Source organism: Myotis myotis, unplaced genomic scaffold (assembly GCF_014108235.1).
Source record: "Myotis myotis isolate mMyoMyo1 unplaced genomic scaffold, mMyoMyo1.p scaffold_m19_p_3, whole genome shotgun sequence".
NCBI classification, from domain to species: domain Eukaryota; kingdom Metazoa; phylum Chordata; class Mammalia; order Chiroptera; family Vespertilionidae; genus Myotis; species Myotis myotis.
Genome location: NW_023416335.1, coordinates 90,524,051 through 90,596,139, shown reverse-complemented (window position 1 = coordinate 90,596,139; position 72,089 = coordinate 90,524,051). Strand labels below are relative to the sequence as shown.

Genomic DNA, 72,089 nt, shown 5'->3' with positions numbered 1-72,089 from the left:
ACATAGATGAGTTGGTGAATAGCCACGCAAATTTCTTGTCCTTAACCTCCAAAGAAAGTAGAATTCTCTTCCTTAAACCATGGCCATGGATAAGCACCATGTACATGGGCACCCTCTCCTCTACAAATATCTTAGGACCATGGCACCCTCACTCAGTGCTTGGGGTACTTGAGCTCCTTTACTACAGCAAGCAGAACCCAGTCCCCTTGACAGGTGGGCAGATTACAGACATTAAGCATGGTTAGAGTTGCCTTCACCCAGCTTCACACACAAGTCCTTCTTAGGTTGATGTCCTTCTCTGGGCAATCTCAGCTCCAAAGCCTTAAAAAATAAGTTCTTTTCAGTTACATGGCTGGATGAGAATGCTGACAGACCTCTGCATAGCCTCCTGGCATTCCTGGGCTAGAATGTCTCCCTGTTTCCAGAGGTGCCATCATTCCTTGTGTACTCAGCCTCAAGAAGTTCCTTAGAGTAGCTGCCCCTCCTCCCCTTGTCAATTCAAGTACTTATAAAATTTTTCTAAAACACACTTTTGTCATCTCCATCATCTCATTTATAAGCTTCCCAAAGTATGTTTCATGAATAGGAGATCTTGAAGAAAGAATTTCATGGTCGAATAAATTTGGGGAAGAGTGCATGGGTCATTTCCCTCTTTGGGATTCACAGCACATGAAGCTCCAAGATGCTCAGTGGTAAAAAATTCTGCCTCAGGTTTATGGTCCAAATGACACTCATTGCTTAATCATCTACATATCCCACTGTGGCACATATATACAGAGCAATGAGACACAAAATATAAGTCAAGAAAATAAAATGGTATGAAAAATAAGCATCTTGGGGACCAGAAAGGGAGTGGAAACACAAAGCCACTGGCCCACTGGCCCTCTCCTTTACATTTGCATACTCACCCAAATCCCTCAAAACCAATTGTAAAGTTTTTTTCACTTCCATCACCAAGTCTCTCATCACACCAAAGTGGTCTTCAAATATCCTTTCAGCCCGGAGACAGGGGCCTGGGTCCAAAAATGAATCTTCAGCGAACTTCTTGAAATACCTACATGTACCATATAACCTGCACCCTCTGAAGAAATATCTCATCCTAAGAGAGGGTATAAGAGACACAGATTAAAGAATAATTAGCTCTAAGTCTTGACAAGGGGACCAGGAGTAGATATTGCACCGAAGAAAGCATTTAGATATTTGTAAAGAAAACTATAACCCACCTAATCAGAGTGCGGCCTGACTGACATCAGGGTGTGGAGATTTGGGTAGTTGATTGAAAAAGGAATCAGTCAGAAGCATTCCATCCCTCTTAATCTGCAACCAAGGAATCAGCTCTATATCCCAGATGACCAAGCCTTGTTCTTTGTTAGACATAGTTCTCTGGAATAAACATAATTCAAACAGAATAAAATAGTCTGTAGGATACCTGGTTCCCTTTGTCTAAAGCAGCTCTGACCCTAAACTTCGGTGAAGTTTAATGAAAAATATTGTCTCTAGAACCAAATGGACCTGGGTTCAGTTCTGATATGTACCACCAGGAGCTATGGAGCAAATTCCTTAACACCATCACTACTGCTATCACTACCACTATTAATAATTATTATTATAGCAGTAGATGTTGGAATGCATGGAGTTTTAGCATGTGCTCAATTAAAAGCCTTAGTCTTTCCATCTGTAAAATCGGGCTAGGAACATAACATCAGAGTGTTGTAAGATATAGTGAGACATATGTATAAAACACCCATACACCCATTTAATGGTACTTATTATTATTTTTGATGCCTTCGTTCTCTGCACAGTAGAATATACCCTGTGCAGATGCAGTCACATCTTTTGAGCAGTAGATTAATAAATGGTCTTCTGGCTTATCAATCAGACTCCTGAGAGTCTAATGAGAGTCTAATAACTTCTGCAAATATGATAAAACTAGGTTCTAGACTTGAATCACTAAAGACTAAGCCCTGGACACTGGGAAACCCAGGGAAGTAATGTATCTTTGTGGTTGGAATCACATATTCTTCAGTCAGAATTCCCAAGTTTATATCTCAGGCCTGCCACTGAGGAACAATATGGCCTCTCTAAGCCTCAGTTTCCTCCTCTGTGGAATGGGATTAATGATAGTACCTATCTCAGAGAAATCATGTGAGAATGCATGAATAAAAATAAACCAAGAAAGAAGAACCTTGTTAAGAGAATAGGGTTCAAAATCATCCTCAATCAAAATAAAATAAAATATAACTATTTTTTTAAAAGTATGCTCAGTCAACTGGGTGGAAAAGATGAAGGAATTGAGACATACAAATTGGGAGTTACAAAATAGTCATGGGGATGTAAAGTACAGCATAGAAAATATAGTTAATAATATTGTAATAACTATGTATGGTGCCAGATGGGTACTGGTAACATCAGAGGAAAATCTTTGTAAAGTATATGATTATCTAACCACTATACTGTATACCTGAAACTAATATAAAATAATATTGAATGTAAATTGTTATTGAAAAAATATTAAAATTTTTAGAAATTAAGAAAAAGGAGGAAGAAGAAACCAGCTTGTGATCTGCATAGCCAAAGGTCATCACAATCCATTGAGAGAAAGTGGTAGAGAAAAATTTTTCATTGCAGGGAGTTGAGGAAGGAAAGCCTGGATAGAAAAGATGAAGATACAGATCAATTATTTATAGGCTATTCTAATAAAACGAAAGTGTCATGAAGATCTGTCACTAGAAAGGGAACAAAATAAAGTGAAGAATTTTCCTTGCTTTTTGGAAAAAAAATAAACCAGAATAAAGCAGGAAGAGAGGAATAACTGTGTAGGAGAGAGATTAAGCATTCTGGAAAGGAAAGCGATCCTTGCAGGAGTCATGTCCCAGGACAGATCAAAGAGAATAGACCTAGAGTTGCTCAGTCTGTGGGTCACAAATCAGTATTTTTGGAATGAAATTGGATGGGATGGAACAGAATGAAAGTTATTGAAGCTATCACATCTTGAGATTTTAGGTGTGTGCTTGTGTGTGTGTGTGTGTGTGTGTGTGTGTGTGTGTGTGTGTGTGTGTACTGAGTCACCATTTAAAGTGAATATTTTTTACTGTGAGTAATGGTCAAAATATGTTTGAAACCGTGGTCATTGGTGGAGAGTTAGACCTAAGTTTGCTGTGCCAACCTTGCCATACTGTTAATAATGGTGTAGATCCCTGCCCTGACCCTACTACAACTCAGGGAAATTCACCAATCCTATCTTCTTTCTTTCCACCTTCTCTCTTTCCTCCCTTCATCTCACCCACCCTACCTCCTTTAATAAACATTTTTTGAGTGTCCATCTATTACCTACTATTTACTTTTCTAGATAAAATTGACGTAGACACAGTCCTATCCTCACAGAGTTTACAGCACAGTATTAAATATCTAGGAAGAATAACTTCTGGCATCCAACGGCTCTCTTGGCACAAACCTGGACCCACTCTCCCAGTTCTCGCTTGGTGACTCTGAAACGTGCTCAGTCCTATCTTCTCCCTCCATTTTCCAAATCCACTCTCTCCTCTCAAATCAGGATAATCAATATGGTCTCTCTATGGCTGTAATCCTTGCTCTTTTCCCCAAACACACTCACTTTCATGTGATTCCAACCCAAACTGGCCCCAGACTTAGCTCCAATCCACATGCCCAGGCTGCTGCCCAAATAGGGAAGGATCTGCCCTCCCCACACACAAGAGTTCTGTGTCTCAAGGAGGGAGCAGGAGAAGGAAAGTCTCCCAAGCAGACTTCACTCACAGCAGGACGCCAAAATTCCTGAGAGGTGCTCTCAGTTGTGAGTTGGCAGAGGCCCTGGAAGATAGACAGTGAGGCCGTTCACACCATGTCCGCATGCTCCCCCTGAGTGTGCAGGCTACTGTAGTTGGCGATCCACCTAGGTCAGGTTGTTTTTCCAGTTTTCTTCCATTCCACAGGCAGCTCCTCCAACTGTGGATTTTACTTCAGGCATCCAGATCCCCAGTCTTAAAGGAGGCTTTTTGTTTTGTGCTAATGAAAACAAGAGAACGCTTTCTGCTGAGATTTGTGACAGGGAGTCTGAAAAGTTTTCAGTGCTTTACCATCACTGAAAAGAGCCGAGAGCAGCTTGAAAAGAACCTGAGAAAACAGCTGTTCCCAAAACCCAGTTTGATAGATGATCCAAAAGAGGTTAAGAGACTCAACAATTTTAATCATCCATGGCATTCAGATGAGGGGCTTCAGAGGCACCCCAGGGAGAGAGGGAGGGGCTCAGGGACTGGTACTCCAGGCCCCCATTCTTGCTTCATCCAAAGCAGCTCTGCGAGGATCTGTTTCACATGTCAGCTTACTTGATACTTAATTTGAAAGGGGGATTTCACTGCTTCAATAACAAAGAAGCAAGCAAAAAAAAAAAAAATCACAGTGTGCCATGATTTTTATGACATTAAATTAGACCCCATCTACATCAAGAGAAGAGAAATACTGTAAACAGGTGTTGAACTCCAGTTAATGACATGTGTGCCATTAGGGGAAAGTTTACTGATGTCTGCAAGTTACCTTGAAATATGTTGAAAAATGGATTCATACATATATGGGAGATGGTAGGTTTACAAATATTCTCAGGAAATTCTTTCAAAGTTTCTGTGTGCAAGCTTTCATAATACAATGTGTGGGGAAAATTGACACCAGATGCATATGTTCCAATCAACATTTTCTTACCTCTTAAAAGCTGTAGTTGTTTTTTTAAAGGAAAAGATGCCTGTACCACCTTCTTAAATGGCCAATCTTGTTATTGCTTGGATAAAATAGAGATAATTGATGTGATAACTTTAGAAAAGTAAAATTCTACCTCAAATATTTTTCCTACTCAATCATTTATTCATTAACATTTATTACCATAGGTATTTGAACTTCTAAAACGTGCGAGGTTTAATTGTAGCATCTACATTTCTGTAGTGCAATAACCTTTTGTAAGCATATATAAGTTCTTTCACACACATTGTTTTGTTCAAGCCCAGCAATTCTGTAAGATGGCTAGAAAGTATTGCTTCAAGACTTTGTGGCCTGTCTGTAATCACGCAGCTAGATTTGGAAATAGAACTCACATCTTCTTTCTCTAGGGTCAGGGGACTATGACCAGGGGAGGGAAGGATAGGTTCACCACAGCAACTGTAAAGGCCCTCAGACTAAAAGAAACATAAAGTGATGAGACTGAAATCTACATGTTGATGGGATGGCCAGGTATGGTGGTTAAACATCATTGCATATTTCCTTCTTAGCTTTTATACTATTACTAGAGGCCCAGTGCATGAAAATTCATGCACTGGAGGGGGGTCCCTTAGCATGTCCTGCCCCCTCTCACAGTCCAGGAGCCCTCATGGGGGGGGGGGGGGGCTGGCGATCAGAGGAAGGTGACGCCCCCATCACACATCTGCTGCTGCCACTGCCGGCAGCACAAGCCTCAGCCTGTCCTGGTTACCTGAGCTTCAAGCCGGCCCTGGGCAGCTGGGCAGCTGCCATCCAAGGCTTGCCTGCACCTCAGGCATCGGCTGGACAATCGTCACCCAAGTCTTGCCTGCGCCTTGGGCGTCAGCTGGGCAGCCGCCATCCAAGGCTTGCCTGCACTTCAGGCCTGCCCTGGGAAGCTGGGGGTCTGAGGGGACTGGGGGACTCTGGAGGCAGGCGCGTGGAGCGCCCAGACCCACCTGGGGGCTGGCCCGGCTGTGCTGCACACCTGCCACCCCGGCGGAGCTGAGGAGACTGGGCACCGCCATCTTGTGGCTGTGGGCACTGCCATCTTTGAGAGCATGGCAGTCAATTAGCATATTCTCTCTTTATTGGATAGGATTTCATCTCTTATGGATGAACATTTACAGTGAATAATTTACTGATGTTTTTATCTGCCCTCACAATTTTCTTCACTTCAAAATAAATTCTTTGTACATATTTAAGTCCAGAAATTGTATAGTGTGGGAACTTGGAATTCTGCAATGTGTTCACGGTGAATCCCTAGGGGAATAATCACTGAAATGTAAAGGACCTAGTTTCTTCCTTGAGAAGGCAAACGGGGCCAAATTTATAGGAAAACAGATTTACTTAAGTTTTATAAGTAAAATGGTTTCTCATGATCATCTGATCCCACTGTAACCTGGTATTTTAAAGATTTGTAGGCTAGAATGATCTAAATTTTAAAACGTGTGGTAGAAATCATGCACCTATCCAAAATGGTGATGGCCAAATTAAAACATTTCTGTGTTTCCATCATATTATTTTCATGCATAGCCAACTCATATTTGCTATTATAAATGTTCCTACTTCATTAAAAAAATCAAAAGAAATATCACTTGAATGCAATGTATTCTACTATCAAAGTATTTCAAACCCTGATAGGAGGATAGGAGAATGGACAACAAAAAAGTATTCTTTATGGGATAATAATCTTGTAAACTCTTTGTGTTATTTATAGTATGAATACAGAGAATCAAAGAAACTAAATGATCTATGTTTATCCAGCAAGCAAGAGGTGAGTCAGAAATTAACCCAGTATTTAATTGGGTACAACCTATCTAATAAAAGAGAAACATGGTAATTAGCGTACGTCCGCTACCCTTCCCATTGGCTAATCAGCGAGATATGCAAATTAACTGCCAGCCAAGATGGCGGCCGGCAGCCAGGCAGCTTGAAGCTAACATGAGGCTTGCTTGCTTCAGTGATGGAGGACTCCAACGTTCCCCACCTGCTTGCCGGCCTCTGAGCTTGCAGTTTGAAACATTGTTACAAATATAGAAGCTAAACAAAACCCCAGAAACCTGCTTTCAGCCAGCCTGGATCTCAGGGCTGGAGTTGATACAGTGTTTTGATTATAGAACCCAAACAACCCAGATACCTGCTTTCAGCAGCAGAAGCCTCAGAGCTGGAGCCAGAGCTAAAGCTGGCCCAGAATAAAAAAAAATAGAAAAGAAAAAAAAGAGCAGCTGGGAGCTTCAGTCACCCGCCAGCCTGAAAACAGCCATCAGCCCCTCACCCAGACAGGCCAGGCACCCCAGTGGGGACCCCCACCCTGAAGGGTGTGTGACCAGCTGCAAACAGCCATCATCCCCTCATCCAGGCTGGCCAGGCACCCTAGTGTGGACCCCCACCCTGATTCAGGACACCCTTTAGGGCAAAACAGCCTGCCCCCACCATGCACCAGGCCTCTATCCTATATAGTTAAAGGGTAATATGCCTCCCAGCACCGGGATCAGCGGAGCTAAGAGGCCTCCCGGCACGAGATCAACATGACAGGGGACAGCGCCCAAACCCCCTGATCGCCCTGCAGCTCTGTGTGTGACAGGGGTCAGGGCCACAACGTCCCTATCTGCCCTGCTCTGTTCAGGACAGGGCAAGGCGCCCCAACCCCCTGATCAGCCCTGCTCTGTGCCTGATAGGGGGGAGCTCCCCAACCCCCTGATCAGCCCTGCTCTGTGTGTGATGGGGTAGAGCCATAACCTCCCCATTGGCCCTGCCTTGAGTGTGACAGTGGCAGCACCCCAACCTCCTGATCAGCCCTGCTCTGTGGGTGACAGGGGTCGGTGCCCCAACTCCCCTCACGGCCCTACTCTGTGCGTGACAGGGGGGAGCTCCCCAACCCCCTGATGGGTTCTGCTCTGTGCGTCACATGGGGGAGCTCCCCAACCCCCTGATTGACCCTGCTCTGTGCGTGACAAGGTACGGAGCCCCAATCCCCCTGATTGGCCCTGCTCTGTGCGTGACAGGGGGTGGCGCCGCAACCTCCCCATTGACCCTGCCGTGAGTGTGACAGGGGGCGGTGCCCCAACTCCCCAATCGGCCCTGCTCTGAGCCCGACCAGGGGCTGCACCTAGGGATTGGGCCTGCCCTCTGCCACCCTGGAGCAGGCCTAAGCCAGCAGGTCGTTATCTCCCGAGGGGTCCCTGTGCGAGAGGGCACAGGCCGGGCTGAGGGACCCTCCCTCCCCCCCGAGTGCACAAATTTTTGTGCACTGGGCCTCTAGTCTACACTAATAAAAGAGAAAAATGGTAATTGGCGTACGACGCTACCCTTTTCATTGGCTAATCAGGGCTATATGCAAATTAACTGCCAACTAAGATTGACAGTTAACTGCCAACAAGATGGCGGTTAATTTGCATATGTAGGCAAAATGCAGGGAGGCGAAAGGGAAAGCAGGAAGAAGCCCCCTGCCACTGACAGTGATCGGAAACCCAGGGGGGATCGAAGAGCTGGGCCCCAGGGCCCCAGGGCCAGCTTTGCCCTGCCCCCAGCCATGATCAGAGAATCAGGCGCCTTTTCCGCCCTGGCCAGTGATAGCAGGAAGTAGGGGTGGAGCCAGCGATGGGAGCTGGGCACGGTCGAAGCTGGCAGTCCCAGGAGCTAGGGGTCCCTTGCCTGGGCCTAAAGCGAAGCCCACGATCCCGGGCCGCTGCAGCTGCGGGTCCCCGCTGCCCAGGCCGGACGCTTCAGCCAGAGGCGTCCTGCAGGGGCAGGAGCGGAGCCCGCGTGATCGCGGTGCCCCCCGCTGACACTGCAGGTCCCCGCTGCCCGGGCCGGACGCCTAGGCCAGAGGCATTAGGCCTGGGCAGGGGCGGAGCCTGCAACCGCGGGGAGCTGGGGGTCCCCTGCCCAGGCCTGACACCTCTGCCGGAGGCCTCAGGCCTGGTCAAGGGGCCGATCCGGTGATTGGTGATCGGAGGGTGATGAGGGTCAACTCCTCTGGCCGAGGCATCAGGCCTGGGTGGGGGGCTGAGCCGGGGATTGGGGGGATTTGATGGTCCCCTTGCTCAGGCCTGAAGCCTGGGTCAGAGGCATCAGGCTTGGGCGGGGGGGTGGAGCAAGCGATCAGAGGGAGATGGGGGTCCCCTGCCCAGGCATGATTCCTGGGCCAGAGGCCTCAGGCCTGGGCGGGGGTCAGAGCCAGTGATCGGGGGGAGATGGGGGTCCCCTGTCCAAGCCTGACACCTCTGGCGGAGGCGTCAGGCCTGGGCAAGGGGCCGATCAGGCAATCGGAGGGTGATGGGGGTCTACGCCTCTGTCAGAGGCGTCAGGCCTGGGCAAGGGGCCGATCCTGCGATTGGAGGGTGATGGGGGTCAACGCCTGAGGGCTCCCAGTATGTGAGAGGGGGCAGGCTGGGCTGAGGGACACTCCCCCCCCCACACACACCCAGTGCACGAATTTCGTGCACCGGGCCCCTAGTAATAATATAAGAGATGTGAATGCATTTGAGACACTTGTTTAAGCTTTTCTTTTTAAATTAACAAATGGCAATGCATTGGGTTGAGAATTCTACACTTCGTTCTTTCTCAGATTGTTTTGGTGGTAAGGACAGCTTTGCCAAGGTGGCTCACAGCTGCTTCAGCTGATGAAGTAATCACTAGTCCTTTAAAAGCCAGACACTTCAGCAGGATTGCCCATTATTTCTCAGCAAAAGCAGAGAGGACTTACACAGTTCATATGTCAGCATAGCAGCAGCATCTTTTATGTGAAAAACAAAGAAGCAAATGCATTTTCAAGAATTTATTTAGTACTGTTGGCCATGTGCAATAAAGGCTGAGAGCATAGGTGCATAGGTTGTGTGGCAACTCCAGGTCAAATCCCAGCTCTGACACTGAACTTGGGCAAATGGCTTAAGTGCTCAGTCTTCTTATCTGGAACACGGGGATAAACTGATGCAAATAAAATACACAGCCGGTATATAGCACACAGCAAGGATTCAATTAATGTTAACAGTGACCATTCAAACACTGGCTAATTGGTACCTAGCTACAAAACAGCCAGTGTCTTTGGCTAGCTAGAGTTTTTCCTGACATTTTTTTAAGGATAAAGTTTGAGATCCCTAGAAAATAGAGCCATAATCTCAGAGGTTGTTGTTGAACAAGATCTAGGGACTGTATCTTGAATCTGACTTAGAATAAGTCCTGTATGATATCTTAAATAGTAGCAGGACTGTGTAATGATCACTCAGCTAGGACCCCAGGGTGCTGAAGAGTCAACATATGTCTTCCACTCCACAAACCTTGGTTAAGTGCTGGTCATGTACCAGTCTGTGCTCCAGTCTACGATCTTTATTCCCTTGTCACATCAACCTCAGGGACAGTGAAGGCTTTACCCTGAAGTCATAGTTCCTTGGCTTGAAGCCCTCACCCCGTTCCGTTTCTCGGACCCTGAGTTTTCCACACCTCCTTGCAATGGCCCCTGTTAATTAACACCTCCTGTGACTTAATTACTCATATTCCATGCTGCTGTTGTTGAATGCAGGTGGTTACCCCTGCCTTCACTCATTCACTCCGGTTAATCTGATTTTCCTTACTGAGTCCTCCCCTGAGGGCACCACAGCCGTGTTTTGACAGCCATCTCTGCCATAGGTGCTGACCGCAGACACTTCATGCTCAAGGCAAAGCAGAAGGACCACCAGGGCAATGACGGGTAGGGCCAGGCCTCCCAGGGTCCCTTCCCTGGAACTGAGCTCCGCAAGTACAAATATGATTTTGCCTAATAACCCAGAAGGGACCACCACACTCCCAGTTCACTGAGATAAGTAAACCAGATCATCAATTTGTCCATTAACCATGGGTGGTTGTTATGGGGCCTGTAATTTACTTTACTGAACATAAAGCAAAGATGATGTGATGTGATGAATGTGCCATTAATTCAAGCTTCACTCCATAGTTGCCCTAAAAAACAAGCCACACTCCAGAGGACCACCACAAGGGCAACCATATCCACATCCTGGTCAATACCTGAGGCTTTGCTAATTAGCAGAGTGTGTGTTATATGGATTTTTAAATTGGTTAAACTAAAGACTTCTTAAATAGTGTGGTGACTGTTCAGAATTGATAAAAAGTAAAATTGAGAAGTGTGGATTAAAATATTTTAAAATACTTCCACTGTTGTCGGAGTCTCCTTGTATAATGGAAGCGATGAGAGTCACAGAATCCTGCCTCTGGGGTCCAGCAGGATTGCCTCTAGAAGACACAGCTCTCCTACACCCAGAGGACAGCGAGCTTACAGAACAGCTTGCACAGCACTTGGTGCTTGTTTGTTAATAGATGCTTTGTGAATAAATGGATATATGTGTGGCTGCCCCATCTCCCTGTAATTCCTGTAATTCACATGAATATAATTTCATTGTCAAGTGCAAGGGTGCCAAAACAAATATTTTACTGCAATAATTTTTAAATCTATGATAAAATATCAAATTTTAAATAACGACTGTCTGTTGAAGTTTGTTTTAAACGCAGCATTATTGTGAATTGGGAACGGTTGTTTCCAAACAGCCCACGGATTCTGAACAGTGCAGGGGTCTCTCCACTACACGGGTTTATGAGAGTGGACATGGTGTGCAGATACATTGGGCAAGGAGGGCAGATGTGATACATAGTCATGGTGCTTTATTGTAGAGCTTTTAACTTTTTTATTAATATCTATAATATATTAGAATTATATATTATGTAATATGTGTTTCATAATTTATAATTAATTATGTAATATATAACATAATCCTATCTAATAAAAGAGAAACATGGTAATTAGCGTACAACCACTACCCTTCCCATTGTCTAATCAGCAAGACATGCAAATTAACTGCCAGCCAAGATGGCGGCCGGCAGCCAGGCAGCTTGAAACTAACATGAGACTTGCTTGCTTCAGTGATGGAGGACTCCAACGTTCCCTGCCAGTCTTGAGGGCCTCTGAGCTTACAGTTTAAGAAACATTGTAACAAATATAGAAGCTAAACAAAACCCCAGAAACCTGCTTTCAGCGAGCCTGGGATCTCAGAGCTGGAGTTATACATTGTTTCGATTATAGAACCCAAACAAACCAGATACCTTCTTTCAGCAGCAGGGGCCTCAGAGCTGGAGCCAGAGCTAAAGCTGGCCCAGAATAAAAAAAAGAAAGAAAAAAAGGAGCAGTTGCGAGCTTCAGTCGGCCTGAAAACAGCCCTCAGCCCCTCACCCAGACAGGCCAGGCACCCCAGTGGGGACCCCAACCCTGAAGGGTGTGTGACCAGCTGCAAATTGCCATCATCCCCTCACCCAGGCTGGTCAGGCACCCCAGTGGGGACCACCACCCTGATCCAGAACACCCTTCAGGACAAACCAGCTGGCCCCCACCAGTGCACCAGGCCTCTATCCTATATAGTAAAAGGGTAATATGCCTCCCAGCACCAGGATCAGCGGAGCTGAGAGGCCTACCAAAACCAGGATCAGTGGAGCCAAGAGGCCTCCTGGCAGGGGATCAACATGACAGGGGGCAGTGCCCAAACCCCCTGATCGCCCTGCGGCTCTGTGTGTGACAGGAGGCGGGGCCACAACCTCCCTATCTGCCCTGCTCTGTTCGGGACAGGGGAAGGCGCCCCAACCCCCTGATCAGCCCTGCTCTGTGCCTGATAGGAGGGAGCTCCCCAACCCCCTGATTGCCCTGCGGCTCTGTGTGTGACAGGGTGCGGCGCCCCAACCCCCTAACCCCCACGGGCCCTGCTCTGTGTGTGATGGGGTAGAGCCATAACCTCCCCATCGGCCCTGCCCTGAGTGTGAGAGTGGCGGCGTCCCAACCACCTGATCGGCCCTGCTCTGTGGGTGATAGAGGGTGGCGCCTCAACCACCTGATCCGCCCTACCCTGAGTGTGACAGGGGGCGGTGCCCCAACTCCCCTATAGGCCCTACTCTGTGAGTGACAGGGGGGAGATCCTCAACCCCCTGATCGGCCCTGCTCTGTGCATGACAGGGTACGGAGCCCCTACCCCCCGATGGGCCCTGCTCTGTGCGTGACAGGGGGTGGCGCCGCAACCTCCCCATCCACCCTGCCTTGAGTGTGACAGGAGGTGGTGCCCCAACCCCCCAATCGGCCCTACCCTGAGTGTGACTGAGGGTGGCATCGCAACCTCCCAATCCGCCCTGCTCTGTGCATGACTGGGGGTGGCGCCCCAACTCCCCAATCGGCCCTGCCTTGAGCCCGACCAGGGGCTGCACCTAGGGATTGGGCCTGCCCTCTGCCACCCAGGAGCACGCCTAAGCCAGCAGGTCGTTATCTACCGAGGGGTCCCAGACTGTGAGAGGGCACAGGCCGGGCTGAGGGAACCCCCCTCCCCCTCGAGTGCACAAATTTTTGTGCACCGGGCCTCTAGTGCTATATATTTATCAAATGTGCAGTATATAATATATGATTATGTAATAAAATAATAATATAAATATGTACTTTTTATAAAGGTATGCAGAAGCACCCCTTTTTTCTCTTGCACAGGCTCTAACACAGTGTGGCAGAATTTCATCTGAGACTTGCTCTTCTCATATCCTTGGTACTGAGGCTGTTGTCCAAGAATTGGGCCTGTTTGGGGAGTTTGCAGCAGTGGCACATTTTCCTGGTGACCTACATGTTGCCTCGCCAAGGCACCTTCAGTCCCAATATCAAGACAAATTAATAGGTGTCTGGGTAACATAAAATTATGGCCAAAAAAAATAAAAAGTAAGTCCTGGCCAGCTTGGCTCAGTGGATAGAGCTTCAGCCTGCAGACTGAAGGGTCCCAGGTTTGATTCCGGCCAGGGGCGCGTGCCTAGGTTGTGGGCTCAATCCCCAGTAGGGGATGTGCAGGAGGCAGCTGATCAATGATTCTCTCTCATCATTGATGTTTCTATCTCTCTCTCCTTCTCCCTTCCTCTCTGAAATCAATAAAGAAACACATTTTTTTTAAAAAAAGTAAATGCACCGAAACCGGTTTGGCTCAGTGGATAGAGCGTCGTCTTGCGGACTGAAAGGTCCCAGGTTCGATTCCGGTCAAGGGCATGTACCTGGGTTGCCGGCACATCCCCAGTAGGAGATGTGCAGGAGGCAGCTGATCGATGTTTCTCTCTCATCGATGTTTCTAACTATCTCTCTCCCTTCCTCTCTGTAAAAAATCAATAAAATATATTAAAAAAAAAAAAGTAAATGCATGTATGGTGGAATGTGTGTGTGTGTGTGTGTCTTTAACCTGGCATATTTTTGTTTAAATATAATTTTGAGGTAACAGTTGAAATTTTCGAAATTATAAAAAAGTAAAAATAAAAGTATAAAATATTTTAAAATCACTCATAATTCTACTATACACACATATGATGTAGAAAGCTTCTTAATAAACACTCCAAGGAGTGTTGATAGAGAGAGATTACTTCCAGTACAGTGGAAATCTTATAAAGTTTGGGGCAGGGGTCCTCAAACTTTTAAACAGGGGGCCAGTTCACTGTCCCTCAGACCATTAGAGGGCCGGACTATAGTTTAAAACAAAACTATGAACAAATTCCTATGCACACTGCACATATCTTATTTTGAAGTAAAAATCCAAAACAGGAACAAATACAATATTTGTATTTGCATGTGGCCCACGGGCCGTAGTTTGAGGACCCCTGGTTTGGGGGAATTATTGGTGGCATTTAAGACGCATCCTGCTGGACAGATTGCCAAGACATATTGTTGGGGAAGAAAAGCAAATTGCTGAATGGTAATCACAGTTGGATACTATTTATGTCTTAGATACACCCACACACAAAACAACAAGCACCACCATAAATTCTCTGTGAGTGCATATATATATGTATGTAAGTGCATAGGGAAAGAGTGAAAGGAGAGCCCTTTGACCAAGGATGGTGGTGATCTCCCAGGGAGCTGTTGAAAAGCTTGGGGGTGGGTAGGGGGCTTGTCAAAGAGGACTTCTATGTAATACTTTAATGTTTGGCAAGGAAATTATATTCATGTGAATTACAGGAATTACAGGGAGATGGGGCAGCATGAATTTTAAATGGGAAAGCAGAGGACACAGTTTGGCAGAATAGGGTGCATAAGGGACAGGTTTGGAGACAGTCCAGAGAATGATTAAGACCAAAAAGAAAAGGATATTAGATTTTAGGTTGAGGGTTAGGCACTTATTGAGAACTATTGCATGGGAGGTAATTTGGATGGCAGTATACAAAATGGCCTGGGTGGGAAACATTTAGGAAGCTATGACAATGTCCTGTGAGCCTGGCTAGAACAGGGAGAAGAAAAAATGAGCAAACATATGGGAGAGATTTTAAATCTGCCCAATCTGATGAAGAGCAGTCAGGTTGAAGGAGAGGAGAATATGAGAGAAAAGAATCGGAGATTGCAATCCATGTGATTGGTGTGATGTAGATATCAGGTAAAGAGAGATGGGAACACAAAATTTAAAATAAAATTAAAAAGTTTGGGAAGGAAAAATATTAATGGTCATCAAATTCTATCACTCAGACATATAAGTGAATACAATTTTTTTTCCTTGTTATTAAATGAGCTAACACATTGAGAACACAGCCTAGTACCTGGCACATAGGTGGCCCTTCACAATAATGATAGTGGCAAATATGTATTGACAGTTTTTCTGTGTCAAGCATTGTTGTAAGGACTTTTATCTATTAAAACTTTTTTTTAATATATTTTATTGATTTTTTTACAGACTGGAAGGAAGAGGGATAGAGAGTTAGAAACATCGATGAGAGAGAAACATCGATCAGCCGCCTCCTGCACACCCCCTACTGGGGATGTGCCTGCAACCCAGGTACATGCCCTTGACCGGAATCGAACCTGGGACCCCTCAGTCTGCAGGCCAATGCTCTATCCACTGAGCCAAACCAGTTACGGCTATCTATTAACACTTTTAATTCTCACAATAATTTTATGTAGCAGGTGTTACTTCTACTCCTATTTTACAAAGTTACAACATTCTGGGGATGGAACAGAAGAGACAATTTGTTAAATCCAAGAAGAAATTTAGGGGTCACAGTTGCTGTGCTAATTGCTCAATGCTAATTGTGAAATATTCAAGAGCTGTCAAAGGGAATGCCAATCTTGGAATCTTCTTGGACATTTAAAGAGAAGTAGTTACAGCCAAAGAACATTAGCAAAGGAGAACTAAAGGTACCACCCAGGTGAATGATGCATTTTAGAGATGACGTAGGCTCAGGATCCCTCAGGTGAGGGCCAGCTAGAATTCTGTCCAGGCTCCAAGAGGGCGACATCCTTGTCTAAGTAAGATACAGAGAGTTTGGTAACTCATGTGAAAGCACTGAGCGCTGTGTCTGGTACATTGGCTTATATTTATTGAATGAAATGAAAGAATATTTAAATACTTTTGCTAACTTATTTTATTTGATGCTTCTTTTTTCCTCCTTTCTCAGGAAGGATGCTGGGCTATGCTGATGGGTCCCTTTTTCCTCATCTATTCAGCACAGACCTGCAGTTCTTCAGTTTTTTGCCTGGGATAGGGAATTGGGGGAGCTCTGGCTTTAACCTTTTTTATTAGCGTAAGCATTTTATTATAGAGTGAGAGTTTTTGTGTCTTCCTTAGAAGACTTACATCTCATTCCTCTTCTAGCAAACATTGGAAAACCACCTTGTTATGGGAAAAATTGTTATCCTATCTAATAAAAGAGAAACATGGTAATTAACCGTATGTCCGCTACCCTTCCCATTGGCTAATCAGGGGGATATGCAAATTAACTGCCAGCCAAGATGGCGGCCGGCAGCCAGGCAGCTTGAAGCTAACATGAGGCTTGCTTGCTTCAGTGACGGAGGACTCCAACGTTCCCCGCCTGCCACTAGCAGCCTCTGAGATTGCAGTTTGAAACATTGTTACAAATATAGAAGCTAAACAAAACCCCAGAAACCTGTTTTTAGCCAGCTGGGATCTCAGAGCTGGAGTTGATACAGTGTTTCAATTATAGAACCCAAACAAACCAGATACCTGCTTTCAGCAGCAGAGGCTTGAGAGCTGGAGCCAGAGCTAAAGCTGGCCCAGAATAAAAAAAAGAAAAAAGAAAAAAGAAAAAAAGGAGCAGCTGGGAGCTTCAGTCACCCGCCAGCCTGAAAACAGCCATCAGCCCCTCACCCAGACAGGCCAGGCACCCCAGTGGGGACCCCCACCCTGAAGGGTGTGTGACCAGCTGCAAACAGCCATCATCCCCTCATCCAGGCTGGCCAGGCACCCCAGTGTGGACCTCCACCCTGATCCAGGACACCCTTCAGGGCAAACCAGCCGGCCCCCACCCGTGCACCAGGCCTCTATCCTATATAGTAAAAGGGTAATATGCCTCCCGGCACCAGGATCAGCGTGACAGGGGGCAGCGCCCAAACCCCCTGATCACCCTGTGGCTCTGTGTGTGACAGGGGTCAGGGCCACAACCTCCCTATCTGCCCTGCTCTGTTCGGGACAGGGGAATGTGCCCCAACCCCCTGATCAGCCCTGCTCTGTGCCTGATAGGAGGGAGCTCCCCAACCCCCTGATCGCCCTGCGGCTCTGTGTGTGACAGGGTGCGGCGCCCCAACCCCCCTGATGGGCCCTGCTTTGTGAGTGACAGGGGTGGCGCCGCAACCTCCCCATCGACCCTGCCTTGAGTGTGACAGGGGGCGGTGCCACAACCCCCCAATCGGCCCTACCCTGAGCGTGACTGAGGGTGGCATTGCAACCTCCCAATCCGCCCTGCTCTGTGCATGACAGGGGGTGGTGCCCCAACTACCCAATCAGCCCTGCTCTGAGCCCGACCAGGGGCTGCACCTAGGGATTGGGCCTGCCCTCTGCCACCCAGGAGCACACCTAAGCCAGCAGGTCATTTTCTCCCGAGGTGTTCCAGACTGCGAGAGGGCACAGGCCGGGCTGAGGGACCCCCCCACCCCCGAGTGCACAAATTTTTGTGCCCCGGGCCTCTAGTCCTATATAATAAAAGGCTAATATGCAAATTGTTTCCTCAACCAGGAGTTCTACCGGGAGTTCAACCAGGGAGCAGGGTCGGCCAGCCAACTGCCTGTAACCCCTTCCCCCTGGCCAGCCCCACTCCTGATTGCTCCCACCCATGCATGAATTCATGCACTGGGCCTCTAGTTTTAAAAGAAAACAGGATGCTTTCAATTGATCATCCTATCTAATAAAAGAGAAACATGGTAATTAGCCGTACACCCGCTACCCTTCCCATTGGCTAATTAGCACGATATGCAAATTAATTGCCAACAAAGATGGCGGCTAATTTGCATATGTAGGCTTCAAGTGGCAGAGCAAAGCCTGGTGAGGATGCAGGCGTTCTGCCTCAACCCACTGGTGGAGGGCCTCTGGGTCTGCTTGGTCAGCGCTGCCAGGGGGATGAAGGAGCAGAGACACAGCCTGCAGGGGGGCCGGCACCAAGCAGCCCCAAGCCCCGCCTCCACGGTGGGGTTGGAGGAACAGAAACAGCCCTCAGGGGTCCCGGCAGCCAGTGGCCCCAAGTCCCGCCTTGGGCTGGGGTCAGAGGAGCAAAGGCACAGCCCACAGGGGGGCCGGCACCCAGCCGCCCCAAGCCCCATGGCCCCGGAGGTGCTGGGGCCACTGGGGTCAGAGTAGCAGAGACACAACCCGCAGTGGGACCAGCACCCAGCCACCCCAAGCCCCCGCCTCAGAGCTGGGGTTGGGGCAGCAGAGACACAGCCTGCACAGGGCCCGCACCCAGAAGCCCCAAGCCCAGCAGCCAGTGGCCCCAAGCCCCGCCTTGGGCTGGGGTCAGAGGAGCACAGACACAGCCTGCAGGGGGGCCGGCACCCAGCAGCCCCTAACCCCAAGGCCGCAGAGGCGCTGGGGCCGCTGGGGCTGCAGCAGAGACACAAACCAGCAGGAAACCTATGGAAAGGGAGATAAACTATCATAACTTTATCTCCCTTTCCACAAGATGAGAAAACTGACCCTGATTATTTAGTGATATGGCCCATACCTTTCTACAAGCACAGGGTATGTTATGATCACTCCCAGGAAGTGATCAGAATACTGGTCAGAATACTGTTTCCAGGGAATAACGCTACTGTGGCAAATTATCTAAGAGAGGAAACAAGCTTTTGTTGGGTTTATTCTGAAGGTCAGAGGACAGACCACCCCAACATATGCCATGTTGTTATATTGACGATCTTGACCTGCAGATGCTTGAAAAACTTCAAATGCAAGGAGAGGTTTTCACTGAAGTCTCCTTCTCTGCCTAAAATTGGACCCCCCAAAAGGTTCCCTTGATGGGAAAAGTGCCATCAGCCAGTGAAGACTGACTCCTATCACAGGACAGGAGACTAGAAGTTGACAACACATCCAAACTTTGTTACAAACTATCTCCCCCACCCCCATTCATCTTTCCTAAAAATCATGTACTCTCCTCTAAGAGGCCTACATATCCCGTCCCCTTTCCCTAGAAAGAAGGTATTTAAATCTGGATTCTAAGCCACTTTGGGAAGTTATTCATTTTTCCCTGGGATCTCCCACATATACACAAGGTACACATGTTAATGAACTTTAGTTTTTCTCTTGGTAATCTGTCTTTCATTACAAGGGCCTCCGTTAAGAACTCAGAAGGGTAGAGGAAAACTATTTTTCCTCCTCCATAATTCTATCTCGGGAAATCAAGTCCTGGGCTGAACAGTGAGTTTGGCTCAAGTGCCAAGCAGTCCCGACTGAGGGGAGGGAAGCTTCTAGGGGGAAATCAATGATACTGGCATCAAAGTAGGACAGAGGGCACATGCATGGTTGCTGGTGGGAGTTTAAAGTGATTCAACATTTTTGGAGGAGGATTTGGCAAAATCAATAGAAATGTTCAAGGTACATCCAAGAGTCTTCTAGGAATCTCATCTGCTGAGATAAAGCACAAGTGCTTAAGCCCTGGTCAGAACCCAGGATGCTACTGCGGGCTCTCCTTCCATGATGGGAAAACCTGCTAACAACCTGCATTTTTAGGCAAGGTGGCATCTATACTAATAAAAAGGTAATATGCTAATTAGACTGAACATCTTCCAGACGAGGTTCCGGACGTCCTTCCGGACAAAGCCATAGTGGCAGGGCTGAGGCAGAGGCTGTTAGAGGCGATCAGGCAGGCAGGGGAGAGCAGTTAGGAGGATCAGGATGGCAGGGGAGAGCAGTTAAGGGTATCAGACCATCAGGGGAGAGCAGTTAGAGGGATCAGGCCAGCAGGGGAAGCAGTTAGGGGGATCAGGCCAGCAGGCAGGTGAGCAGTTAGGTGCCAGCAGCCCTGAGGTGTCTTGGATTGGAGAGGGTGCAGGCCAGGCTGAGGAACTCCCCGCTCCCGTGCACGAATTAGGGGCAATCAGGCAGGCATGCAGGTGAGTGGTTAGGAGACAGCGGTCCAGGATTGTGAAAGGGATGTCCAACTGCTGGTTTAGACCCGATCCCAGCAGTCGGACATCCTGGGATCAGGCCTAAACCAGTAGTCAACATCTCCCAAAGGGTCCGAGATTGGAGAGGGTGCAGGCTGGGCTGAGGGACGCCCTCCTCCCATGCACGAATTTCGTGCACCGGGCCACTAGTATGGTATAAATAGTACACTTTGATAAAAATAGTGTAATCTTTTGATACTACAGTTGAACAAGATCTATGGAATCATAAAAATAATTTTTGTTCATCAGTTTATGTTGTTCATTATATTTCATAAATGAGTGAGATCATGTGATGTTTATCTTTCTCTGACTGGCTTATTTCACTTAGCATAATGCTCTCCAGTTCCATCCTTGCTGTTGCAAATGGTAAGAACGCCTTTTTTACTGCAGAGTAGTATTCCATTGTGTAGATGTACCACAGTTTTTTAATCCATTCATCTACTGATGGGAGATAAGGACACATATGTAATAACTTAATCAATAAAGAAATTTAAAAAATAAAATAAAAAAGAAGAAGAATTTTTAAGCTTTTAAATTTTGTTCAATGATTCACATTCCATCCATGTAAAAATCACCTTTTAACTTCATATTCATTTTTCTGTTTCTTAATAGAATTTAACTTATGCAATAGCACTTTAACAATCTCTGGGGACACTAAAGCATCAAGTTATGGGTGACATTTGCGGGGCTCTCACTGTGTGCCATACACTGCTCTGGGTACTGTGTATTGGTGAAACCACTTAACCCTCACATGAACTCCTTCAGATAAATCTTACTAATATCTCTGCTTCACAGATGCAGAAACTGTGATCCAAAGAAGCTCAATTACTTGTCTAAAATCACATGCTCCATAACAATAGAGCCAGAATTCAAATCCACACTCCCAGTTTCAGAACCCAAGGCTATAATATATTAATTTTAAAATAATCATAATTACTAGTCTTTTTACTGTTATAAAATACAAATACCTATATACTGTATTTCCTGTTAAGTAAATGATTTTTCTAAGCATTACATGAAACCAAATGTCTAAAAAAAAAGGTTGTTTCCTCTTAGGAAGCCTCCATGCCTCTTGCAGGAGTGTAAGGGAGTCAAATATCCCCTCCTACACTCACACTGTGCTTCCACCTACAGGCACAATGAGTCACACTCATTATGTAGATACTTTTGTAGATACTTTTATCACCACTGTGTTTAAATGTTTGTTTCTATGTGCCCCATCACCATTGCTAGGATTTTGAAAACAAATCTTGTCTTATTTATATTTATTGCTGTTCAATGATTACAATGATAGTTAAAACAATAACAAAAATATAATAAGGGTCTACTATGTGCCAGGCACTATGCTAAGTGCTCAACATGTATTGTCTCAGTTAAACCTCTCAATGACCATCTGGTATATGAACCATGATTACCTTTTTGCTCAGTGAATGCGTGGCACATGCCAGGTGCCCAAAAAGTTTGACTTATTGATATTCCATAGTTTCTAAACTTACCTGAAATAAGTTAAAATATAGACTCCTTGGGGAGAAACAAACATACCAGGCATTCCCAGTGATTTAGAGCCCTGACCACTTACATTTGAGGGATGAGCGTGGGAGAAGGGGTGCTCCTGATATTAAAAAGGAAAGGCAAGTTGCAAAAGCCACAAACATTGTCAGTCCATCTCTACCCCTTAACACAAAAAGGACTGTAGCAAATGACTCAGTTTGCCTGGGAGAGTGTCAATTTCTTTTTTCTCTTCTGATGGAATATTTTAAAACCCTCCTTTCATTTTCAAAAGTCTTCTGTTGGATGTTATATTACTGATCACCCCAACTACAAAGTCTCAATGTGAATGTGCCACACTGGGCCAATGACCCATCTGCTACTACCTTTTCTATCCACCTATCCTACTCACCTACCTAGGCCAATGGGAATGTGACACTGTGAACTGAGACAACCTTGCATTTGTATTAAATAAGGAATAAGGGTGAGCCACAATGGTCTCCAGGCAACAGGCCACATTGCCACACTAAGGTCAGCAGAACAATTGGCAAAAAAAAAACTTTGGAGCAAGAGAATCCTGATGGAATTATCTTGATATGTACCTGGCCTTGATTTATCCTTGAGGTTAGTTGACTACATGTGTCTCTATGATGATTATAAAATAACCACACAGTTCATAGAGGCAAGAACACTGCTCTCCCTACCTCACACAATAATACATGGTTATATGATCATAAAGAAAAAAAAAGAAAAATACAAAGTAGTTTGTTGCTGTGGGTATGTGTGTAGTGGGATGGGACAGGGAGACAAAAAAATCCAATGGGACAGACAGGGGAAGAGAAGGGGAGCCAAACAAACAGACAAAAATAACTTTGTTCTCACTATGGTCTGAACGTTTAAAAGTCCCCAGCCCCCAAAAATATGTATGTTGAAATAACTCCCAAAGGCTATGGCATTAGGAGGTGGGGACTTTGGGAGGAGCTTAGGTCATGAGGGTATAGCCCTCCTGAATGAAATTAGTACCCTCATAAAAGAGATCCCAGAGAGCTCATTCACTCCTTTCCACCATATGGAGACACAGCACAATTACAGCTATGAATCGGGAAGAAAGCCCTCACCCAACAGGCTGGCACCCTGATCTCCAACTCCCAGCCTGAAGAACTGTGAGAAATAAATTTCTGCTACTTATAAACCATCCCGTTGTGGTATTTTGTTATAGCAGCCTAAACAGACTATGACAGCACTAGGGAGGAAATAGCAAATTATAAAATTATGCTTGTGCACTTTTATAAAATTATTTATGTGTATGTATGAATAATGGATAAAGTACTAGTCTAGGATTCAATGCCACCAACACTCTGTAAGAATATCTTGTTGACCACAGCTTCCCAAGCACTTAGTGTAATGCCTACAGTACAGATATTTCTGAAGGGAGGAAGCAATAAAGCAAACTAGCAAACCAACTTGGTTTCTACTTAGCTATGCAGCTGTGGGCTATGCTCCCTTGCACCTACCGTAGCTGAGAGAATGAAAGGTTGTTTGCAACAGTATCTAACACTCAGGCAATGATGAAGGGCAGATCTGAGCAAAAAGTTCACCCAGATACCCCTAGACAAGGTGACCACCACAGTGCTATAGTGGCAACCTGCTTTGAAGCTATTGTGTTTGATCTTTAAGCATTTTTAATTCAAAAATTGTACACACATACACACAGGCAAAGCAACAAACAGTTTTATAAAAATGTGTATATTTTTCAAGTTCATACTGTGGGGGAGAAAATTTTTTTTATTTATCCTTCTAGGTTCTTTCAGCTGCTCTAATAATTAAATTGATATGAGACAGATTGACTGGAGAAAATAACCAAATTTAATTATATACATATATACAGGGATGCCACATGCATAAGCAGTTCAGAGAAAGAAAGGTAAAATGAGGTATATATGATATTCTGAGCTAAGAGATGATTTAAGATGTTTTGAGGCTTTAGAAGTGAAGAGGGTAATTTGCAGGATGATAAGACGAGCAGATGTTCAGTAATTTCAGCAGTTGCCCTGCCCTATAGATAGATCATAAAAAGTCATTTCTGGTGATAACTCTTATTTAGATAAGGCCCCAATTTAAATTCTTTAAGAAAGAAGTAAAAGCTTCTTTTGATCCCACAGGGTCTTAATTTCCTTCAGCTCAGAATAATCCACATACCAAAATAATCCACATACCTCAGGAGGCCTATTTTGAACCCCTTAAATTCTTTTAAAGATGTGAATGCCATCCCTCACATTTTTTAATATTTAGATGTATAAGCATATTCTTTTTATTAAAAATGAGATTGGACATTTATATTATTCTAGAAAAGTAGAATTTTATGATTCTACTTTTTAAACTTTCATTCTCACAATATATCACAAATATCTCTCCAGACTTGATCATAGAAGGTCACTGTATCAGTCAGCTATTGTCATAGTAATGATTCAGAACAAATCACTCCAAAAATGCAATGACTTTCAACAGCTATATTTTTTATCTTTTTTTTTTTTTTCATTCAGTTAAGCTCATCAGGACTCTGAGCTTCAGGTTGGTCCAGTTTGTTTTATGTGTCTGTTACATCCTCCTATAACTAGTGGGGGATAATAACATGCTATTATTCCTCTTATGATGGCAAAAACTCAAGAGGGGTGAGTGGAATAACACCTCTTAAATCTAAGATCACTACATTGTCAATTCTCTCCACATGTCACTGGCCAAAGCAAGTCACATGGCCAATTCAATATTGGTAGGGTGATGAAATACACTCTACCTCTCCTGTGAGAAACTGCAAATCATCAACAAAGTGTGGTGACTGTTAGGGTCGCCAAAGGAGGAACACACAAGGCCAAAGTGGTAAGGGATTATAAATTTTTTAGGACATCTGGATACCAGATGGGCTGAGCCCAAAAATGGTGTCAGCACCCAAAGACAGTGAGTCAGAGGTTTTTAAAGGACTCTAGGCGGGCTTTATCTGGGAGGAGAATTCTCTGTGCAGGTTCAGATGCTGGGAAAGTCCGGAGGGGAGAGATAATGATCTTAGCAAGTGGAATGTCCATTGTGAAGGCCTAAAGGTTAGTTCCCAGGGGAGGGCGTATCGATTCAATTATTTGATGAGACCTAACAGTACTGGGAGAGATGCATGAGGAAGGATGCACTTTGCTATGTGTTTAACCACTCCCCTGTTGATAAAAATTAGGTTGATTACAACTATAGAGCTGCGAAGAGCATGCAACTTGTCCTTTTTCCCTTTTGTCTGGGTTTCCATGAAGCTTGAAGCCAAAGTTAAGTCTCAATGAAGGCAAATTGCTCCCAATTAACATAGCCATAGACTCATTTTCTATTCCTAATTTATTCAACTTTATTTTAATGTCCTTTTTTGAAAGCTTCTTTAATTTTTAAAATAAAGAATCAATGTGTGGTTAATTTGAATTTTATGAGTGTCAGAATCTCCTGACTGTTGAAGTCACTAAAGAGAATCATGGGTTCTAATGTGTGGTCAATGCCCCAGACTCTGCCTCCAGAGCTTTCTGGAGCCTGGTCTCTATGCATTCATTAGTCACACTTACTGCCACCAGAGGACAGGGAAGAGAAAGAATGCAGACTCAAATGAGTCCACTTAACTAGTTAGCAACAACTCACTGTGGTAGAAATTTTAATGAAGGTAGAAAATTATCAGATAGTCAGCCACCATCTTGCTTTCCTTCAGGCTGGCCATGATTGTGGGTCAGAGCAATTTTGGGCAATGAAGCTGCCAAGCAGAGCCAGATCCTTCTCGAGATTTTATTCCCTCAAAGTTGCTCCCAAAGTGAAAGCCATGATTGCTCCTGCAGGAGTGCCTGCACATCCTCAAGACCTTGAGTTTACCAAGTTACCAAGCGGTTTAGTGATGGCTTCTTTGGAAAACGGTGCTCCTCCATCAAGAATTGGTTTGTTTAATAAAGCAGGCAGAAGGTACGAGAACTCTAACAACTTAGGAACCTCCCATTTACTTCATCTTGCATCCAGTCTGACTACAAAAGGAGCATCATCTTTCAAGATAACCCCTGGAATTGAAGCCATTGGTGGCAAATTAAGTGTGACTTCGACAAATTAAAACATGGCCTACACCGTGGAATGCCTGCAGGTGACATCAAAATTCTAATGGGTTCCCGCTCACGGTCACCACAGCACCTGAATTTCATCATTGGAAGGCAGCTGTCCTTTAGTCTCAGCTAAGAATTGACAAAGCTGCAGCTTTTCAGAATCCACAGGCTCATATTGAAAATGTGCATTCTACAGTTTACCGAAATCTCTTGGCTAATTCCTTGTATTGTCCTGTTTATAAGATTGGGAAAGTGACATCAGATTAATTACATTACTATGTTCAGAACCATTTTACAAGTGCAAGAATGGCTTTGATTGGACTAGGTGTGATTCACCCTGAACTGAAACAAGTTGCTGAATGATTTCTGAATATGAGGGGTGGGCTTGGTGTACCTGGTGCAAAGGCCAGATACCTTGGAGGTGAAATTTGAGAACACAATGGAGACAGTCTCAAACATGCTCCGTTTTGCAGCAGAAAGTGCTGCCCCAGGAAGGGCAGACGCAAATGCATTTAGTGTTCTCCAGCATGTCCTCGGTGCTGGGCCACCTGTCAAGAAGGACAGCAATGCCACCAGCCTTCTGTACCAAACTGTTGCCAAGAGGATTCACCAGCCATTTGATGTTTTGGCTTTTTATGCCAGTTACTCAGATTCTCCACTCTTTGGGATTTATACTTTCTCCAAGGCTGCAGCTGCCGAGACTTTATCAAGGCTTCCTACAACCAAGTAAAAGCAATTGATCAAGAAAACCTTTCTAGCACGGATGTCCAGGCTGCCAAGAACAAGCTGAAAGATGGATACCTAATGTCAGTGGAGTCTTCTGAAGGTTTTCTGGATGAAGGCATGTCTCAGACTCTTGCTGCTGATTCGTACATGCCACCATCTAATCTTTCAACAGATTGACTCAGTAGCTGATGCTGATGTCATAAATGCTGCAAAGAAGTTTGTTTCTGGCCAGAAGTCAATGGCAGCAAGTGGAAATTTGGGGCATACACCTTTTGTTGATGAGCTGAATACTGAAACACATTGCAAGAAAGAGCTGGATGTTTTCTCAAACCCGAGCAGCAAACACCGGAATGTCATAAGTCTATACTGTATCATATATTTTTGTTTTCAATGAGGTGAAATACTTTAAAAAGCATAAATGCAGGTAATTGTTCTCAGAGGACCTAAAGTCAATAGAACGTTCGTGTTAAAAAATAAAAAGAAGAAGAAAGAAAAAAAATTATCAGATGGTGTTCCTTTCTGTTTCCCAATTCCAGAGAAAATCTGGGGTTGAGTTTAGTGCCCTGCACAGCATCTGGCCCTAGTCACGTACTTAAATGTGTAATGATACAAAGTTATATATTTATCAAAAAGAAGTAAACACAGTCAATAGCCAAAAGGAAACTCTATTTTAAAATTTGCCACCTTATAGTTTGGACTTTTGTATTTTTAACAGTAGTACCAATTTAAAGACATCTTTGTACCCCCAATCTCAGGAGTGCATCCTTTCTTACAATTACCTACCTTTCCTAACTATAGTCCTCACTCAGTGTCTCACTTCCCTCCTCACTGTCAAGGAACAGAGCAAGTAGTAGATACTCAGAAACTACCAGCTCACAATTTGGCTCATTTGGTAGCTCTAGAGTAGTCACCAAAACCATAGCCCAAGCTTTCAAAGGTGGTCTTATTAGCAGCTCCCATTGATATGCCATTATCATCTGTTAAAAAATTATACTTCAGTCCTGACCGGTTTGGTTCAGTGGATAGAGCATTGGCCTGCGGACTCAGGGGTCCCAGGTTCGGTTTCAGTCAGGAGCATGTACCTTGGTTGCGGGCACATCCCCAGTGGGGGGTGTGCAGGAGGCAGCTGATCAATGTTTCTGATCGATGTTTCTCATCGATGTTTCTAACTCTCTATCCCTCTCCCCTCCTCTCTGGAAAATATCAATAAAATATATTTTTAAAAAATTATACTTCAGAAGGTTCTTTATAGTATCATAAAGTGGGAAGGGAAAGCACTGAGGTCAGCTTGTAGTGTAGGTAGATTTATTGTTTAAATTTATATCCATCAGACGTGAGACACTTTTTTTGCAAGGGATATCAAGCTATTTTTTCTCCAAAGTGTCTAACTCAGTTGGTAAAGGAGTGTGTGTGGCGGGGAGGGAGGGTATTTTGATCCACTATCTTTAAAAGCAAATCCAAGTCTTTGCCTCATGCAAATGGAATCAAGACAGTAAGAAGGTGTGATACAAAGCATAGTCAGAGACCTCTGCTTAAAAGGACAAGTTTGTCTAAATACCTTGAGACTTCCTGTCCCCTCAACTGGACTCAACTCCTTTCTTCAGCTCCCCTGCTTCCCTATTCCTTTCCTCATACCTGGGGAATTATGACAGCTGCTGAAGAAGAGGTGTGGAAAGAAGAACCACAGGGGCCACAGTGATTCGGGAGTACATTGCTGAGCCACGCCTTCAATTTGAAGCTTCTTCCCCACGTTGGTCATCGCAGTCAGGAATCTTGATTTTTCTTTACTCTCACTCATCTCTGAGACTGTCAATGGTTTTACTAAATAGTGTTTAAGACAATTGCAGATCCCTTTAAGGTCAACCTGTTCCTCAATGTCACTTTTTTCTTTTTTTACATTCTATACCAGTCTACAAGGAAAACAAGATACTGACATAAAGAAGAGAAGGTTTAAATGTATTCCCAGTTAATTGCAATATCTGCATATCAAATAACCCTGAAAAAGTGTTACTGTTTTGTCCTGAAACAGTTGTCTAGCTACTAGGTAAGAAAAAAGTACAGCCACAGGGGCTGCTGGGGAAAATTCATTCTGCGCAGTTCTCTCCCTACCCTCTGAACCCTCCCAAGTTTTCCTGAGACCAAACAAAGGATGCTAAGGAAACAAAGACTTAACATGTGCACTTTGTGTCCCAACGCCTGTGAAACTTAACCCTCCACCACAGCCACTGTACCACCAAAGTCCACCCACATTAGCCATTCCTCCTTGCAGATACCTGCACTGGGACAAGTGGAGTTTGGGGCTCACATTAAAAACTTATTCTCATTATTTTAAAGCCAGGGATTCCATAAAATGCAAGGAACCCATACATAAAAGCAATTAAAAAAATGGCACAGAAATATCCTTTACCAAAAGACACTTGCATATTAGTGGGACAATTTGAAAAAGTCATGGGTCTAAACTTGACCTACTAAAGAAGTGTGACTTTGGGTGATTTTTTAGTAAAAATGAGGTTATTGTAAATAACAGTGTTTTGTATATTTAAGCATCAGGCAAAGTAAAGAGATTTATATAAAGAAACCCCAGTTAAAGAACCAGGCCATTCAGCTTTTACCTCCATAACCCCATTGCGGGTGTTCCTTTTCAGGCACCCTGTATCAGACACTCCACAATTAATCAGTGTCTCTGTCTTTGTATTCAATTTCTCCTGCAGACTAAGTGCAGTGCCTTGGACTAAACCACAGGAGCACTTGGATTCTGTCCATAACTTCTGGGTACACAGCATATGTGACCTTAGAAGGGAAGAAAAGAGAATGATTACTTTTTTAGATAAAACCATTTTAAATATGCAAAGTTATGCTAAGCCAAGAACTCAGCATCCTTAAGAGATAGCCTGGGGTGGGTAGGAACTGGGAGAAGGGGGTTAAATGGGGGAGAAAATGGGAGACATCTGTAATATCATCAACAATAAAATATTTTAAAAGAGTGATATTCTGTGAGTCAATTAGTCTGTTTTCAAGCTCATTCCATTTGTATCACATTAATAAGGGTAAGAGTCCTCGCAAGCACCTTTCCTGTGAGAAAATGAGTGTCATGTCCCTCGATCTGGCTGCAAATTCCTGCCATTCTGCTTCCCAATTAAAGAGACTTTTAGAGGAAAACTAAAAGTCTTACAGAGGAACTAAAACATATGTCTGGGCTCAGACTACCCAAGCCTGAGTGGGATAAAAAATACTCTTAATGAAAACTTTTGGAGGATATCAAGGGAGAGGTTGACAGCAATACAGTCATAGTAGGGGACTTTAATACCCCACTAACACCACTGGACAAATCCTCTAAACAAAAAATCAGCGAAGAAACATAATTCTAAATGACTCACTAGATAAGATGGAATTAATTGACATCTTCAGAACATTTTACTCCAAAGCCACAGAATATATATTCCTCTCAAGTGCACATGGGTCATTTTCAAAGATAGACCACATATTGGGACACAGGCAAAGTCTCTTTAAATTCAAGAAGATAGAAATCATATCAAGCATCTTTTGTAATATCATCAATAAAATATTTTCAAAGGAAATATTCTGTGAGTCAATTAGATGGCATAAAAATAGAAATCAACTACAATAAAGACACTGAAAAAAATCAAACACCTGGAGGCTAAATAGCATGCTATTAAACAATGCCTGGGTTACCAAAGAGATCAAAGAAGAAATAAAAAGCATCATGACAACAAATTACAATGAAAACAAAACAATCCAAAAGTCTATGGGACACAGTGAAAACAGTCTTGAAAGGAAAGTTCATACCTATTCAGGCCTACCTCCAAAAACAAGGAAAAATGGTAATAAATTATCTAACCCTATAACTCAAAGAGTTAGAAAGAGAGCAACAAGAAAAGCCCAGCATACTAGAAGAAAGGAAATAATAAAGATCAGAGTAGAAATAAATGCCATAAAGACCAAAAAAACAGTACAAAAGATCAACAAAACCAAGAGCTGGTTCTTTGAAAGGATAAACAAGATTGATGAACCTCTAGCCAGACTCACCAAGAAGCAAAGAGAGAGGACCCAAATAAACAAAATCACAAATGAAAGAGGCTAAATAACAACAGACCCCACAGAAATACAAATGATTATGAAAAAAATACTATGAACACCTCTAGTCCAACAAAATGGACAACCTAGTTGAAATGGATATATTCTTAGAAAAATACAAGCTCCTAAAACTCAATCAGGAAGAATCAAAAAACCTGAAAAGGCCAATAACTATTGAAGAAATTGAAGCAGTGATCAAAAATCTTCCAGCAAAAAAAAAGCCCTGGTCTGGATGGCATTACAGGGGAGTTTTACCAAGTATTCAAAGAAGAACTAAAACCTATCCTCCTCAGACTATTCCAAAAAATTGAAGAGGAAAGCACACTTCCAAGCTCTCTCTATGAAGCCAGCAATACCCTAATCCCAAAACCAGATAGAGACACCACAAAAAGAAAGAGAAATACAGGGAAATATCCTTGATGAACATAGGTGCTAAAATCCTCAATAAAATTCTAGCAAATTGGATTCAGCATTACATCAGAAAGATCATACACCATGACCAAGTGGGATTTATTCTGGGGATGCAAGGATGGTACAATATCTGCAAATCAATAAATGTGATACATCACATAAACAAATTGAGAGACAAAAATCACATAATCATATCAATCGATGCAGAAAAAGCATTTGACAAAATGCAATACCCTTTCTTGATAAAAATTCTCAGCAAAGTGGGAATAGACGGATCATACCTCAACATAAAAAAAAAAAAGCCTTATATAACAAACCTACAGCCAACATTGTACTCAATGGGCAAAAACTAAACTCATTTCCCCTAAGAACAGGAACAAGACAGGGATGCCCACTCTCACCACTCCTGTTCGACATAGTACTGGAAGTGCTAGCCGTAGCAATTAGACAAGAAGAATAAATAAAAGGCATCCAAATTGGAAAAGATGAAGTAAAACTGTCCTTATTCTCAATTGATGTGATAATATCATAGAAAACCCCAAAGTCTCCATCAAAAAAACTACTAGACTTAATAAATGAATTTGGCAATGTAGCAGGATACAAAATTAACACCCAGAAATCTATGGTCTTTTTATACACCAATCATGAACTCACAGAAAGAGAAATTAAAAAAAAAACAATCCCACTTATCATTGCACCAAAAAATTTGATATACTTAGGAATAAACTTAACAAAGCAGGTAAAAGACCTATACTTGGAAAACTACAGAACATTTGAAAAAGAGATAAAGGAAGACATAAACAAATGGAAGAACATACCGTGTTCATGGATTGGTAGAATCAACATCATTAAAATGTCCATACTACCCAAAGCAATCTACAGATTCAATGCAATCCCCATTAAAATACCAATGGCATATTTCAAAGATCTAGAAAAACTCTCCAAATATTCATCTGGAATTAAAAAAGACCCCAAATAGCCACAGCAATCCTGAGAAAGAAGAACAAAGTTGGAGGGATCACAATACCAAATATCAAGCTGTATTACAGCCATGGTTCTCAAAACTGCCTGGTACTGGCACAAGAACAGACATATAGACCAATGGATCAAAATAGAGAACCCAGAAATTGACCCAAGACATTATGCTCAATTAATATTTAACAAAGGAGGCAAGAGCATACCATAGTGCCAAGACAGTCTCTTCAATAAATGGTGCTGGGAAATGTGGTCAGATACATGCAAAAAAATGAAACCAGACCACCAACTTACACCATACACAAAAGCAAACTCAAAATGGATAAAGGTCTTAAATGTAAAAGACGGGAAACCATAAAAGTCCTACAAGACTCCAAAATAGCAGACATATGTCATAACAATATCTTTACCAACACAGCTCCTAGGGCAATGGAAACTAAGGAGATAATAAATAAATGGGACTAAACCAAAATAAAAAGCTTCATCACAGCAAAGGAAACCATCAACAGAACAACAAGAAAACCCACTGCATGGGAGAACATATTTGTCAATGATATTTCAGATAAGGGTTTAATCTCCAAAATTTACAGAGAACTCGAACAACTTATCAAAAGGAAGATAAACGATCCAATTAAAAAATGGGTAAAGGATCTAAATAGACACTTTTCAAAAGAGGACATACAGAAGGCCGAGAGACATATGAAAGCATGCTTAAAGTCACTAATCACCTGAGAGATGCAAATCAAAACAACAATGAGATACCATCTCACACCTGTCAGAATGGCTATCATCAACAAATCAACAAATGACAAGTGCTGGTGAAGATGTGGAGAAAAAGGAACCCTCATGCACTGCTGGTGGGAATGCAGACTGGTGCAGCCACTGTGGAAGACAATAAGGAGTTTCCTCAAAGAGTTAAAAATGGAACTCCCATTTGACCCAGTAATCCCACTTCTAGGAATATATCCCAAGAAACCAGAAACACCAATCAGAAAGAATATATGAACCCCTATGCTCATAGCAGCACAATTTACAATAGCTAAGATTTGGAAACAACCTAAGTGCCCATCAGCAGAATAGTGGGTTAGAAAACTGTGGTATATCTACACAATGGAATACTGCGCTGCTATAAAAAAGAAGGAATTTTTACCTTTTGCAAGAGCATGGATGGAACTGGAGAGCATTATGCTAAGCGAAATAAGCCAGTCGGAGAAAAATAAATATCACATGATCTCACTCATGTGGGATATAATGATCATAATTCACCAACATAATTTGATGAACAAGAATAGAATGATCTAGAGACAAATGGTAGGGGAGTAGAGGTGGTTAGAGAGCAACCAAAGGACTTGTATGCATGCATATTAGCATAACCAATGGACATAGACACTGGGGCGGTGGGAGCTTGCCCAGGGTGGGACTGGCTGGGGGGTGGGGTCAATTAGGGGAAAAGGAGACATATGTAAAACTTTAGACAAAAAATAAATAAATTAATTAATTAATTAGAATAAATTTGTTAGAAAAAAAATACTCTTAATGAATAGAATCTCAACTCTTGGTCCAGAAGGGCAGGCAGCCTATGGGCAGGTGAGCACCAGGGTGATGGGAGGGGTACCTCATTTCCAGTTGGGAGAATCACTGGCATACACAGGGGCCCCTGGACTGCCTGGGGCCTACACTAAATCTTCTGCAAAGAAGTTTGGGGAGTAGAAGCTCTAGCAGTACCCAGGAGCTTTTCCCACTCATTGATAATCAACACAGAGGGGCAGGGCACTGGCTTGCAAGCAGTCTGGAGAGTATGGAGATAAACACCTTGATACTGGGGCTAACCATTTTGTTGTACTTTAATATTTTACTCTTAATATTTATAAAGAGAAATTATCTGAAGGTTTTTGGATATTCAAGACATTTTAGCTAACTTTGACAGCAATGTGCAAGTGGATTTGGAAAAAGAAAACTCCAGGAGCTGAGAAACCAGGTAGAAGGCTGAGGAAAAATTTCAGAAAGAGACTTATGAGGGCCTGAGAGAAAGGAGTGGCAGACTTGGAATATGAGTCCTGAACCCTAAATGAGTCTGCTCAGAGGCAGAGGCCAACAGCCATCAGCACTAGCGCTCCCCACCTGGTGCTCCCCACCTGGAACCTTAGGCAAGAAGAGTTACTGGGAGGCCCCTTGAGAGCTTGTTACAGAATGTGCCATTTCTGTATGTTTCATTCATATGTCATCAGTTACCCTTTAGGAAGATCATAATACAATTTACGCCAGTTTTAATGTTGATTTCACACAATTTTTAAAATACATTTTTATTAATTTCATTGTAGTGAGACCCTCAAGAAATCTAGTGAGACCCTCAAGGTTATGAAAAAGGACCAACTAGAAATTAAGCATACACTGACTGAAATAAAGGATATTATGCAGAGTTCCAACAGCAGACAAGAGGATCCCAAGAATCAAGGCAAAGTTTTGAAATGCGAAGAAGCTAAAAACACCCAACTGGAAAAGCAAAATGAAAAAAGAATCCAAAAATACAAAGATAGTGTAAGGAGCCTCTGGGACAACTTCAAGCATACCAACATCCGAATTATGGGGGTGCCAGAAGAAGAGAGAGAGCAAGATATTGAAAACCTATTTGAAGAAATAATGACAGAAAACTTCCCCCACCTGGTGAAAGAAATAGACTTACAAGTCCAGGAAGTGCAGAGAACCCCAAACAAAAGGAATCCAAAGAGGACCACACCAAGACACATCATAATTAAAATGCCAAGAGCAAAAGACAAAGAGAGAATCTTAAAAGCAGCAAGAGAAAGAAACTCAGTTACCTACAAGGGAATACCCATATGACTGTCAGCTGATTTCTTAACAGAAACTTTGCAGGCCAGAAGGGAGTGGCAAGAAATATTTAAAGTGATAAATACCAAGAACCTACAACCAAGATTATTTTATCCAGCAAAGCTATCATTCAGAAGTGAAGGCCAGATAAAGAGCTTCACAGATAAGGGAAAGCTAAAGGAGTTCATCACCACCAAACCAGGATTATATGAAATGCTGAAAGGTATCCTTTAAGAAGAGGAAGAAGAAGAAAAAGGTAAAGATACAAATTATGAACAACAAATACACATCTATCAAGAAGTGAATCTAAAAATCAAGTGAATAAATAATCTGATGAACAGAAAAAAAAAAAAAAGAAAAAAAAAAGATTTAAGTTTATGTGGATTGCAAAAAAACAAAAGCTTCAATTTGCATAGAAACGTAGGTTTATTTTGATAGAGACATGCTAAATACAAAGGGCTGAAATAAATGAGTAATTGTTAACATAAAATAGTAGAACATTTTAATAAAAATTAATATTTTTTTCTTGAACATTAACTTACCAGACATTGAATAACTGCACAAATTAATTAGCGTAACGCAAATAAAACTATTTTTCTTGTTCTCTGAAAAAAAATAAAAAAATAAAATAAAAAAAAATAAAATACATTTTTATTAATTTCAAAGAGGAAAGGAAAGAGAGAGAGAGAAACATCAATGGCGAGAATCACTGATTGGCTGCCTCCTGCATGCCCCTCCTAGGGATCAAGCCTGCAACCTGAGCATGTGCCCGAACCAGAGTCTAACCAAGACCTCTTGATTCAAAGGTCTATGCTCAACCACTGAGCCACACTGGCTGAGTAGGGGAGATATCATGATCACAAATTCATACAATTTTAATGAAACCTAGATTCATTTTAATGAACATTATAGAGGCCCAGCCAGGTAGCTCAGTTGGTTGGAGTGTTGTTCCAACGTACCAAGCTTGCTGGTTTCATCCCCTGTTGGGGAACATGCAGGAGTCAACCAATAAATGCACAAATGGGTAGAACAATGGGTGGTTATCTCTCTCTCTCTCTCTCTCTCTCTCTCTCTTTTCCCTCTCTATCAATCAATCAAATTAATAAAATAAAATTTTTGAAAAAAGAAAAGTATAGAAATTATAACTGATCCCAATGATCCCCTCCATTACCATCTAGGTATCTAGAAATGAAGTACAATGGTGGTTTATAAATAAGCCTTTTGAACAAATAGAAATTTATAATAATTCAGCATCAGTGATATTAATATTAATAATATATTTAATTACAATATATTTTTATTAATCCTCACCTGAGTATATTTTTTCCATTGCTTTTTAGAGGGAGTGGAAGGGAGGGTTGCGGGGAGAGAGAAACATCAGTGTGAGAGAGACACAAAATTTGGTTGTCTTCTGCACACTCCCCGACCAGGGCCAGGGTTTGAACCTGAAACCCAGATATGTGCCCTTGACTGAGACTCATTGAATCCGGGACCCATCAGTGCTTGGGCTATGCTCTACCACTGAGCTATACTAGCCAAGGCTAATTAAAATATTTTTAATATACATATAGATTAAGCTACAAAGATGTTCATAATAGCCTTATTTTGAACTTCAAAATTTGGAAACAATTTAATTGTTCAAAAAGAAAAGATTAGTTGAGTAAATTGTTATGTGTCCATATGGTAGAATACTTTTTAAGAATTAAAAATGTCATAGAAATATATTTATTTAAATAAAAAGGCATTCTATTGTTAGGTGAAAAAATCAAATTAAAAAACAGCATGCAGCATATGAGTTCATCGTCACTTAAGAGGAAAGGATGTGAATATAAAACAATCTAGAAAAATATATACCTAAATGTTAACAAGGGTTATAGGAGTATGAACAATTTTTATTTTCTTCTGTTTGTTCCTCAGTTTCTATTATTGTATTTTTCCTAAAATGAACACATGATGAAATTAAAGCAGTAATCAAAAAACTCCCAGCAGCCCTAGCCGGTTTGGCTCAGTGGATGGACCATCGGCCTGCGAACTGAAAGGTCCCGGGTTCGATTCCAGTCAAGGGCATGTACCTTGGTTGCGGGCACATCCCCGGTAGGAGGTGTGCAGGAGGCAGCTAATCGATATTTCTCTCTCATCGATGTTTCTAAGTCTCTATCTCTCTCTCTCTTCCTCTCTGTAAAAAATCAATAAAACATATTAAAAAAAACACACACACACAAACAAACAAAAAAACTCCCAGCAAACAAAAGTTCTGGTCTGGATGGCTTCATAGGGGAGTTTTACCAAACACTCAAAGAACTAACACCTATCTTCCTCATACTAGTCCAAAAAATCCAAGAGGAAGGAACAGTTCCAAGCTCTTTTATGAGACCAGCATTATCCTAACTCCAAAAGCAGACACAAGCACTACAAAGAAAGAGAATTACAGACCAATTTCCTTGATAAACATAGTTTCTAAAATCCTCAATAAAATATTAGCAAATCAGATACAGCAATATGTTAAAGAGAGTATACACTGTGACCAAATAAGACTTATTCCAGAAATGCAAGGCTGGTACAATATTCATAAATCAATAAATGTCATACATCAAATAAACAAATTGAAAGAAAAAAATCCCATGATTATATCAATAGACGAAGAAAAAGCATGCAACAGATTCCAACACCCATTTTTGATAGAAACCCTAAGGAAAGTAGGAATAGAGGGATCATACCTCAGTATAATAAAGGCCAGATATGACAAACCTACAGACAACATCATACTCAATGGGCACAAACTAAAACCATTTCCCCTATGAAGAGAAATAAGACAGGGTTGTCTGCTTTCACCACTCTTATTCAACATAGTATGGAAGTCCTAGCCACAATGATTAGAAAAGAAGAAAATGTAAAAGGCATATAAATTGGAAAACAGGAAGTAAAACTCTGATTATTCTCAGATGACATGATACTGTACAGAGAAAACCCAAAAGACTCCACCAAAAAAAAAAACCTACTAAATATAATAAGTGAATTCAGCAATGCCACAGGATACAAAATTAATACCCAGAAATCTATGGCATTTTTATACACCAATACTGAATTCTCAGAAAGAGAAACTAAACAAAAAATCCCATATACCATTGCAGCAACAACAAAACAATAAGATACCTAGGGATAAATTTAACCAACGAGGTAATAGACTTGTACTAGAAAATACAGGACATTGAAAAAAGAGATGGAGGAAGATAGAAACAAGTAGAAGAATATACAGTGTTCATGGACTGGTAGAATTAATGTCATTAAAATGTCCTTAATATCCAAAGCAATCTATAGATTCCATGCAATCCCTATTAAAATACCAATGGCATATTTCACAGATCTAGAACTAAAACTCCAAAAATTTACATGGAACCAAAAGAAGACCTTGAATAACTACAACAATCTTGAGAAAGAAGAACAAAGCTGGAGGGATCACAATACCAGAAACCAGGTTATACTGCAAAGTCACTGTAATCAAAACAGCCTGGTACTGGTACAAGAACAGGCATATAGATCAATGGAACAAAACAGAGACCCCAGAAATCGACCCAAGCCATTATGCTCAATTAATATTTGACAAAGGAGGCAAGAACATATAGTGGAGTCAACACAGTCTCTTCAATAATTGGTGAGGGAAAACTGGACAGATACATGCAAAAAAATGAAATTAGACCACCAACTTACACTATACACAAAAATAAATTCAAGGTGGATAAAAGACTTAAATGCAAGATGTGAAACAATAAAAAGCTTAGGAGAAATTATAGGCAGCAAACTCTCAGACATCTCTCATAGCAATATGTTTAAGGATACATCTCCTAGGGCAGAGAAAACTAAGGAGAAAATAAACAAATGAGACTACATTAAAATGATACCTTCTATACAGCAATGGGAACCATCAACAAAATGATAAGAGAGCCCAGGCATGGGAGAATATATATAGCAATGATACATTGATAAAGGGTTAATATCCAAAATATATAAGGTACTCATACAACTTAATAAGAGGATGACAAACAATCCAATTAAAAAACGGGTAAAGAAAATAGACACTTCTCCAAAGCAGACATACAGATGGCCAAGAGACATATGAAAAACTGATCAAAGTCACTGATCATCAGAGAGATGCAAATTAAAATGACAATGAGGTATTGTATCCCACCTCTTAGAATGGCTACCATCAACAAATCAACAAATGAGAAGTGCTGGAAAGGATGTGGAGAAAAGGGAACCCTAGTACACTGCTGTTGGGAATGCAGACTGGTGCAGACATTATGGAAAACAGTATGGAGTTTCCTCAAAATATTAAATATGGAACTGCCATTTGACCCAGTGATCCCACTTCTAGGAATATATCCTAAGAAACCCAAAACACCAATCAGAAAGAATATATGTACCCCAATTTACAATAGCTAAGACCTGGAAACAGTCCAAGTGCCCATCAGTAGATGAGTGGATAAAAAAAGAAAAAGCTGTGGCACATTTACACCATGGAATACTATGCAGCAGTAAAAAAGAAGGATCTCTTACCCTTTGAGGCAACATGGAAGGACCTGGAGAGTATTATATTAAGTGAAATAACCCAGTCAGAGAAAGACAAGTATCACATGATCTCATTTATATGTGGAATCTAATGAACAAAATAAACTGATGAGCAAAATAGATCTAGAAACATAGAAGCATGGAACAGACTGCCAAATCTCAGAGGGAAGGTGATGATGGGTGAGTAGGTGGGTAGTGATCAACCAAAGAGCTTGTATGCATATACACATAATCCATGGACACAGATAATAGGGTGGTGAAGACCTGGGGCAGTCTAGAAGGGGTCAATGGGGGACAAAATGGACATATGTAATACTTTTAATAATAAAGATTTTTAATATATATTATTATTATTATTATTATTGATTTCAGAGAGGAAGGGAGAGGGAGAGATAGAAACATCAATGATGAGAGAGATTCATTGATTGGCTGCTTCCTTCACGTCCCCCACTGGGGATCAAACCCACAACCCTGGCATGTGCCCTGACCGGGAATCAAAAAATGACCTCCTGGTTCATAGATCAATGCTCAACCACTGAGCCATTGTGGTAGGACAATAAAGATTTTTAAAACATAAAAATAAAATGAACACATGTATTACCTGTATAGTAACAAAGTTATCTTTTTGAAGATATCCATGTCATATAAATATGAATGTAAGATTTCAGAAACAAGGCAATGAGCACTTGAAGGGAAGGCGGGGCAAGGGTACTGGAGCAGTTGAAATCCGGGACTTAATAGAAGTAATGTAACATATGTAGCAAAAGCCCAGCTCAACCACTTGCGATCCTGGCCAACCTCGATCTCTTTTTTTGGTTTCCTCATCTACTAACTACCCCACCCTGTTGCTAGAGAGCTAAATGAGTTGATACAGTGTGTGTAAAGTTTCTCGGCTTCAATGAAGCCTGTCATACTAGGCTTTATATGGCTTGCTTATTTAAGATATTTTCTTTTAATGATTCCTGAGATGAATAGGTGAAAAAAATTACTTTCTTATCCTTCCACCTTCGGGCTGATTTATCTTATTTTCTTTTTTAAAAAATTTCACTTCCTTTCCTTCTCCCCATAAAAGCTCTTTGGGAAGTTTTGCTTTATTGCTAATGGTTTTCTTTATAACTAGATTAATTGAGCATGAAGTTGGCAGCATCTGGGAAGCCATTTATCAGAGAGAAGGAGCCAGATCACACTGGAGCCCACCAGCTGTCATCATCTGTGCTCTAGTTCCAGCAGCCTCAGGCACACCTGAGCCTCAGATGGCCAGTGACATGCTCACTGAGTATGCCACAAAGCAAGAGGAGAGACTGCCTGTGCTCCCCTCTCCCCCGAAGAAATGCTGGGTGGCTGCAGGTGATCCTTGTAAACCCAAAATGCTGAATTTACTTCAATGCTATGCTAACATCTTGCTATAATACTATTTATTAAAATAATAATAATTTAATTTAAAACAGATATGATATAGATACTATCCAATGGGGTTTCACTAATGAAGTACCAAAAAGCATACATCTTCTTATGAAGCAATATTCATCATGGACTCTGCCACTCAACACCAAACAAACACACAGCCCAATCAAAAAGTGGGCAGAGGACCTAAAAATACACCTCTCCTAAGAACACATACAAACAGCCAATAGATATATGAAAAGGTATTCAACCTCACTAGCAATTAAGGAAATGCAAATCAAAACTGCAATGAGTTGTTCATTATATTCCACAAATGAGTGAGATCATGTGATATTTATCTTTCTCTGACTGGCTTATTTCACTTAATTTAATGCTCTCCAGCCCCTGCCTCCACCCCCCAAAAAAAAAAAAAAAAAAAAAAAACTTCAATGAGATACTACCTCACACCGATTAGAGTGGCTTTTATCAACAAGACAAGCAATAACAAGTGTTGGAGAAGTTGTGTACCAGTCTATATCCCCACCTCATTCACTGTTGGTGGGAATGTGGACTGGTACAACCACTATGGAAAGTAGTCTGGTGATTCCTCAAAACATTAAGACTAGAGCTACCATACGACCCAGCAATCCCTCTCCTAGATATATATCCGAAATATTCCAAAATATGTATTTGCAAAGATATATGCACCCCTATGTTCATTGCAGCATTATTCATAGTGGCCAAGACATGGAAACAACCACTATTATGCTAAGCAAAATAAGCCAATCAGAAAAAGACAGTATCACATGATCTCACTCATATGTGAAATCTAATGAACAAAATAAACCAATGAAAAAAATAGAGCCAGAGACATAGAAGCATGGAACAGACTGTCAAATCTGAGGGAAGGTGGTGGTCGGTGGTAGATGGGAAGAGATCAACCAAAGAACTTGTATGCATATATGCATAACCCATGGACACAGACAATAGGGTGGTGAAGGCCTGGTGCAGTGGTGGGGGGAGTGGGCTAGAAGAGGTCAGAGGGGGAAAAAGAGGGAAATATGTAATACTTTCAACAATAAATGTTTTTTAAATTATGTTAATCACAAAAGAAAAAGTGTCCTGCAATAGAAGAATAGATAAAGATGTGGCACACATACACAATGGAATACTACTTAGCCTTAAAAAAAGATGAAATACTACCATTTGCAACAACATGAATGGACCTTGAGAACATTATACTAAGTGAAATAAATCACATGAAAAAGCTAAGAACCGTATGATTTCACTCATATGTGGGGGACATAAAACTGAAACTCATGAATACAAACAGCAGTGTGGTGTTAGCCAGAGGGAAGAGAATGGGGGATGAAGGGAGTCTGAATCTATGGTGACAGGAGATTTGACTTTAGGGTAGTAGGCACACAGTGCAATATACAGACCTTGTAACCGGGAAACCCACATCTGAAACATATATGATCATGCTGTCACCCAATAAATTTAATTTAAAAAGGGAAAAAATAGTACATTATTAGAGTTTTAGTATAAGATTTCTACTCTGCATTTATTTTCCAGAAGTATCTGTTATCTTTGTTGACAGATAACCATGTGTGATTTGTGTATGTGAACAAGTGGCATGCATTGTATAGACGATGATGATGATGGTAATTGACATTTCTAGTACTTATGTGCCAGGCTATCTTGTAAGCACTTCACAGCTACTACCTCATTTAATGCTCATAGTCCATGAAGTATGGGTTCCATTATTTCTCTCTGTTTTACAGATGAGATAACCAAGCTCAGAAAGGTTAAGTAACACCGCAAATCAGTGGCAAAGCTGGGATTCCAAATCAATAGTGTCTCCATAGTCCTTGCCTTTCTATTACATTGCCTCACATAAGTGTATACGTATACTCTTTTCATACACATACACATCAGCTAATTGCCTTTTTCAATCCAGGGATGCAGGAAGTTCTGCAGCTGACTAACATAAGCTTTTAAAAGCTCTGAAGCCAAGGTCACTTTTAATCAGTCATCAAAGCCCAGGTGTTATATCCTTTGCCCACCCCTTTCCTGAGCAAAAAGGAGTAGAGACATTCTCCCCACCCAAGGTTTTCTCTTCCTTTCCTTCCACATAGGGGGAGTTCAATTCATGTTTGGGGATGTGGGTGTGGGGATGTGTGTGGGGGGGGGAGTGTTAATTGTTGAACATTCACAAGTACATATAATATTCCTGCTGCTGTACCCACTTTGGTGGTTATTTTAATGTATCATTTTGGCTGGACCACGGAGCCCAGATGTTTAATCAACGTCATTCTGGATATTTCTCTGAAGGTATTTTTGAATGAGATGTAAATTTTAATCATTTTTAAGTAAAGCAAATCGTCATCCCCAATGTGGTAGGCCTCATCCAATCAGTTGAAGGCCAGAATAGAACAAAAGACTGACCTCCTCCTAGCAAGAGGGAATTTGCCAGCAGACAGCCTTCAAACTTGAACCACAGTATCAGCTCTTCTGGGTGTCAGTCCGTTCAGGCTGCTGTAATGAAATACTGCAGATTGGATGGCTTATAAGCAACAGAAAGCTATATCTCACAGTTTGGAAACTAGAAGCCTAAGATCAGGGTGCCATCATGGCCAGGTGAAGGCCCTTTTCCGGGTTGCAGACTTCTCTTTCTATCCTCACAGGTGGCAAGGGAGCACTCTCAGGCCTCTTTTATAAGAGCATTAATCTCATCCATGAGGACTCTGCCCTCGTGGCCTGGTCACTTCCCAAAGGCCCCTCTTCGAACGTCATCCAACTGGACATTAAAATTTCAACACTGGAATTTAGGTAGAACACAAACATTCAGAACATTGCCCTGGAAATTCAAACTGCTATCCCACCGGCAGACTTGGACTTGTCAGCCTCCATAATCATGTGAGCCAATTCCTTTAAAGTAAATTTCTTATATGTATGCACATAATATTTCTTCTGTTTCTTTGGAGAACCCTAACTAATCAGATGTGCTCAGAACACACATGGTCTCACCAGCTCTTCTGGGAATGGGAGGGGCATCTGCTTTGAGAAGAAGGTGAAGCTAAGTGACCTTTCACCTCTTTACAAAGCTACATTTTAAAGTTTGATTTTCCAATACATGGTACTTCCCTTAGTATAGATCCTACCCTTAAGGAAAACACTTTTCGCTCATGGGATCAAATATAAAAATAGGAAAAAATATGGGGTTCTAATCCCAACATTTAATGGGGCAGGCATGTGAAGCACCAGGCCCCACACAAGAAGGAAGCCGAGTCTATGACCCAGATCCTGCCACTGGCCTTTTAAACTCTGAATCACAAAACTCACAAAGGGAGGGAGATTCTTGTCCCTCCCCCACCACATTTTTTTACTAAGTGAATAAACAACAATGACCAAAGGAAATCCTTTGTGGGAGACTTCCTACCATTCCATAGCTACCATTCAAAAAATAAAATAAAATAAAACAAACAAACCAAAACCAAAAAAAAAAAAAAAAAAAAAAAAAACCCGCTCATGGAATTGGGCCACCTCTCTTGGCAAAGGACAGCATGGAACTTGACAAGGGGATCATTTTGCTCTTCCTGTTGAAGTTATTTTGCAAGAAGCTGTGATCCTCATCACAGAGCCACGCTTCCTAAAGGAGGACATGTTCATAGCCAGGATGCCCACCTAACTGTCTTTGACTCGAGCACCATCTTCTGTGCTAGCTGCCCCAGAAAAGGGATCTGTCACCCATGGGAACACTGAGGCTGGAGCTCCCACCAGACATCACTATGAGAATGCGCACTAATGCGAAACTGGTATTTATAACACCTCTCACCTTCCAATGAGGGACTTAACATCTATTGCCCTAGCTGGTTTTGCTCAGTGGATAGAGTGTCAGCCTGTGGACCAAATGATCTTGGGCTCAATTCTGGTTAAAGGCGTGTACCTTGGTTCCAAGCTCCTCCCTGGCCCAGGCCCTGGTCAGGGCTTGAGCAGGAGGCAACCAATCGGTGTGTTTCTCTCACATCGATGTTTCTTTCTGTCTTTCCCTCTTTCTTCCACTCTCCCTAAAAATCAGTGGGAAAATATCTTCAAGGAAGGATTGACAACAACAACAAAAAAGAGGCATTCTATTGAGAAAATGTTTCCTGGGGAGATGTGGAGTATATATTTATCATCCATTTGTTTATTATATACTAGAGGCCTGGTGCACAGGTGGGGTCCCTCAGCCTGGTCTGCGCCCTCTCATAATCCAGAACCCCTCAGATCAGGCCAAAACTGGCAGTCCAGCATCACCTGAAGAATATAGTAGTGCACAAAGTGGCAGGCAGCCAGAGAGGAGCCCGAGCTGGGCCGGGCGCCACTCCTGCTCATCCTGGCCCTGCTGCACCAGTAATGCTGCCACCCAGGAGAGGCCTGCACTGTTGCAGCAGCGCTCACCAGCGCTCACCACCCATGAGCCCAGAGTCTGGTGCCCATCAGTCAGCTGAGCAGCACTCCCGCTGTGGGAGCTCACTGACCACCAGGGGGCAGCTCCTGCATTAAGCATCTGCCCCCTGGTGGTCAGTGCACATCATAGCGACCAGTCAAATGGTCAACTGGTCAATGGGTCAACTGGTTGCTTAGGGTTTTATATATATAGAATATTGCCATTTCCCCTCACTGGACTGTAAGCCCTGCAAGAGTAGGGATTTATTTCTGTTGAGCTGATAAGTGCCCAGTACCTGGAAAGAACCTAATGTGAGTCCTCTGAAGTCTTGTGAAGGAGTTGCCCAATTAATTTTGGGTGAAAAAAAATTTGCAACAGTTAAGGGATTGAAGGGAGATGGATGAATTACTAAAATCCTCATCATTTATGGGGAGAAGCTAAGGAGTCCTGAGTTTTGAGTCCTAGACTAGTCACTCAGTTACTCAGTGTATGAGCATGAGCCTCATTTTTCTCTCTAGGCACTAGATTATCTACCTGGATGCCAGCTCCATCCCTGGGTTCCCATCTGACTCCAATGGGACTAGTATATGGAACTCCCTAGAACAGTGATGGCGAACCTATGACATGCGTGTCAGAGATGACACACGAACTCATTTTTTGGTTGATTTTTCTTTGTTAAATGGCATTTAAATATATAAAATAAATATCAAAAATATAAGTCTTTGTTTTACTATGGTTGCAAATATCAAAAAATTTCTATATGTGACACGGCACCAGAGTTAAGTTAGGGTTTTTCAAAATGCTGACATGCTGAGCTCAAAAGGTTCACCATCACTGCCCTAGAAGGACAGAAAAAGGCAGACACAGTCCCTACTAGGAGGAAATTGGGGGCAGGCAACAAAAGCAAAGAAAGTAAGAATTTGGATTAGAAAATGAAGACTCACCTTACCCCTCCCTTGGGGCACTCCCTTCTTGTTACATAACATTCTACATTGCAGTCATGTTAAAAAATGAAGACACCCCTTTGGAAGACTGCAGTGTTCCAGAAGCTCAACCTGCATTCCCTGTAACAGCATTCCTGCCTGCAGTGGGGGGGGAAAAAAAGGTGGTTGGGCTTTCTAGCAGAGACAGGAAGCTGGGCTTTCCCTGAGATGTCACCCACTTTGAAATGCTGAGCTGCCAGAAGGGGCCTCCCCAGCCACCATCCCTGTCAGAGGCCCCATCCAGTGATTACAACCTGGTGATCTCTGAGATCAGAGAACTGGGAGGCTGCTGCTGCTGGTAAAAGAGTTTAGCAGAGCAAAAAGAATGCGTCCTCGCCCCATTCAAGATAGAGGTGGACATTGAAGGAGGCTCCAACCAACCACCTTACTTCTATGGACAGCCTACTGAAAAACAACCATCCCTCTGAGGCATTAATGCTAAGAAAGCTAGACATTAATGAGTTCTTACCAGACACTATGCTAACCACTTTATGTACATAATTGGATTTGATTTTTCAAATAGCCTTATGAGGTAGGTTCTATTGTCACAGATAAAGAACTTGAGGTTTATAAAGCTTACATGACTTACTGGATATGGAAGAGCCAGGATATGGAAGAGGCAGGACTAAATCCACATGGCCAGTGCCTGAGCTTCAGTCCCTTACCACCACACAACATCTAATCAAGTTCTGGGCTTGCTGAAATACCTTGCACCCCTTAAACAATGGACTCTACCCCCATCCTTGCTCAAATGTTTCCACTCTCCAAGGCACTCAGTAATATTCAAATATGCTCTCATTGTCTCCATCTTAAATTGTACTTCCACTCCAAAGTTCTCCAGGTAAGGCTAATCTCTTTCTTGCCATTATGGCCAGAATTCCTAAGAATGTTTATTCATTCTCTACTCCCTTCCACACTTCAATTATCAGGAAGCTTCTGATCTCAAGATCGCCGACTATCTCCATGTTTGCTAAGTGGGCATTTTTTCCATTTATCATTTGATTTGATTTCTCAACCCCTTTTACACTATGAACCATGAGCTTGTTTCTCCAATCTGCTCTTCCTTTGGGAACCTCACTGCCACCTTTCCTGTCTTCTTCTCGTATCTCTGGCTGTTCATCCAGTCAGCCTTAGGTGTCCCTAAAACTCTGCTCATCCCTTAAATGTTGTGGTTAATCAGGTTTCTGTACTTAGCTCTCCCTTCTCACTCTCTAGACACTGTCTAGGAGCCAGTTCACTAACTTGCAGGCCTCTGATATCTATGTGCAAGTGATTCCCAAACCATTACCTCCTGCCCCTCTCTATGTTCTGTGCTTTGGCCCTCCATAGTCAGCCTGCCAGTGGTCCATCCTCCCCACCAGGAGCAACAAATCCTCTCCAGGACCAGCCACATTGACTTCTCCTGCCTCATTTCCCCCAACAAATATTTCAGCCTTTCTGAACTATTCACTCTTCCTCTTCTGAGCTGCTGCACAGCCATTGTTCCCTCTTCCAGTAAACTCATTAGCCTTTCTCTTCCCTGGTTTAGTTTCATTCATCTTTCAGATCTTTTTTTTAAAATATATTTTTATTAATTTCAGAGAGGAAGGGAGAGGGAGAGAGAGATAGAAACATCAATAATGAGAGAGAATCAGTGATCAGCTGCCTCCTGCACGCCATCCACTGGGGATCAAGCCTGGAACCCAGGCACATGTCCTTGACCAGAATCAAACCCGGGACCCTTCAGTCCGCAGGCCAACGCTCTATCCATTGAGCAAAACCGCTAAGGCATCTTTCAGATCTTAATGTGGATATCACTTCCTCCAGGAAGTGGGGAGGCATCAGGGCTGGGTCAGTTCCCATTGCTCAGCATAACTCCCCCATCAGAGCACCTCTTCCATCTATTGCAAGGACTGTATGTGTTATCTGTATGCTCCAGTTGAGTAGAAGTATGCTATTTAATCCCCACTAACTAGTGTATTTTCTATAGGCATTCAATAAATATTAGTCAAGTAAATGAAGAATGAATGAATGGATGAATAAGAATGATGTCATTACTTAATCTGGTCTCAAGATCATAAAATTAACATGTTTGTAACAAGGAGCTGCTTAAAGTGCTGTGGCTCCTCCCACAGCTCTAACAACAGCCAAGTTGCATACTCCAGGTTGACACTCAATATACCTTTCAAATATTCTGACTTTCTATGAATTACATTTAGAATGTAATTCAAGATTATCTCCACAAATCACTTCACTTAAATGTTGTATGAAGTTTGGGGGTCATACATGTTTCTCTTAATACATGTTTCTCTTAATACAATGTTTTTAGTCAATGATTATATTAGATAAAGTTGGGTTTTAATAATTCAAGAGGTGTTCCATTGAGAAAGTGTCTCTGGGGAGACATTGTAGAGGCTATATCTCTCATTTATTTGTTTATTATATTTATTATTTCTGAGTCTGATGAGCTCACAGCTCCAGGAATTCACAGAGAGATATCTTGCCTGTGATCTGAAAATCCCATTTCTTAGTAAGTCCTCTTCATTCACTGCAGGTGATAGCTGCTTATAAGAATTAAAACTTAACCCTGTCTTCGGATTCCTGTGTCAACCACCTTGATCACCAAGACATTGGCCACTAGCTCAATCCTATGCGCACTCGCTCTGCACATGGTATTCTAATGTGTTCTCTGGCTGCTGCTGCCACTACTGGCCAGTGTGGTCACCCACTGTGCAGAGGTGTGGCTAGCTCAATGCACTGAACGCTGTGTGTCTTGTGTAGTTGGCTGCTACCTGGCATTCTTCAGTCCCAAGGGGAGCCTTGCTCTCTCTACGAGTCCTGGCATTCAGTATCTCGATCCACACAGACTCCGACTGCATGTTTGTATATTTGTGAGTCCAGCCTCTTCCAATTGAATGCAACCCTGTGGAGAATGTGGCAACAATTAATCTGCTCCCTTCCAACCAAGGTTGTACCTATCTATAGTTTTTCCCAAAGTGCCACACCTGTGGAATAACACAAGCCTTCGCACATCCAGATGTTTCCAGATGTTGTGTTTGTGGATAGAAAACATCTGGGTGTCTGATTGACCCTACATTCACTTTTTGCCCACATGCTTGCTGTCATATAAAACTCTGACAGAGTAATTTTTCCCCCTCACCACTCATTTCCTTTCCTCCACTGCTCTTCCAGAAGGTGCACTCAGATGTGATTGTCAATCCGAAGGATGTCAGGTTGAATCATCTCATTGGAGCTTTGTATGGATCATCCCCAATGACTGGCTGCAGAACTTAGCACTCTGCCAGCTACTGGAGATGTGGGCCTCCTCCTCAGCACTAACCAGGTCAGTAGCTAACAAATATTTTCCTGCACATCTGTCATTTAAAAGTTCTTTCACAATAGGACTCCTTGTTATAAATTAATTAAATTCAAATTTGCCATATCAAAATAAATCTCAAAACTGATTTTATTTATTTATCAATGTCAAACATGCTTATTCATTTATCAATCAATTTATCAATCATTGATTCCATGAATGTTTACTTTGCCTTTACTATGTGACAGGATTTGGAGTATATGATAAGGACACCAAGAGAAATAAGACTTGAACTTGTCTTCAAATTGCTTATCATCTGTCCTAGTTTGCTAGGGCTGCCAGAACAAAATACCACATACTGAGTGGCCTAAAACACAAAAAATTTACTTTTTCACAGTTCTAGAGGCTGGATGTTCAAGATCAAGGTTTTGCAGGTTTGATTTCTTCAGAGGCCTCTTTCCTTGACTGGCAGGTGGCCATCTTCTTGCTATGTCCTCATGTGATCTTTCTTCTGCATGTGCACATCTACTTTTCTTCTTATAAAGTACGAGGGGCCCGGTGCATGAAGATTAGTGCACTGGGAGGGAGAGGGGGGGTTCCCTCAGCCCAACCTGCACCCTCTCCAATCTGGGAGCCCTCAGGGGAGCCCTCTCCAATCTGGGACTTTCTGTCTGTCTTTGCAATCATATGAGCGAATTGTCTGAGACCCCCAACCCAGTTTGGTTTGCTGCTCACAGAATAATAGAGGCTTTTTTTTTTTCTTTGCTCCATTGGTGGAGATTTCCTAGAAAGTTTTAGGATATCTTCCCTTTAGTTTTTCCTAGACTCTCTGATTTTCATTATGTCTCTCGCCTTTGCTTTCCCTCCATCCCCCACCGCAACAGGAACTTGCTCCAGGCTCACTTTGCTCTAGTATCTAGGAGATCCGTCTGCCATCAGAACTACGATTCCCAGCACTTCTGGTGCTCCCTGTGCTCTGGGCTTCCGCTTCCGGTCCTGGGGCTGCCATCAGAACTACGATTCTCAGCATTCCTGGTGCTCCCCTCGCTCTGGGTTTTTCCCAACTGAGGGAGCCACATCCCCCCCAAGCCTCTGGCTCTCCTGTTCTGCTCTCCATCCAGTGACTGAGGGAGCCACTTCCCCCCAAGCTGCCAGCTCTCCCACTCTGCTCTGTGTATGCAAGTTACCCGCCATCTTTGCCGGGTTAATTTGCATACTCACTCCTCATTAGATGGTGGGCGTGGCTTGAGTGTAGCGGAGGGACAGTTAACTTGCATGTTTCTATTTTATTATATAGGATACCTGTCAGATTGGATTACAGTCCCACCCTAACTGCTTTAACTTAATCACTGCTTTGAAGACCATATCTCTAAATAAAATTATATTCTGACATACTGGGAGTTGGGACTTCAACATATGAATTGAGGGGGACACAATTCAGTCCATAGCAACATCTAACTAAAGAGGTAGAGAAATTAAGAAATCATAATTAAGAGTATTAAGGTGAGGAGATACAGAGTGATTCTGAAGGATTGAAGATTACACCTAACATAGTCTGCATGACAGGATCAGCGGTCAAGGAAGGCTTCCCAGAGGAGGAGATACTGCCCACACTGAATAAAGGGTGGCACATACCTGGTAAGAGAGAGTATAGCCCATAAAAGTAATTCAGTTTGACAAAACATAAGTGCAAGAGAGTGGGAGCAAGAAGTAAGACTGGAGAGAAAGGCAGAGCCAGTAGAAGAGTCATGTAAGACAGACTGAGCTCACTCCTATAGCAATGGTGTATTATTTAAAAATTGCATGCTGGAGATTGATAACCAGATATGGGCTTTATAATAGATCAAGGCATTAATTATTTGGGGGTAGATCAGAGTTCCTGAAAGACTAGAGGTTGGGAAAGCAGTTAGAAAGCTGACAAAATTATTCATGCAAAAGATGGAAAGAACCTAAAGTAAGACATTAACAGTGTGGAAGAGAGGATGGGTGGAAAAAAACTGAAGACACAGGAAAGGAGATTACTTGAGGAGTCTATGCAGAGTGAGTAGAATAGAAGCCAAGGAGGGAAGTATAGGAACAATAGTACTGAAAAAAGGCCTAGCAAACAGGGCTACCAACCAACCAGGCTGGCAGTAACATGAACTGTAAAGGCCCAATTGTAGCACATAAGTCCATTCTAAAAAGGGCAGCCACTGTTCAGCTGCATCCAGCAGCAGCTACCACAGGTGAATTCCAGCACAGATCTTCCAGATCTTTTAATTTTCCAAGAGAAATGGTACATGTGGATTTGGGGGTGAAATATTAATTGAAAAAGTTTAAATATTAGAAAACCTTAAGTAAGTCAAGCAGCATAGACATGTGGGTTGTGTCTGGCATGCAAAACTGAATTCAAGAGAGAAGAAAACTCCAAGGAGCCCAGAGAGAAGAAAACAAACAAGAGGAGGCAGTGTGATGGTCAACTGTACTGCTGCCCTGTCACTTACCCCACCCCCACCCCGCCCCACCGGGGAAGGATTACACATCACGCCTCATGGACGTCAGACGGGGCCATTCTGCATGCTCTGGACAATAAAATGTGAACAAAAGTGACTTGTGTAACTTCCAGGTGGAAGCTTTAAGAGCCTGTATGTGCTTCCCCATGATCTCTGTTTTTCCCTCTGCCTCAAGAGTGACCGTGTCCCATAGAGTTTCCTTCATCAATCCCATCCCAGAATGAAGACAACACAGAGTGGACCTGCAGCCAACCTACAATGAACATGGAGCATGAGTAAGAAATAAATCTTTACCATTGTGAGCCACAGTTACCATTGATATCCATGGTATCACTATGGTAACTGGATCACTGCAGCATAACTTGGCCTGTGCTAACTGATGCAGCCACAGAAGTCAAGGGGAAAAGAGTTCCATGAAAGAACTAACAATGGCCATTGTAAATGCTGCAAAGCATCTGAAACAGCATCTGAATCCACAGGCAGCATAGAGGACAGATAGCAGAATAAGATCCTTGCAGCAAGAGGAAGATGGGTTCCAGAGAGAGGGAACTGGTCTAAGACATGAGAAGGGGCACTTCAGGATCTTCCACTGAGACTTAAAAACAGGAAGAAAGAATGGGTGTGGGTGCAGGTACAATTTTAGAAAGCAGGTGGGCAGAAAGTTAAGGTAGCTTGGAACAAGTACTATAAAATCAAAATAAAATTAAGAACTCTATGTTATAATTCTTAAAGGGGAGGAGGCATCACTTTTGCCTGAAGCAATAAAGGAAGATATAAAAGAAAAGAGAGGATTTGAGTTGGACTTGAAGGACAGATATATTTGTTTTAGGGTAATACTACCTATCCTAAGAGATAAATCTCACAATGGGAGTGGTTTAACTCAATAGTAATTTTTTCTACTACATGAAGAATTCAAAATCATGGAGTAGAGGCTCTGTGCCACTCAGTCTTTCAGGGACAAGAGAGATAGAGGCTCTTCCATCTTTAATATTTGATTTGCATAACATTTGTCCTGATACTTATAGACAGTTTGCAGATAGAGGAAGACAGCAAGGAAAGTGACTGTGGCAGGTTTCTATAGGCAAGGCAAGGGAACGACTAGAATCAGTTATACCCACACTAACTACAAGAGAGGGTGGGAAATGTAGTTTAGCTGTTAGATAAACAGGTCACCAGGATCTTTCCTTGCCAGAAATAGAATGAAGAAAGGCATTCCAGGTAGAAAAAAAATGGCTTAAATAGGGAAAGAAAATTTCAAAATGTATTCAGGAACTATAATTAATTTATCTATAACATAAAATTCATGTAGGGTCATATTGGAAGAAAAAGCTACAAAAAGGAGTCTGATTGAACAAAGGTTTAAATACCCAATAACAGTATTAGATTTATCTTAGCCATCAGGGACTTAACAATGGTTCTAAAAATTACTTTTCACTGAAAAAAGATCTTTCAAGTAAGAGGAGATGAAGATATTCATCAATGGGAAAAAAGAAATACATAAAGCAGGTAAGCCAAATCTTTCTAATCACTGAATCTTGATAAAAAGTTTCTCTACTTTAGTGTATTTTTTAATCTTAATAATAAAAATGGTTTTAAAAGATAGTAAATATCCTTTAAAAATATTTCATTATACATACTAAAAGATAATACCACCAGTAAAAAAGAGAAAAGTTATTATTTGTTCATGTATTAGCTTATACTGTGAAAGCAACTAATCAATGTGTGACAACTTTGAAAGCTCTAGGACAGTGAAAATTTCAGTTAAAGGGTGTTATTTGGGGGGAATCTCTATCATCGCTACAGGAATGGTTCGCCACTCTGCTTAAAATCACAGGGAGTTGATTGACTGCTCCTCTCCATGCATCAGAACTAACTTTGAAGCATTACAAATGCTTCCCTCAGCATTACAAATCTATTCAATAAGTAGGCTGAGATCAGAAATTAATTCCCTGACAAAGTAAAAAAGCTCTTCTGCAGTATCATGAGTTGTTTGTTGTTCATTTCTTCCTCCATTTGCAGAGCCCAGTCCTCTTGGAATCACCAACACCATGTTTGTCCAAAAATCTTTCTTGTTTCAAGGCCAAAGGTGGATTACCCTCACAACTTTTTGTGAAGAAACACTCAGAGAATATATTTCAGCTATTCTCATGTAGGCAGATGTATGGCCGCACCCCCAAACATTTAGAACACTCGATATTTGTGAACAATTTTTAACACCTGCCCTTTCATAAAGGGATAACATTTTTCTGGGCTCACACTTTTAAAGTCCTGGAGAGATACCCATGTTGTTCTTTGCACCCTAGAAAACCTTTTTCTGCTTATGGAGACAGATGATATAACAAACAAAACAAAAATAGTGATCTGACAAATTTGAGTACCAGCAGCATTTAGAAGCTATTAACCTTGGGCAAATTACATAACTTCTATGGGGCTATGACATAAGAATAATACCTACTGTATTACCAAGATCATTATATGAATGAAATAAGACAATACATATTAATTGACTTACATAACATGCTGTTAATAAATGTATGTTCCTCACACACACTCCACTTCCCCACATAGACTCAGTTCAGATCTTGACCTACCTTCAATAGTGTGGCACTGCTGTGCTGCTTGTGTACACCCTAATGTGCAGGTACAGCACCTCCTGTGTGTCCTATTCTCCGCACATTGCATTCTACTCCAGTCCCATTGATGATGACTGGCCCCCTTGAAACTTCACCTACACAGACATACCTCAGAGATATTGTGGGTTCAGTTAAAAACCACTGCAATAAAGCAAGTATCACAATAAAGCAAGTCATAATCTTTTTGCCTTCAATTTTTAAAAGAACATAATATTTGTGAAGTGCAATAAAATGAAGTGAAATAAAATAAGGTATGCCTGTGCTGGTTGGCATGCCTCAATGGGAATGTGCTATTGCTTCCAAGGACTGTTAAGCACAGAGTACAAAGAAGAGCTATTGAGCTTCAAAGGGCTTCTGTAGAGGGACAGCAGAAGAAATTGTGATTGTTTGACCTCCCCTTGCTACCTCCAATCGTTACTTTTCCAAAGATGATAGAATCCTTCCAGTCAGGCAATTCTTTGGCTCTTATCCCTATTCTGATGTTGGATGCAAAGGTTTTCACCTGTTTTGTTCTAGTTGTTTTATAGTTTTAGGCTTTACATTTAAATATGTGATCCATTTTAAGTTAATTTTGTATAATGTTAACTATAGGCTTTCAGAGATGCCTTTTATCAGGTAGAGAAAATTATATTCTCCCCTTAGTTTACTGAGTTTTTCAAGAATAGATGATGAATTGTATTCAGTTCTTTTTCTTACATCTTTTGAGATGATATTATGGATTTTCCTTTTTACTTTGCTTTGCTTTGATAAGTTACTTTGGCTGATTTCTGAACGTCAAACTATGATTCTTGGGATAAATCACACTTGGTCATGATATATTGGCATTTTTTATATTGTTGTATTAGATTTCATGAGAGACATTGGTCTGTAGCTTTCTTGTAATGTCTTTTATGGTTTGGTATCTCGGTTCTATTAGTCTCATTGAATGAGTTGGTATGCAGTTTTTTTTACTTCAACATTCTGGAAGAGTTTGTATCAATTTGATATTATTGATTTTTTAGATCTTTGAGAGGATTCTCCAACAAAACCATCTAAGTCTAAAGTTTTCTTTATGGGAAGATTTTTAAACTGTAAATTTAATAGATATATGGCTATTCAGGTTATCTGTTTCTTCTTAAGTGAGTTTTGGTAGCTTTTGGCATCCAAGGAGGTTTCCCATTTCAATTAAGTGTCAAATTTATTGTGATACAATTATTCATAATATTCCCTTTAATATCTGTAGAATCTCTAGTGATATCACATTGTTCATTATTGATATTGGTAATTTGTGTCTTCTTTCTTTTTTTATGGATCAGCCTAACTATAGGTTTATCAATTTTATTGTCTCAAAGGACCAGCCTTTGGTTTCATTGCTTCTCTCTATTTTTTTCTACTTCACTGATTTCTATTCTGATCTTCATTATTTTCTTCCTTTTGTTTATTTTGGGTTTAATTTGCTATCATGCATTTTAGTTTTATGTATGTAATAAATGTCACACTACATTGTTATTATTTTTGTTTAAACACAAAGTTATATTTTTAAGAGATTTTAGTAAAAAAAAGCAATCTTACATATTTGCTCTTGTAAATTTCTGGTGTCTGCATTTCTCTGTGTAGAACCAGATTCCATCTGATATTGTTTTTGTCTACCTGAAGAAATTCTTTTAAAATTTCTGTTATGTGGGTATGCTGGTAATGAGTTATTTCAACTCTTGAATGTCTGAAAAGGTCTTTATTCTGCCTTCATTTTCAAAAGATGTTTTTGTGGAGTATAGAATGCTAAGTGGATGGATTTTTTTTTCTTTCTAAAGAAATTATTACCCTGTCTCCTCCCCTAAATAATGTCCAGGAAGAAATCTGCTACCATTTTCAACTTTCTCCTGTGTATAACGTGTTCCTTTTCTCTGACTACTTTTAAGATTTACTCTTATCACTGATTTTGAGCCATTTGACTAGGATGTGACTTCCTGTAGTTTTCTTTATGTGTCTTGTTCTTGGAGTTTATTGAACTTTATGGATCCTCTGAGTTTATAGTTTTCATCAAATTTAGAAAACTTTGAACAATTATTTCTTCAAATATTTTTCTTCTCCCTCCTACTTTGGAGGATTCTGGATATTGTCTAATTAGGCAACTTGAAATTATTCCACAGTTCACTAGTGCTCTTCCCCCCGACTCCTCTCAGTCTATTTTCTCTCTGTGTTTCACTTTAGATAGTTTCTGTTTCTGTCTTCAAGTTTAGAATATTTACTTTTGTAATATGTGATCTACCATAAATCCTATCCAATTTTTCATCTCAGACATTGTTGTTTTCATCTCTAGAACTTATATTTGGGTATTTTTATGTCTCTAATTATATTTTTTACTATGTAGAATACAACTAAAATAATTGTTTTAGTGCCCTTGCCTGCCACTTTTATCATCCTTGTCAGTTCTGGATTAAATGTGTCAGCTTCGATTGATTGGTTTTTATCTGTATTTTATTTGTATTTCACAGCTTCTTTGCATGCCTGGGTATTTTTAATTGAATACCAAACACTGTGAATTTAATTTTGTTACTGGACATTTTTGGTTACTATAAATTTTCTTATAATTTGTTCTGGTACACAGTTATGTTAATTGGAAAAGTTTGATATTTTGAAGTCTTGCTTTTAAGATTTGTTAGACAGAACTGGAGCAGTGCTCAATCTATAGCCAATTATTCCCCTACTGAAGACAACTTTCCTGAGCACTCTACCTAGTACGTTATGAGCTATTCCATTCTGGCTGGTATAAACAGACATTATTCCTGGCCCTGTGTGAGCACTAGGCATTGCTCCCTGGAGTCTTTTTGGACAGTTTTTCCCTAGCCTCAGATAGTTTCCTCATTTGCATATACTGATCAGTACTCACCTGAATTCTCAAGGGGGATCCTTTTGCAGTTATCTTTCTGTGCAGCAGTTTCCTCTCTTGTGCTCTGCCCTATAAGCCCTAGAGACCTCTCAGCCCTGACTTCAAAACTAAGGAACCCATCAGTTTCTCCCTTTCTGCACTACAGCCTGAAAACTCTCTTAAGGCAGTAAGCTGTGGACATCATAGGTAGAGCCACTCATCTACTTATCTACACAGAAGAGACCCCCTCTTACATTCTGTCTGTGATATGATATCCAACAAAGAGTAGGTTCCGAACTAAAGGGAAATTGTATACAATCTCAACTGGGTTAAATTAAGGGGATGGGTAACTTCCCTACCTCACATTCAAAATCTCTTTCACATCCCTATATTCTACTTACTTATCAGGAAAAAATTCCAGATGGTATTCACATCAACATACATTTCATTTTGTTGTGTTTAAAATTAAAAGTCAAATAAGTGTTTTTTCCCTCCCTCTTTTCTTAGACAGTTAGAAACAGATGTTTCAACATCCTGAGGAAGCTCTAATATGATAAGCCCTTAAAATATGAGCATTATAATATTACAGAGAACAGATAAACACAAAAACAAAATGTTTCGGCTCCCAGAAGGCCAAGTCTGAGGGGATAGAAGTAATGAGAGGAACAGGAAATAGCATTACTATCACTCATAGCCATTCCCAGGATACTGAGATGAATTCTAATGACCAATAATAATTAATTACTAAACATCACTGCCCACTGTGTGTGTGTGTGTGTGTGTGTGTGTGTGTGTGTCTTCCTCCAGCAAGCCTTCTGCTCTGAATGTGACAGTTATCATGGCCAAACAAGCAACCTGATAGAAGGAAAGGGTGCTTTGGTTTACTTTTAGAAAGCGACCTGTTGGGTACTCAGATATGCCTCCTCTTTAAATCCACAGAGATGATGCTCCCCTTTGCCACCTCACAGCACCACCATCAGTCACTCACAGAAAGAAGAAAAATCAAGAGCAGTGACAAGATGGTGAAATTTAAAGTCATCCATTCAAGACAGTGGAGTATGTAATCTATGCATACCCCTTCCAACAATCACATCAAAATACAACTATCAAGCAATCATCATCGAGAACCCCCTGAAGAGTAGCTTAACAGAGTTCTATACCTAAGGACATAAAAAAGAAGCCATGATTGAAAGACACACAGAGACTGAAAGTAAAGGGATAGAAAAAGATATTTCATGAAAATGGAAATATAAAAATAGCCAGGGTAGCAATACTTATATTGGACTAAATAGACTTTAAAATAGAGGCTGTAACAAGAAACAAAGAATGACATTTCAAAATGATAAAGGGAGCAATCCAACAAAAGGATGTAATTCTTATAAACATCTATGCACTCAATGTAGGAGCACCTAAAAATATAAAGCAAATATTGATGGACATAAAAGAAAATATTGGCAATAATACAGTAATAGTAGGGAATCTAAACCCCATTGACATCAATAGACTGATCATCCATACAGAAAAACAACAGAGAAAAAGTGACCTTAAATGGCACATTATACTGGAAGTACTTGTTGATATTGTTAGAGCATTTCAATGAAAAACAGCAGAATATATATTCTTTTCAAGAACATATGAAACATTTTTTTAGGATACACCACATGTTAAGCCAAAAAAGAAGTCTCAATAAATTTAAGAAGATTGAAATCACATCTTCTCCAATCACAACGATAAAACACTAGAAATCAATTATCAGAAGAAAACTATAAGAAACACACACACACACAAACACATGGGGACTATATAAAATGCAAAAACAAACAAATAAATGAGTTAAAAAAGGTCAAGGAAGATATCAAAATATACCTTGAGACAAATGAAAATGTAAACACATGACCCCCAAAAATCTATGGAACACAGCCTAAGCAATTTCAAGAGGAAAATTCATAGCTATACAAGCCTACCACAAGAAACAAACAAAATTTCAAATAAGCTATCTAAACGTACACTTAAGTGTCCTACAATAAGAAGAAAAAACAAAGCCTAAAGTAAGTAGAAGGAAGGAAATAATCATGATCTAAGCAAAAATAAATGAGCATTTAAAAAAACAGGAAGAAATCAATAAAACTAAGATCTGGTTATTATAAAAAAAATAATTATAAAGATTTAGTCAGACTCATTGAGAAAAAAGATAGAGGGCCCAGATAAATAAAATCAGAAATAAAAGATGATAAGTGAAAACACACACCACAGACATTCAAAAAAATTTTAAAAATACTATAAAATTACATGCCAACAAATTGGACAAATCTAGAAGAAATGGATAAATTCCTAAAAACATACAATCTTCCAAGACTGAATCAGAAAGAAATAGAAAATCAATAACTACTAATGAAATCAAACCAGTAGTCAAAAACTATGAAAAACAAAAGTCCTGGACCAGAGGGCTTCACAGGTGAATTTTACCAAATATTCAAAAAAGAATTAATATATATTATTTTCAAGCTATTCCAAAAAATTGAAGAGGGAAAGCTTCTAACTCATTTTACAAGGCCCACATAACCACAATGCCAAACCAACGACAATGCAAGTATTAAAATCATAGGCCAATATCCCTTATGAACATAGATACAAAAATCCACCGCAAAATATTAGCACACAGATTTCAGCAATACATTAAAAAGAATTGCATGGTTGGTTCAATATCTGTGAATCAAGAAACATGGTACACTTCATAAACAAAATTAAACATAAAATCATATGATAATAACAATAGATGCAGAAAGATTCTTTGACAAAATACATCAACTATTATGAAAATTCTCATTGAAGTGGGGATACAGGAAATATACCTCACCATAATAAAGACCATATTCAACAAAACCATAGCTAACTTATACTCAGTGGTGAAAAGCCAAAAGCTTTTTCTTTAAGATCAGGAACAAGGATGCCCACTTTCACCATTTTTATTCAAAATAATATCAGAAGTCCTAGACAGGACAATCAGAAAAAAAAAAAAAAAAAAGGAATCCAAATTGGAAAGAAAGAAGTAAAACTGTCATTATTTGCAGATGACATAATACTATATAGAGAGAACCCTAGCGAGTCAAACAAACAAACAAACAAAATATTAGAACTAATAAATGAATTCAATAAAGTAACAGGATAAAAAAATTAATATTCAGAAATACTTGTATTTTGTACACCAATGATGAACTATCAGAGAAATTAAGAAAACTATTCCATTTACAATTTCATTTCAAAGAACTAAGTATTTGGGAATAAATTTAATCAAGAATATGAGATACCTGTACTCAGAAACTATAGGACATTGAAGGAACAAATTAAAGATGATACAATTAACTAGAAGGTTATACCTTACTTATGGAATGAAAGAATTAACATCATTAAAATGTCCACACTACCCAAAGCAATCTGCAGAATCAATGCAATCCCTTTCAAAATACCAATGGCATTTTTCAAAGGACTAGAATAAATAATCCTTAAATTTATATGAGAAGAATAAAGTTGGAGATATCACACTACCTAATATCAAACTAAGAGTATTATAATCCAAGAAGCATTGTACTGACATAAAAATAGATATATAGATCAATGGAACAGAATAAAGAGCCCAGAAAAAAAATAATAACCATGCCTATATGGTCAATTAATTATTGAAAAAGAAGGCAAGGCTATACAATGGGATAAAGACAGTGTCTTCAATAAATGGTGTTGGAAAAATTGGACAAATTAATGAAATAAAAAGAAAACTAAACCACTTTTTGTGCATCATATACAAAAATAAACTCAACATGAATTAAAGACTTATATGTAATACCTGAAACCATAAAAGCCCTAGAAGAATACATAGGCAGTTAATTCTGTAACATCCTTTTAATTCTGTATAGCAATATCTTTTTGGAAATGTCTCCTCAGGCAAGGGATACAAAAGAAAAAAATAACAAATGGCACTACATCAAACTAAAAAGGTTTTGCACATCAAAGGAAACTATCAACAAAATGAAAAAACAATCTATTGAATGGAAGAAGATATTTACCAATGATACATCAGTTAAGGTGTTCATATCCAAAATATGTAAAGAAACTAGCACAACACCAAAAATTCTAGGGACCTGAAAAGACATTTTTCCAAAAAGGGCATACAGATGGCCAATAGACTTGTAAAAAGCTGCTCAACATCACTAATCATCAGAGAAATGCAAATTAAAACTACAAAGTGATATCACCTCACACTTCTTAGGATGGCTATTATTAAAAAGTCAACAAATCAGTACTAGTGAAGATAAGGAGAAAAGGGAACTGCCCTGTTGGTGGAATTGCAAATTGGTGCAGCCACTGTGGAAAACAGTATGGGAGTTCCCAAGAAAATTGAAAATAGAACTAACATATGACCCAGCAATTCAACTTTTGGGAGATTATCTGAAGAAATCCAAAATACTAATTCAAAAATATATATGCACCCCTATGTTCCTTGCAGCATTATTTACAATAGCTAAGATATGGAAGAAACCTATTTGCACATCAATAGATGAACATAGACAGAAGTTTTATACTTACAGTATATAACTGAATATATTACTCTGACATAAAGAAGAATGAAATCTTGCCTTTTATCAACAACATAGATGAACCTATGGGGTATTATGCTAAGTGAAATAAGTCAGTCAGAGCAAGATAAATATCACAAGATCTCACTCATTTGTGGAATATCATGAACAACATAAACTGATGAACAAAAACAGATCCAGAGACAAAGAAGCATCTATCAGACCATCAAACCTCAAAGGGAAAGCAGGGGAGGGTGAGGGTAAAGGGGAGAGATCAACCAAAGGACTTGTATGCATGCATATAAACATAACCAATGGACACAGACACTAGTGGGGTGAGGGCACGAGAGGAGGGATAAGGGGACAATGGGGGGATAAGGACACATATGTAATACCTTAATGGATAAAAAAAATAACTTTTTACATTTTCAATATTTTTTCTGGAAAATCATATAGAGTTCAGACAGTCAACCTGGTAAGCAGCTGGAAAGTCAGAAAGGAGAGAGAAGATAAAAGCAGATGTGTCCAAAGTGATAGTGGAAACCATGCAGAGAGAAAAAGAAAATTGGAGAGAATAACTACTTCATCTTCAGAAACCCTTTTCACCTCTTTATTCCAGTTGATGCAAGATTTTAGCATCGGCCAGAGGGAAAGCGTTTTTGCCAAAGGACCCTTTAAACAGAGGTGTGGAGTCTGGAGACCTCTGCTGAGCTTCTCCAGGCTCTCTGAGCAGGAAGCGTTCAGACTTTAAGTAGTAGCAGCTATACTATTGTGAGCTTCAAAGAATTTCTGAGGGTTAGGAGGGTGATATTTATACTTTCCACTTGAAGGAGAGCAACATTTGCCACCCCAAAATATGTCTCTGGAGTAAGAATTATCTTGAGCTGATTACTTTTAAGAAACAACAAACACAAGAAAGCTCTAAAAAAGTTGTATAAATTACCCTTTTATAAAAGACACTAGAGGCCCAGCGCACGATTAAATCGTGTGCATGTAGGATCCCCTAAGCCTAACCTGCCATCAGGGCCATGTCTGCCTCCCCACGAAGCCTCACACGCTTCACAGATATTGCCGGAGGCCCGTGATGCTCCAGAAGTCCTGCCCACCACAGCTGCCATGGAACCCATCAATGCACCTCCTGGTGAATTCAGTGGTTGGTCATGACATAGTTACGCAATCACTACCACAGGCCTTTTATGCTATAAACTAGAGGCCTGGTGCACGAAATTTGTGCATGGGGGTGGGGGATGTCCCTCAGCCCAGCCTGCATCCTCTCCAATATGGGACCCCTTGAGGGATGTCCTACTGCCCATCAGGCCTAAACAGGCAGTAGGACATCCCTCTCACAATCCGGGACTGCTCGCTCCCAACCACTCACCTGCCTGCCTGCCTGATTGCCCCTAACCACTTCTGCCTGCCAGCCCGATCAATGCCTAACTGCTCACCTGCCACCCCATAGCCCCTAACTGCCCTCCCCTGCTGGCCTGGTCACCCCCAACTGCCTTCCCCTGCAGGCCTGGTCACCCCCAACTGCCCTCCCCTGCTGGCCCGGTCACCCCAAACTTCCCTCCCTTGCCAGCCTGGTTGCCCCCAACTGCTCTTCCCTGCTGGCCTGGTCACCCCTAACTGCCCTCCCCTGCTGGCCTGGTCACCCCTAACTGCTCTCCCCTGTAGGCCTGCCCCCCCAACTGCCCTCCCCTGTTGGCCTGGTCACCCCCAACTGCCCTCCCCTGCAAGCCTGGTTGCCCCCAACTGCCCTCCCCTGCAAGCCTGGTTGCTCCCAACTGCCCTCCGCTGCAGGCCTGATCACCTCAACTGCCCTCCCTTTCAGGCCTGGTCCCCCCCCACTGCCCTCCCCTGCAGGCCTGGTTGCCTCTACCTGCCCTCCCCTGCTGACCTGATCACCCACAACTGCCCTCCCCTGCCGCCCATCTTGTGGTGGCCATATTGTGTCCACATGGGGGTGGCCATCTTGTGTGTTGGAGTGATGGTCAATTTGCATATTATCCTTTTATTATATAGGGTGTGCATTTATAAGAGAAATTTCCACTGGTAAAGTTTTTTCCCTCACTATACCAGGAAGAGAATAATGACTCTAAATTTCTAAAAACTCCTATCAATGGAGAAAGCATTGATTTAATTCTGCATAACAACCATCCTCTTGTTCACTATGCTTTTTCACTGTAATCACCCATAACTGGCCTCTCCCTAACTGGTCTCTTCCCACCCAGCATCTTTTTTGTTTTTAGATGAAGATGGTATTTAAGGTAATAAATTGGGCCTTTTCATGGGCTTCCCAGTTTTCCTGGCTATCTTTAATATATACAGGAAATATACATGTTATTAAATTTCTGTTTATGCTTTTTAAATTGAAGTCAGATGGTGGGTGTTCAAGTTCTGTTCAGCTTTCTAATATATGTTTGATATTGAAAAAAAATTTACCTCAATTTGTATATTAATCTGCTGGAGTTGCCATAACAAAGTATCACAGACTGGTAGTCTTAAATGACAGAAATTTATTTTCTTACAATTTTGCAGGCTAAAATCCAAGATCAAGTTGTTGGCAGGTTTGGTTTCCTCTGAGGACTCATTCCTTGACCTGCATTTGGCCATCTTCTGAGCTTGTCCTTACATGGTCGTCACTTGGTCTGTGTGTTTCTGTCTATGCCCTAATCGCCTTACAAGGACACCAGCATAATAGATCAGAGCCCAAATCTCATGATGCTATTTTAACTTAATCACCCTTTACAGGCTCTATCTCTAACTATATTCACAGTCTGAGATACTGGAAATGAGGGCTTCAACATATGAATTTAGGGGAGACACAATCCAGGGCATAACACTTCTCAAAGCCACCCTTTCCCTAACCAAAAGAAAGAGGTAACAACAGTTGCCATGTAAGATTATGTATAAAAATATAGTGAGATTTTTTTTCAATTTTATTTAAGTAATCGTACAAAAAAAAAAAATACAAATCATAAATGAGTTACTGAAGCCTAAATCTATGTGCCCAATGATTCAAAAGGCCAAAACTCAAAATATCAGAGTTTGGAGTAAAGAAATGTTTATTGATCAAGAAGGCATCAACCGCCGAAACCGGTTTGGCTCAGTGGATAGAGCGTTGGCCTGCAGACTGAAAGGTCCCAGGTTCGATTCTGGTCAAGGGCGTGTACCTGGGTTGCGGGCACATCCCCAGTGGGAGATGTGCAAGAGGCAGCTGATCGATGTTTCTCTCTCATCGATGTTTCTGACTCTCTATCTCTCTCCCTTCCTCTCTGTAAAAAATCAATAAAATATATTTTAAAAAAAATAAATAAATAAAAATAAAAAAGAAATAAAAAAAAAAAAAAGAAGGCACCAACCAAGAAGATGGAAGCCTTAATGGTGCCTCAAATCCATCTTGTTCACTAGACTAGGATAAGGTTTTTAAGGGGTGGGGGGACCAGGTATGTAAAAGTGCTGGTGGGAAAGTTTTAATTGGAGGACCTTAGAACTTGGTCATTTATAAGAAAGAGTCATCAACACTGGATCTTTCTGGACAACAGACCCTTGTCTCTGAAAGGATTCCATCATTCAAGTTCTGATTATGTTGGCATGGGGGGAGGATGAGACTTTGGTTCCAGGTGCAGCTGGAGGCCAAAGTTTCCTCTTCTGTGCATGCTTTGGCTGCATACTTTTTATTTTGGTCTGTTGTCTCTGAAAAACAACTCAGCACCTTGGCAAACAAGATAGGACCATTTTGAATTGGTTCTGTGGTTATATTTCCTCCCTTTGTTGTTCATTCCTCAATCTTGAGAGAAATATAGTGAGTTTTCAATTTTATTGAAGTAATCATACAGAAAAAAATACAGATAATAAATGACTTACTGAAGCCTAAATCCATCTCCAGATTCAATTAATAGGGAGAATTCACTTTAAAATGGAGTCAGCCTGGCCAGCAAGGCTCAATGGTTGAGCGTTGACCTACGAACCAGGAGGTCACAGTCAATTTCCAGTCGGGGCACATGCCCAGGTTGTGGGCTCAATCCCCAGTGTGGGGCATGCAGGAGGCAGCCAATCAATGATTCTCTCTCATCATTGATGTTTTTATCTCTTTCCCTCTCCCTTCCTTTCTGAAATCAATAAAAAAAAAAATTATATATAAAATGGAGTCAGATTGGTCTGCCCATTGTGCCCCTTTTGTCTGGCTTTTACAATCTCACATGCCTACCTCTTCCACCATGGTGACCAAGCCTTAGAGATGGCATTCTGCATGTTCAGTTTACAAGCAGAGACCACACAGGAGTAGCAGCAAGCCAGGATATTGTATTCTAATATAAAACAAAGAATAAAAAGTTACTTTTATTATAATGTGCCCCTGAACCCAAACCATGATGAACTGGAACTATACAAACACTTCCTTGCTTAGCTAACAAATACTATAAAACATTCCTATTATCTAAGGACCCGCATTGCAAGTACTCTGAGGTGGTCTGCTTGAGCAGTAGAATGGGCCAAATGGTTGACTATATGGGTTAAATCCCATAATATTAGTATTTAAATCATTGGGTACATGGGTTTAGGCCTCAGTAACTCACTTAAGATCTGTATTTTTTTCTGTGTGATTATTTCAATAAAAATTTTTAAATCTCACCATATTTTTATACAGAATAAAAACAAAAGAAAATCAAAGGTTAATGATCAGAGCAAATTATAAACCAGTCTCTGAGTTTGTAGGCTGGAAGCATCTTTTGTAGTTTGAAATGTTTCTGACAATATCAAGTGCTCAAGTAAACTTTCTGTATGGTTTACACAGTATCAGTCACTGAAGTAGTTGAGTATGAGCTGATGTGATAATTTTTCTGAAATTTATATTATGTCATATAGCTGCAATTTGTAATTGCAAGGGAAAGGGCAGTCTTAGTTCTCAAAATGAAAAGGGAACCCACTGTATGGGAGAACATATTTACCAATGATACATCTGATAAGATGTTAATATTCAAAATATATAAAGCACTCATACAACTCAACAAAAGGAAGACAAACAATCCAATTAAAAATGGGGAGAAGACCTGAATAGACATTTCTCCAAAGATGACATACAAATGACCAAGAGACATATGAAAAAATGCTTAAAGTCACTAATAATCAGATAAATGCAAATTAAAACGACAATGAGACATCACCTCACACCTGTCAGTATGGCTATCATAAAGAAATCAACAAAAAACAAGTGCTGGAGAGGATGTCAGAAAAGGAAACACTAGTTCACTGCTGGTGGGAATGCAGACTGGTGCAGCCACTATGGAAAACAGTATGGAGTTTCCTCAAAAAATTAAAAATGGAACTTCCATGTGACCCAGTGATCCCACTTCTGGGAATATATCCTAAAATCCCCAAAACACCAATCAGAAAAAAATGTATACACCCTTAAGTTCATAGCAATGTTATTTACAATAGCTAAGATTTGGAAACAGCTCAAGTGCCCATCCGTAGATAGATGGATATAAAAGCTGTGGGACATTTATACTATGGAATACTATGCAGCTATAAAAAAGAGGGATGTCTTTTTGGGGGAAAGCATGGATAGACCTGGAAAATATTATGATAAGTGAAATAAGCCAATCTGACAAAGAAAAATATCTCTAATACTATCAACAATAAAAAATATATTTTTAAATATGTACTATGTAGCTAAAGAAATGCAAAACCTGAAAAGAAAAGCCAAGAAAAACCAAGCGACCATCTTGGGTTTCTCATAAACCACAATATTCATTTATTTTTAAATTCTTGTTTATCTTTCAATTATAATTGACATACAATATTATATTAATTTAAGGTGTACACCCCTGTGATTAGACACTATGTAACTTACTAAGTGATCATCCTGATAAATCAAGTAGCATTCAGAAACATACTTGGTTATTAGAATATTATTGACTATATTCTCTTTGTTGTACTTTACATCCCAATGACTATTCTGTAAAAACCAATTTGTACTTCTTAACCCCATCCCATCTGGAAACCATCAACATGTTCTCTGTATCTGTGAGTCTATTTTTGTTCTGCTTGTTTGTTTATTTTATTTTTTACATTCACTTGTTATATATGTATTTATTGTCATTTTATTGTTTATATTTTTTAACTTTTTAAAAAAATTCTTCTTTTTAAAGAAGACCCTTTAACATTTCAAATAATACTGGTTTGTCTGGGAAGATCTTTATATGTCCTTCATTTCTAATGATAGCTTTGCTGGGTAAAGTAATTTTGATTGTAGATGCTGCCTTTTCATCACTTTTAATACTTCTTGCCACTGCCCTCTGGTCTGCAAAGTTCCATTGAGAATCAGCTCACAGTCTTATGGGAGTTCCATGTAGGTAACTAACATTTTTTTTCTCTTGCTGCTTTTAAGATGATCTCTTTGTGTTTAACCTTTTGCATTTTATGATGTGTCTTGATGTGGTACATCTTGTTTGAAACTCTCTGTGTTTCTAGAACTTGTATGTATATTTCCTTCACCAGGTTAGGTGAGTTTTCTGTCATTATTTTTTATATAGGTTTTTAATTTCTTGTTCTCTCTCTTCTCCTTCTGGCAACCCCATGATATGAATGTTGGTATGCTTGAAGTCCCAGAGGCTCCTTACACCATCTTCATTTCTTATCTTTTTTCTTTTTGCTGGTTTGATTTGGCATTTTTTTGCTTCTTTATATTCCAAATTGCTGATTTAATTCTTGGCTTCATCTTCTGTACATTTGATTCCCTGTAAATTATTCTTCATTCAGTTAGTGTATTCTTCATTTCTGACTGGTTCTTTTTTGTGGTTTCTATGTCCTTTTTCATGCTGTTGAAATTCTCACTAAGGGAGAAACCAAGATGGCGGCATAGGTAAACACCGGAATTTGCTGCCTTGAACAACCACTTCAAAAATACAACTAAAAGACGGAACGGACATCATCGAGAACCACAGGAAGGCTGGCTGAGTGGAAGTTCTACAACTAGGAGGAAAGAGAAAAGCATACTAAGACTCAGAGGAGGCGCAGTGCTGAAGTAAAATACTAAGGTGCGAGTGCATGTGGAGCGGGCTGGCAGCTGAGGGCGTGGTTGTCGTTTTCAATCAGGAGGGAGTCTCAGGCTCTCAGCTCCAGTTCCGGGCGAGTCTCTAGGGACCCAAACTCATACGGGAGAAGCGAGACTGTCTGGCATCGCTCAGAACCCTAGGGCTGCTTTCTCTCCGTGGGGCTTGCAGCGATTACTGGGACACTGAGAAGCAGAGCCTCTGAGGGCAAGACTGAGAGCAGCCATAACTCCTAGCCCCACCCTGTTGATCCCATGGGACCTGCCCCATCCAAGCCTTGCAGGGAGACTTTTGCTGGATAGCCTCAGGCAAAGGCTAGATTAGCACCTCCCTAGAGATCCAGGAGCCAGGAAGCCCAGAGGTCAGAGTGGGACCATCCAGTTTGCAGCTCTGTGGAACCATAAAAGACACACCCAGGGGGCAGATTCAGTGAGCACCAAAGCCCCATCGAAGCAAGTCTACCCCCAGAGGGGTGTCTCCAGCACAGAAGTTCTCCCACTGCAGACACAGCTGATTCTCACAGCCAATTGGCCTGCAGGTCAATTCCTCACAGTGATAACTATAAAAATCAAGTCTTAATTACAACAAGACTGTGCACAAAGCCCACAAGGGGGTGCACCAAGAGTGTCTACCTCAGGTAATTGGGACACTTAGCACAGAAAGGCACTCTATCGACACAGCAAAGCATAAAAAATGCCAAGACAAAGAAACAGGACACAAACGACAGAATGGAAGGAAAGCAAACTGCTGGATATAGAGCTCAAAACCACACTTATAAGGTCTTTAAAGAACTGTCTAGAAGCCGCCGATAAATTTAATAAGGCCCTCGAAGAGACTGGTGAGACCGCCAATAAATGTAGTGAGGTCTTCAAAGAGACTGGTGAGACCACCGATAAATGTAGTAAGATCTTCAAGAAGACTGGTGAAACCCTCGATGTTGTGATAAAGAACCAACTAGAAATTAAGCATACACTGACTGAAATAAAGAATATTATACAGACTTCCAACAGCAGACCAGAGGATCGCAAGAATCAAGTCAAAGATTTGAAATACGAAGAAGCAAAAAACACCCACTGGAAAAGCAAAATGAAAAAAGAATCCAAAAATACAAATATAGTGTAAGGAGCCTCTGGGGCAGCTTCAAGCATACCAACATCCGAATTATAGGGGTGCCAGAAGAAGAGAGAGAGCAAGATATTGAAAACCTATTTGAAGAAATAATGACAGAAAACTTCCCCTACCTGGTGAAAGAAATAGACTTCCAAGTCCAGGAAGCCCAGAGAACCCCAAACAAAAGGAATCCAAGGAGGACCACACCAAGACACATCATAATTAAAATGCCAAGAGCAAAAGACAAAGAGAGAATCTTAAAAGCAGCAAGAGAAAGACAGTCAGTTACCTACAAGGGAGTACCCATACGACTGTCAGCTGATTTCTCAACAGAAACTTTGCAGGCCAGAAGGGAGTGGCAAGAAATATTCAAAGTGATGAATGCCAAGAACCTACAACCAAGATTACTTTATCCAGCAAAGCTATCATTCAGAAGTGAAGGCCAGATAAAGAGCTTCACAGATAAGAAAAAGCTAAAGGAGTTCATCACCACCAAACCAGTACTATATGAAATGCTGAAAGGTATCCTTTAAGAAGAGAAAGAAGAAGAAAAAGGTAAAGATACAAATTATGAACAACAAATACACATCTATCAACAAGTGAATCTAAAAATCAAGTGAATAAATAATCTGATGAACAGTATGAACTGGTGATTGTAATAGAATCAGGGACATAGAAAGGGAATGGACTGACTATTCTTGGGTGGGGGGAAGGGGTGTGGGGGTGAGGGAAGAGATTGGACAATAATCGTGCACCTATGGATGAGGACAGTGGGTGGGGAGTGAGGGCGGAGGGAGGGGTGGGAACTGGGTGGAGGGGAGTTATGGTGGGAAAAAAGAGTAACTAATGTAATAATCTGAACAATAAAGATTTAATTAATTAAAAAAAAAGAAATTCTCACTAACTTCTTTGAGCATCCTTATAACCATTGTTTCAAACTTTGTATCTGGTAGTTTGCTTGCCTCTATTTCATTTTGTTTGTTTTTTCTGGAGACTTATTATCTTCTTTTATTTTGGGACTGTTTCTTTCTCTTCACAGTTTGGCTGCTTCCTTAAGCTTCTTTTAATGTATTAGGTATATCAGCCTTTCCTCCCAAATTTGGTAGAGCAGCCAGTCACCCAACCTGAGCACTCATCCTGTGTGTGCTGTGTGCACTGTCCTATTGGAGTTGAGCCTTGTTTGCTGTTGGCATCACTGGGAGTTGTTGAACCACCAGGCCAATTGGCTGTGAGGACAAGCTATCACTATATCAGAGGAGCTGCTGGCAGGATCTGACCCTGGAGCAGGACTTGCTTCAGTAGCACTTTGGTGCTTACCAAGTTGGCAGGTTGAAAGCCAAAATAATGCCCAAAGTTATGCCTCTTGTGCCAAATACTTAACCACATTGTGAATGCAAAGAAAAGGTGTTTACAAAATTAAAAGTGCTACTCTAGTGAACACATGAATGATAAGAAAGTGAAAAAGTCTTATTGCTGATATGGAGGAAGGTTAGCAGTCTAGATAGAAGATCAAGCAACCACAACATCTTTTATACCAAAGTCTAATCCAGGGCAAGGTCTTAACTCTTTTCAATTCTATTAAGGCTGACAGAGATGAAGAAGCTGCAAAAAAAAATTTTAAAGCTAGCAGAGGTTGACTCATGAGGTTTAGGAAAAGAAGCCATCTCTATAACATGAAAATGCAAGATGAAACAACAAGTATTGATGAAGAAGCTGCAGAAAGTTATCCAGAAGATCGAGCTAAGATAATTAATAAAAATGGCTAAACTAAATAATAGATTTTTCAATAGACAAAATGGCCTTTTGTTAGGAAAAAAAAATGTCTTCCAGAACTTTCATAGCTAGAGAGGATAAGTCAATGCTTGGCTTCAAAGCTTCAAAGGACAGGCTGACTCTCTTGTTAGGGTCTAATTCAGCTAGTTAC

The 72,089-nt window shown here is 41.2% G+C and overlaps 1 pseudogene; it reads left to right on the top strand.

Moving 5' to 3' along the window:
* Positions 1–25,421: 25,421 nt before the first annotated feature.
* On the top strand, positions 25,422–26,881 carry LOC118650486 (annotated as a pseudogene).
* Positions 26,882–72,089: the final 45,208 nt, after the last annotated feature.